The sequence below is a fragment of the Humulus lupulus genome, chromosome 4 (assembly GCF_963169125.1).
Source record: "Humulus lupulus chromosome 4, drHumLupu1.1, whole genome shotgun sequence".
NCBI classification, from domain to species: domain Eukaryota; kingdom Viridiplantae; phylum Streptophyta; class Magnoliopsida; order Rosales; family Cannabaceae; genus Humulus; species Humulus lupulus.
In genome coordinates, this window is record NC_084796.1 from 140232501 (window position 1) to 140304589 (window position 72089).

At 41.5% G+C, this 72089-nt stretch overlaps 2 protein-coding genes across 3 annotated transcripts; one reads left to right on the forward strand and one right to left on the reverse strand.

The window, feature by feature from the left end:
* Positions 1-25722: 25722 nt before the first annotated feature.
* On the forward strand, positions 25723-29953 carry LOC133830845 (putative AC transposase). Its single transcript, XM_062260921.1, has 5 exons — positions 25723-26159; positions 26297-26387; positions 26882-27106; positions 27410-28284; positions 28764-29953. The coding sequence occupies exons 1-5, from the start codon at positions 26148-26150 to the stop codon at positions 29685-29687; spliced, it is 2127 nt and encodes a 708-aa protein (XP_062116905.1). The 5' UTR covers positions 25723-26147; the 3' UTR covers positions 29688-29953.
* A 205-nt stretch (positions 29954-30158) lies between these two features.
* Positions 30159-36839, reverse strand: LOC133830846 (uncharacterized). Of its 2 annotated transcripts, none has more exons than XM_062260923.1 (7): positions 36073-36839; positions 35444-35578; positions 34485-34840; positions 32738-33482; positions 32533-32629; positions 32397-32451; positions 30159-30616 (listed from the first exon to the last, which is right to left on the reverse strand). In XM_062260923.1, exons 1-7 carry the CDS (start codon positions 36611-36613, stop codon positions 30554-30556), a joined length of 1992 nt encoding a protein of 663 aa, XP_062116907.1. In that variant the 5' UTR covers positions 36614-36839; the 3' UTR covers positions 30159-30553. The 2 variants fall into 2 exon arrangements, with proteins under 2 accessions (XP_062116907.1, XP_062116906.1); XM_062260922.1 differs by having other exon boundaries at positions 35444-35587.
* Between the last annotated feature and the right edge of the window lie 35250 nt (positions 36840-72089).

The window sequence follows — 72089 nt, forward strand, 5'->3', positions numbered from 1 at the left end:
CTGGTGAGGGACTCGCCCCAACAGGGTCAATCAAACTTCCAGTAACAGCAGGTACAGCGCCTACTACCAGAACATTACTCACTACTTTCATAGTAGTCAATTGTCCTTCGGCGTACAATGCTATAATCGGAAGGCCCATACTAGTTGACCTTCGGGCCGTCACCTCAATTTGGCACTTGGCCATAAAATTCCCAACAGACGCAGGGGTAGGACGCGTGTTGGGAAATCAGAGGGAAGCAAGGGAGTGCTATAATGCCTCAATGACTAAGGCCAAGAAGGGAACGTCGAGGAGCACTCCCCCAGAGAGGTTGCAGATGGCCATTGATGCAAAAGCCCAATCAGGTGATGAAGTCACCAAATAGGGTGTTGCCCAAAGTGAGGATAGAGATTTAGATCCTCGCTTTGGGGATTTTGAGGAAGATGTTGGACCTGTCGAGGACCTTGAGGAGGTCCAACTTAACGAAGAATTTTCTACCAGAGTTGTAAAGGTCAGCAAAAATTTGGAAGCAACAACGAAGCACGCACTGGTGGAATTTTTCAGGAAGAACCAGGAAGTTTTCGCCTGGTCACATAAAGACATGGATGGGATAGATCCTGCAGTCATCAGCCATGTCCTGAATGTCGACAAAAGCTTTCCACCCATACAACAGAAAAGAAGGCTGCTCGATAAAGACAGATCGAAAGCATTAAAAGAAGAAGTTGAAAAACTGAAGGAGAATGGGTTCATCAGGGTGGCGTTTTATCCATCGTGGGTCTCTAATCCAGTATTGGTTCCGAAGCCTAACAGAAAATGGTGAACCTGTGTGGATTTCACAGACCTTAATAAAGCCTGCCCAAAGGATTGCTTCCCACCCCCAAGGATCGACCAGCTGGTCGATGCAACTACAGGACATGAGATCCTCTCTTTCATGGAAGCATACTCAGGATACAATCAGATCAGTATGCATCCCCCTGACGAGGATCACACTAGCTTTCGGACCGATACAGGGTTATACTGTTATAAAGTAATGCCCTTCGGACTGAAAAACGCTGGTGCGACTTACCAGCGATTAGTTAACCACATGTTTAAGGAGTTGATCGAAGTAAACATGGAGGTGTACGTGGACGACATGCTGGTAAAGTCGAAAAAGGCAGAAGAACATGTGAAGGATTTGCAGGAGTGTTTCAATGTTTTGAATAAGTATCAGATGAAGCTAAATCCTCTCAAGTGTTCCTTCGAAGTAGGATCAGGGAAATTTTTGGGGTTCACTGTCAATTCGAGGGGAATCGAAGCCAACCTTGAAAAGATCAAAGCCCTAATCGATATGAAATCGCCGGTGAAAATCAAAGATGTGAAAAGTTTGACTGGAAGGATTGCCACACTCAGTAGATTCATTTCAAAGTCGATGGATAAATGTGTCCCATTCTTTAATCTACTTAGAGGCAACAAGAAGTTCGAATGGACTGGAGACTGCGAACAGGCTTTCCAAGCCTTAAAAGCCCACATGGCACAGCCTCCTATCTTATCAAAGCCTATAGATGGAGAAACTTTGTTCATTTACCTGGCGATCACCGAATATGCTGCTAGTGCAGTGCTAGTAAGAGAAGAAGAAGGCATACAAAAGGCAGTGTATTATGTAAGCAAGAGGTTAATCGGGGCCGAATTGAAGTATCCTCCCATCGAAAGATTAGCCTATTGCTTAATTTTGGCCTCAAGGAAGTTACGTCCTTACTTCCAAGCCCATCCCATCACAGTCTTAACTGACCAGCCCCTTCGGCAAGTTCTACAAAAACCAGAGGCTGCTGGACATCCGTTGAAATGGGCAGTCAAACTCGGGCAGTTCGATATAACATATTCACCGTGAGCAGCAGTAAAAGGACAAGTCTTGGCTGACTTCATCGCCGAATTTACTGAACTCCCAGAAAACGAGCAGTGCGAAAAACCTAGTGTGCCTGAGCCCCAAGTTGAAGCTCCTTCGTGGAAGTTATTCACGGACGGATCATCCAACGAATCTCACGCAGGAGCAGGAGTAATATTGATAACGCCAGAAGGGCATTGATTTCACTGCGCTATTAGGTTCGATTTCACCACTTCAAACAATGAAGCCGAGTATGAAGCCCTACTCGCTGGGTTAAGGTTGGCCAAAGACATGAGCATAAAGGTGCTAGATATTTACAGTGATTCACAGTTGGTGGTGAATCAGGTCTTGGGGGAGTATCAAGCACGAGGTCTGAAAATGATGGCCTATCTGAACAAAACCAAAGATCTATTGGCACAGTTTGAGAAATATATCCTCCAGCAAATACCTCGAGATCAGAATTAACGCAGATGCCTTAGCCAAACTCGCGAGTGCGAAAGATGCTAACACTTTAAATATAGTTCCAGTGGAGCGGCTACGCGAGCCGAGCATACGAGCAGATGAAGTCAGTATGGAGGTACGGTTAGAAGATACATGGATGGCACCGTACTTGGAGTATCTCACTAGTGGCGTACTACCATCAGATAGAAACAAATCCAGGACTCTTCAGAGATAGGCTACTAGATACATACTGGTCGATGGTGTTCTATACCGAAGAGGTACTCCATGGCACTACTCAGATGTATTACACCAGAAAAGGCTAAAGATCTGATGAAGGAGGTACATGAAGGCTTCTGTGGAGATCATGCTGGGGGGCAGAGCTTATCGAAGAAGATTCTGAGGCAGGGTTATTTCTGGCCGACTATGAACGAAGACTCAATGGAGTTTGTGCGAAAATGTGATAAGTGTCAGAGGTTTTCCAAGATCCCACGCGCAGCTCCTAATGAGTTAAAGCAGATGCAAAGTCCATGGCCCTTCGCAGTATGGGGTATCGATTTAATTGGGACCTTGCCAACAGGAAAAGGTGGAGTAAAATACGCAGTTGTAGCAGTCGACTACTTCACCAAATGGGCCAAAGCTGAGCCACTCTCTACCATAACGACAAAGAAAGTGCTTGACTTTGTCATCAAGAACATTGTTTGTCGATATGGATTGCCCCGAAAGATCGTCTCAAATAACAGCACCCAGTTCGACAGTGACCTATTCACAGACTTCTGCGAGAGGCATGGAATCATCAAGAGCTTTTTTTCAGTCGCGCATCCACAAGCAAATGGGCAAGTCGAAGCGGTAAATAAGACACTAAAGGATACCCTGAAGAAAAGGCTAGAGGAAGCTAAAGGAGCATGGCCAGAACAGCTGCCTGAAGTACTTTGGTCGTATAGAACTTCTCATCGAACAGCAACAGGTCATACCCCGTTTTCCTTAGCATACGGGTATGAAGCTATGTTGCCAGTCGATTTAGATCCGCCCTCACATCGAAGAATCACATATGACCAAGACCAAAATAGCCAACTGTTGATGGAGTCCCTAGACTTGATTGAGGAGAAATGAGAAAAAGCCCAACTCCGAGTAGTTGCATACCAGCAAAAAGTCGCCCAGTATTTTAACTCTAAAGTAAAAGAAAGAAAGTTCAGCATTGAAGACTTAGTGCTTCGAAGAGTTTTCTTAAACACCTGCGACCTGACTGCTAGAGTACTCGGACCAAACTGGGAAGGACCTTACCAGATTGAAGAAGTCCTTCACCCAGGCACATACAAACTTGCACGCTTAAATGGAGATCTCGTTCCACGCTATTGGAATGGAGAACACCTGTGCAAGTATTATCAGTAAATAGTCCTTCTTAAAGGACTGGCTTGTATTAATTTTTACTTTTTACAAGGTTTGAAAAAGGGTTAGTCATGTTGTATGACTAATCGCTTATAAGTGTAAGATCTTTTAAAGATCACTCGTAAAGACATGTTTAGTCCATTTTAATACGATAATTATAAGGGACTGTGCGCAGCCAGTCATTCTTGCCAAATTTTGTAAAAAAAATTTACAAGTATTTGTTCATTACGTATGTTGTTTTGCTGTATTATAAGTTTTACATTTTATACCGAGCAGTAATGTCCATACAGGTCGTGGTCAAGGCAAGTGACCAAGGACCTAAAGCTCCTCAGTCACTTGGGGGGCATATAAGGTACATCGATAGCAAAGCATACCAAGAGGTATGTAAACACATGAACAAAATAAGTGAAAGCATGCTACGGTACTTAGAGTATTTTTCAAAATTTATATTTTGTTAGATCAAGCCAAAGTACTATGCTAAGTTCGGTCATACGAACAGATGTTATAATAAGCAGAAATATTATAATATCAAAGGGAATTCTTTTACACCGCAAGCAGTACTGCTTGGATGTAATTGTTCAAAAGTAAAAGTAAAATAAGCTGCCCGTGCAGCAAAATCAAATAAAAAATAAATTGTCTTTACAATACGACCTATGGGTCGTGTAGTTGAGATAAAAGAAAAAAAATTAAGCTTGAGGAGTAGGAGGATCCTGAGGAGCATTATGATCGACCACGTCTCCTACAGCCTCACTTCCCTCCACTTCGGCGGCTAGCGGAATGTCTGGGGAAGCAGGGATCCTGGTTCTCTCTTCAGCAGCCAACCGAATAATGCAACGGGCTATCTCAGCCTTCCTAGCGTCCTCTGGAAAGTAGTTGAAATTGGCACTTTGGTTGTGTTTCCAAAAATCATAGAAACACCGAAGTGTCGCGTTCTTATTCCTTTCCAGGTCCTTGGCATTTGTAAGCTTGAGCTGTTCCACCTGGCTCTTAAGGATAGCAATGGTCGCGTCCTTAGCAAGATGCTCCTCCTTAAGTTTTTTGACTTCACGCCATTGGATTCGGCTAGCATCCTAGTAGTCATCCCTCTGCTTTCTGGTATTTTTCAGAGAAGCTTGCTTTTCTGCCAGCTCTGCGACTAAGGAATCCTTCTGCTGGGTGATCACCTCCAGCTCCCCAGCGTACCTAGCTTGAAGCTCCTCAATAAACTTCGACTGAGACTGCTCGATGCTAGCACCAGCACTGGCACGAGCAGCAGTCATTGTCAGCATGGCCTGCAATCAAAGAATTAGAGTTATGCCAAACTTCAAAGAAGAAAAAGTCAAGATTATAATCACAAAAAAGGAAAAGGAGTTCTTACATTGGCCACTTCATTAAGGGCCTTGTTGAGGATCTGGTCGACCCCCATGTTTTCAGCCTCAGCCATGGCCTCCCTGCAACGGTCATGCTTAAGGATGTGGGCGAGGCGATCCTTAGCTGATCGCAAGGGGCGGCTCGAGAGTTTGGCCCCAGGAAGTTCGGGTTGCTGGGCCTGTTCGTTTGGAGCCACGGGTGAAGGATTTGTGGCAGCAGGAGGGATCTCCTTCTCAGTAGGAGTAGAAGGTTGTGCAGACGGTTGGCCAGAGGGCCCATCCTTTGGAGGATCAGCTGCTCGACTCTTCGTGGCCGGAGGTACTTGGCTGGACTCACCATCGTGTTTCCTGGCCGATTTTCTCCTTCAGACCAGAGGAACCTCTTCCTCCTCCTGAGTGTTATACAAGTCAAAAACGTTTGCGGAGGCCATTTCTGCAGAAACAGATAAATATGCAGACAATAAGCAAAAAGTAGATGACAAGTTATGGCACATTAGAAAAAAGATAAAGAAAATCACAAAGACCAATACCCGAGCTATTACTACTTGTCGCTACACTATTGACTCTATTAGTCATACACTCACTCTCTGGCACGAAGAAGTCTGGCCCTAGATTTGGAGTATATGTAAAATTTTCGTCCCCATCAAATAAATGACAGGGAATTGACAAGTTATCTAAGAGTGAAATAACAATACCGTTTTCGTCTAAAGACTCGTCTAAGTCTACGACAGTCTCGACTGCCTTTTGTTTTCCCTTCCCTTGAGGGGCAGAAGGCCTTTCTGCAGAGGGAGTGCCAGTGGGTTCCCTGATCGTAACCCCAGTCGGTCTCCGTCGAGGAGGAGATACTGGAGGTTGCTGCTCGGGAGTCCCCTCGGCAGTGGCACTAACCGTCGCGGGTTCCCTCATATCCTAATGAGGGGTCAGGAGGCCAGATAGCCTCAAGTTCTCTTCGGTGACCAGAGACTTGACACTCTTCTCAGCATCAGTCATTCTGGACAGAGTGTTGGACCTCAACACCATGTCTGGTGTTGGGTCTGGACGTAACCATGGTCCTGAAAAGCACAAGATATTTTAGAGAAGTACAAGGAGAATCGCTAAGTAAAAAACAGCAACCAGTAGAAGAAGGGCATTTACCTCCTCGAGCGAAGGCCAAGTTATTTGCAGTCATGTCAGGCGTGAGGAAATACTCCTGACTGTATTTCCCCACGTTGGAGATATGGGTGGTGTCACTCAGGAATGTGCGGTTCGTCTCTTGGTGACAAAAGTGAAAAAACCCCATCCCGGACTGTTGGGGGTTGGACTTAAGGTCAAAAAGGTAGTTGACCTCATGAGGAGTAGGCTCTGGCCATTTTTTAAGTTTGTAAAGGATATAAAGTGCAGTAAGCATTCTATATCCGTTGGGAGTAATTTGGAAGGGGGCAACATCGAAGTAGTTCGCCACCCCCAAATAGAAGGGATGAAGAGGTAGGGTAGCCCCCGCCTCTATATGATACCTCGACCAGGCGATGTAAGTGCTTCCAGGCAAGTTAGCCCTCTAGTCCGCAGTGGGGATCTTGAGATTGACCCCAGTGAGAGGGTACTTCCTAAGATAATTGGCAAGCATCCTAGGGGTTACTTGGCTTAATGGAGAAAGGTACCACTTGACATCAGGGAGGGTTAAATGCCGAGGGCGAGCCCTAACCCGAATGCGAGGGTCTGGGACAGTGTTTTCTCGACTGCTGGTCGAGGGAACCCCAGCCTGCGAATCAAGCTAAGCTGGAGAATTTGAAGTATGGTCAGGATTTTGTTTCTTTTGGCCAGCGGACTTGGAATGGTCCATTTTGGATGGTAAGGGTTGAGGTCTGGAAGAAGAGAGTCTTGAGAATGGAATCTCGTGAACGCGTTGAGCAGGCTGTTCTTCGCCTTCGAGCAGTTGTGCAAGAAGATCGTCTTCGATAGGCCGCTCACCTCCCCACAACTCTGGCATTAAAATCTGCGAATAGAAAAATGGGGAGTTGAGGATGGAGAGTTTAGAAAATTGTTTAGAATAACGCTGGTCGTGTATAAAAGTCAAACTTTTATACAACAGCATTCTAACGAAAACAAAATTTTCCACACAAACATTTTGAAAAACGGATCAAAAAGTGAAAGAAAAAAGTTTTTTTTGAAAAAGCTTTTTCAACTCCGGTTAGGGCGGGAAAAACTCAGTTTTTAAACTAGCATAAAAATCGAATTTTGACTTCGATTTTACGTCCTAAATTTATGATCTCGACTATCAAACTGGTTTACAACTCCTAAATGGAAAAGATACACCATCCTATCTAGCAGCACTCGATAAGTCCCCTATTTTCATGCATCTCAACCCAAGAACACAAGCAATATCAGAGCCTAAAAGCTAACTCACAGTGACATGCACAATAAAAATAAAGACTAGAAAAGTTCTGAAACTTACCAGAACAAAGATTATGGAGGTTTGGAGAAATTCCGAGCGTGGGCAAGCGAAAGGCTGGCGGTTCTTGGAACGTCGAAATGTGATCTTCAGAGAAAATGAAGGTTCTGATTTAGGGTTTCTTGATAGAGAAATAGCTTGCGTAAAAAGAAAAAGGAAGTTCTGGGGAGGCTATATATATTTTGTCTGTGGCATGAAAAAAGAGGTAATCATCAGTTTCCTCTTTTCAAAGCATGGGGAAGAGTGATGGCCGCCAATGGATTTCTTGGGAACCGAAAAGTCGTGATTAGACAGGGGTAGGTTGCTTTTTCCAAGAAGGCATGAACTACTCTGACAGATTTGGTGGGGTAATCGAAGAGTCGTTTTCCTTAAAAGTTCATTTATTACTGGTCGTAATAAATAAACTTGGGGGGCAAATGTTATCCAAAAAAAAGGCACGGATGATGTGGCAGACATTTTTAGCACGTGGCTGACACCTGGCAGAAGGTCTGCTCGACCATCGACCAATAAGAATTCCCTGGGGATACATTTGAAGCTTATATACGACCAGCCTGGTCGTATACTCCATATATTTAGAGATAATTTTGTACAATTGTAATCATATCCAAGATTATCTCCCATGATCCATGATGATCTGATTATTTAGGAAAGAATATCTGTAACTGATTCATGTAATCCTCCTTGAGCCTATAAATAGATAGAAATAGCTCAAGGAAGGGACTCTTTTTTTTTGCTGATTTAAGTTTGCGCTTTACAAGAGAATTAAGGCAATTATCTTACGATTGTATTATTCATCTCTCTTAGGTCTGTGAAACTCAGAGAACCCTAGTTCTTTGATCACTCCTTTGAGAACTGATATCAATAATAGCTTAAGTGGACGTAGGTCATTACTAGTTCTTGGGGTCGAACCACTATAACTTTATGCGTCATTTATTGTTTTTGCCATTAGATCCATTTCAACACTTTACATAACATCAAGCATTTGACTCTGTGTCAGTTGACCAAATCGAGGGTCAACAATTTATATCATACCTGTTAAGTATTAGGCTTTGGACCCGGTTATATCCAGGATTTTGAATATTCCAAACTTAGTTCTTGTGAGGTTTTATTGTTATCCCGAGCTTCTAAGGAAGCCATCTGATTTTCAATTTTGCTAACTTCTAAGTCTTGGACCTGGCCATATCCAGTATTTTTAAATGGTTTAAAACTCATTTCATGCTAGGTTTATTGAAACCTCGTGTTTTTTGCCAAAAACATTGGTTAATCAATTTTACTAACTTCCGAGTTTTGGACCTGGTTGTATGCAGGATAGTTTTGTACCTGGTTATATCCAGGATTTTTAATGATTTAGAACTTAGTTTGTGCTAGATTTATTGACACCTCGTGTTTTCCCGAAAGAAAAACCTCGGTTAATCAATTGCGCTAGCTTCCAAGTTTTAATCCTTCTCGGGTTGTATGCCCCCCAAGTAATCAGAAAGTGAACTTTCTTAGTTGCTTCGGACAAACGCTATCACATGAACTAATACATAAATGAAACTATATGAAAGACAAAAAATACACAATGATTCCTTTATTTCTTAATCAAACAGCTTTTATAACTAAGCCTTACATAGACGGGTGGTATCACCATTGATAATACTTCTTTAGGTGCATAGCATTCCAGGTCTGTGGGACTATTTTTCCATTAAGTCGAGCTAATTTGAAAGTTCCCTCATGTACAACCTCCACTATTTGATAGGACCCTTCCCAGCTCGGACCCAAGGCACTGTCTTTGGGGTCCTTGCTTGCCAAAAAGACCCTTCGGAGTACCAGGTCGTCCAAACCAAAGATACACCTCCTGACCTTGGAATTAAAATAACGAGTGATTTTTTACTGGTAATGCGCGAGCTGTAGCTGCGAATCCTCTCATTTTTCATCAATTAGGTCGAGAGATGCACTTAGCAACTCATCATTCCTCTCCTGGCTGAAGGTCTGGAGTCTGTGCGTGGTTATCTTTGTTTTGACGGGAAGGACGGCCTCACTTCCAAAAGTCAGGGAGAAAGGGGTGTGCCCCGTAGAAGTTTGGTGGGAGGTCCGGTACGCCCATAAAACCTACAGGAGTTGCTCAGGCCAGACTCCCTTGGCCTCGTCTAACCTTTTCTTAAGGCTTGCTTTTAGGGTCTTATTCACGTCCTCGACCTGCCCATTGGCTTGTGGGTAGGCTACCGAAGAGAAACTTTTAATTATGATGTGCCTCTCACAGAACTCGGTGAAGAGATCACTATCGAATTGAGTTCCATTATCTTATACAATCTTCTTGGGCTATCTGAATTGGCACACAATACTCTTGACTACAAAGTCGAGGGCTCTTTTTGAGGTGATTGTTGCCAGGGGCTTGGCTTCTGCCCACTTCATGAAATAATCAATGGCTACCACCGCATAGCGAACTCCTCCTTTTCCCATGGGTAAAGCTCCTATTAAATCAATTCCCCATACTGCGAATGGCCATGGGGATGAGATCATTTTTAGCTCGACTAGTGGAGCTCGGGAAACTGTGGCGAATCGCTGGCATTTGTCGCACTTTCGGACATAGGAGATGGAATCCTTTGATAAAGTGGGCCAATAATATCCTTGCCTTAATATTTTTAAGGCCAAATTTTTCCCCCCAGCATGATCCCCACAGAAGCCTTCATGCACCTCCTGTAAAATAATTTTGGCCTCCTCTGGCAAAACACATCGTAGAAGAGGCAAGGAATGGCCACGTCGATACAATGCTCCATCCACGATTGTATACCTTGGAGCTTGATAGAGTATCCTCCTCACATCTTTTCATTCATCAGGCAACTTCCTTGTTGTAAGATACTCAACTATGGGGGTCATCCAGGTTGGCCTAACATCGATCATCTCAACCTCCATCGTGCTTCCTGCCACACTTAGGCTCTCCAAGAATTCCACCGGTATTATGCTCAGAGTCTCGGCTTCTTTGGAGGTAGCGAGTCTCGCCAAAGCATCAGCATTGGCGTTCTGCTCGCGAGGGATCTGCTCGATGAGGCCATATTCAAATTTTGATAGCTCTTTCTTCACTTTGGCTAGGTAAGCCGCCATCTTGGTGGCCCCCGGCTTGGTATTCCCCTGACACTTGGTTTACCACGAGCTGGAAATCGCTATAGCACTGTGATAAGTGAATTTTAGATTCACTTATTAGTGTCATTTTATATCTAATTTATATGTGTCTAGGTTGTTTTGTTTGGTTTTATGCTTGTGGTGTGTATGTGTAGGGTCCAAGGAGAAGTGGTGCGAAGTAAACGGGAGTGAAACGAAGAAAAAATGAAAAAAATTGTGAAATAGGGTCGTAGCCCCTTGTTCTAGCGCTGCAGCCCTGTCCTAAAGAATCAACGTTCCAGAATTCGCCCAGGCGCTGCAGCGCCATCATCAGGGGATGCAGCACAATTTCTTACTTGAATTAGGGCTGCAGTGCCATCATCAGGAGCTACAGCGCCTGACTGTTACAGAGAGCATGCATTTGTCCTTCCAGAAGCGCAACAGCGCCTGGATCCGTACGAAAAATTTATGTGATGAATTTTGAAGGGAAAAAGGGGTCTTTTTGAGGGGTTATAAAAGGAAAAGCATAATTAGGGTTCTAAAGATGTTTTGGAAGAGATTAGACCTGGGATTACATGCTTGGAAAGGAAAAAGGAGGCTAGAATTCATCAACATCACCATCATTACATCTAGTTTCTTTCTTCCTCTTATTTTAGTTTTTAATTATGAACAACTACATTGCGATTGTGGTTAAGTTTGTAATGGAGAACTAAACTCCTTTTGTGCTAGAGTATTAGATGGATCTATTTTGATTATTGAATTAAGGTTTTTATTATTATCTTTATGAAGTTCTTCTTGTTTGTTCATATCTTCTTGATTTAATTTTCTCATATTAATGTTTGGCCATCATTATTGTGAATTGAGATCTAGGGTTTATGCTTGAGAAAGATAAACTTAGATTGGACATAGGAATATTTGACATAGAGTGATTGTGAGATTGAGAGATTCCTTGAACTCTATGAATTTGGCTTAGAAGAATTTTTGCTTAATGACTTCTTGATTAATTAATAGCGAATAGAGATATCATATTGATTAATTGAGATTAATTGCATAGATGTTTGAGAAAGATAGATGCATTATATTGGAATTCTAGAAATTACAAATGAGGAGAACTAATTAGGATAATAAAGAAACCATGTTCATAATTAAATAGTGAAATCATTACTCTAGTGCATTTATCTTTTATCTAATCACTTTCCAAGATCATTAGCTTCCATTATTTTGCTATTGCATTTTCTTTATTTTATTGTTTAGTTATTTGTTGAATTTTCTAATTAAAATTATAGACTTAAAAGTTATAGTAATTGGTGAATTAAATATTTAATCCATGTGGGTTCGACATCCTTTAAATTAAAACTATATTGCAATACACCGTACACTTGCGGTAGAAAAACCTGTATCAAGTTTTTGGCACCGTTGCCGGGGATTAAAATTAATTTTACTAATATTGAAACTTTAAGTCTTGATTTTAAATTAGATTTTAATTTGTTTTGTTGCTAACGTTATAGATTGTGCTTGTATTCTCAGTATATGCGAAGGAATAGGAGTTCTACACCTGTTGAGCCTCTGAATCCTGAAATCGAGCACACACTTCGTCAGTTGAGAACTAAGAAAAGGACTGAAGAGCTTAATATGGACAACAACAGTGGCAATGGCATTAATAATAATCAACCAACAGCTGGTGGGGCTCCACTTAATCCAGCGCAACGGGCAGTGCGTGACTTTTGCATGCCTGTTTTTGAATGAAAATCTCACAGGAATCGCAAATCCAGCCATTGGTGCCAACAACTTTAAACTGAAACCTGCACTAATCAACATGGTGCAGCAAAATCAGTTTGGGGGTTTAGCTACTGAAGACCCTAACATTCACTTGGCCATATTTCTGGAGGTATGTGCCACATTGAAGATGAATAGCGTTACTGATGATGCCATCAGATTGCGTCTCTTCCCTTTCTTCTTGAGGGATAGAGCCAGGAGTTGGTTGCAATCTTTGCAGCCTGGAAAAATTACAACATGGGATGAGATGGAAAGAAAGTTCCTGATTAAGTTCTTCCCTCCTTCCAAGTCAACCCAATTACGCAGTGATATTGGGAAATTTTGACAATTTTTGCAAGAACCATTCTATGAGGCTTGGGAAAGGTTTAAGGAATTATTACGACATTGCCCACAGCACAGTTATCAAAATTGGATGCAAGTTCAGATTTTTTATCAAGGGTTAAATGCGCCAACATGAACAATAGTTGATGCTGCTACTGGGGGTGCTCTATTAGCCAAGACAGCTAATGAAGCCTTCACTTTGATGGAGGAAATGGCTACCAACAGTTATCAGTGGCCCAATGATAGGTCAAGCCCAAGGAAAGTTGCTGGGTTACATGAAGTTGATCAGATGACAGCCATGCATGCCCAAATTGCTGCTTTACAAACCCAAACGGCTGCTCTTTCAGCGCAAAATAATCCAACAATTATGGAGAGTGTAGCAGCGGCTGCTGCAATGCAGGGGCAATATATGAGTCTAGAACAAGCCCAGTTTATGGCAAACCGTTCTTTCACCAATAACTACAAAAGCAACAACATGCCTAATTATTATCATCCAAGATTGCGTAACCATGAAAATTTCTCTTATGCTAATAATAAAAATGTGCTGTAACCACCTCCGGGATTCAATTCTCAACAGCAACAAGAGAAAAGGCAATCATTGGAAGACATTTTTGGCACTTTATTATGGAGTCTAACAAGAGGTTTGGAAAAAATGAAGCAAGACTCGACAATATAGAAACCCATATGACTAACATGGGTGCTTCAATGAAGAAAATTCAGACTCAAGTGGGCCAATTAGCTATTGCTGTGAATTCTAATCAGAAGGGAAGTTTTCCTAGTGACACTGTGATAAATCCAAAGGAATCATGCCAAGCAGTTTCTTTGAGAAGTTGTAAGGTGCTTGATGAGGGTAATGTTCAAGAATGTTCAAAGGAGAAAGTTGAGCCAGTGGTACGAGAGGTATACAAGGAAGAGCAAGCCAAGAAGCAAAGTGGAAGTGACAAGACTGACACAAAGAAAAATAGCCTTCCAATGTATCAACCTCCCATTCCTTACCCTCAACGATTTCAGAAGAAGAAATTAGATGAACAGTTTGCAAAGTTTTTAGAAATATTCAAAAGAATTCACATAAACATTCCATTTGCAGATGCTCTTGAGAAAATTCCAAATTATGTGAAATTCATGAAAGAAGTCATGTCAAAGAAAATAAGATTAGAAGACTTTGAAACTGTGAAGCTAACAGAAGAATACAGCGCCATCTTATAGAAAAAGTTGCCTCAAAAGGTGAAAGACCCTAGCAACTTTACTATACCATGCACTATTGGAGGGTCATCCTTTGACAAGGCATTATGTGATCTTGGAGCGAGTATTAATTTGATGCCACTTTCATTTTTTAAGAAGTTGGGGGTAGGAGAGGTGAAGCCCACAACCATTACTTTTCAATTAGCAGATCGATCACTTACTTATCCTAGGGGAGTGATTGAAGATGTATTGGTTAAGGTGGACAAATTTATTTTTCCCGCTGATTTTGTGGTATTGGATATGGAGGAGGACCATGAAATCCCCATTATTCTTGGTCGTCCATTCTTGGCTACTGGAAGAGCTCTTATTGATGTATAAGGTGGTCATCTGACACTGAGGGTTAATAATGAAGAGGTTAAATTCAACATATATCAAGCACTAAAGCAGCATGACAACATAAGCACATGTCACCGTGTGGATTCTATTGAGGTAGTAGTAGAAGAGACAATGAGAAAAGAATTATGTGGTGATCCTCTACAACATTGTCTTAATTCTGGTATTACTCAATCTGATTTGGAGAAGGTGAGTGGTGAGTTTGTGGGTGACAAAGTGGCTGAATGTGTGATGGCTCTTAGTGCTATTCCTAGTGCTAGTGGTATTAAAGTTGAAGAAACTCTTTGTCAAGCTAAGGAAGGTGAAGTTGAGAAGGAAGTGGTGGAAAAGCAAGATTTGAAACAACTCCTAGATCATTTGCGTTATGAGTATCTAGGAGAGAATTTCACTTGCCCAGTGATCATTTCATCAAACTCTCAGAATGTGAAACTGAAAAATTGCTAAGAGTTTTGAGGAAATATAAATCTGCAATAGGATGGGCAATTTCAAATCTAAAGGGAATAAGCCCAACTATTTGTATGCATAATATTCTATTTGAAGAGAATTACAAGCCCTCTATTGAGCATCAAAGGAGATTGAACCCAACCATGAAACAAGTGGTGAGGGCAGAACTATTGAAGCTATTGAATGTTGGGATTATTTATGCTATTTCTTATAGTAGTTAGGTGAGTCCTATGCAAGTTGTACCCGAGAATTAAGAGGATGACAATGTTCCGGAGAATGAAGAGGGGCCAATGAATATGGATGTTCCTTTGGCTATTGTTGGTCCAATTAATCTTAATATGCAATACTCGCATGACATGATGCGATATATTGTCCAACAAAACACAATAACTCATAATTATTTGGCTGCTCGGGGAGAATATGAGCATAATCAGGTTGATTAGCTAAATTTGTTGGTGGCTCAGTGGACATTGAACAGAGGACAGAATAATTATTTCTCTTATCCTCCTCCATTTCATGGGATGCAAGAACCACCACCACCACCTCCTCCTTATTAGCGAGCATGGACTATCTGTAAGTTTCCTTCCTTTTCTTTGTAGTTAAACATTGAGGACAATGTTTGATTAAAGTTTGGGGGAGGGACTTTACGAAGGTTTGTTTATTTTTATTATTATTTTCTTTTTGTGAATATGTGTTTAGAGTCGGGTTGTTGTGAGTCATGTTTGAATCAAATCAATAATAAAAGTCAAGGATACGTAATGAATGCTATGTACATAAAGTTAAGAAATAAAACCACTTTGCATCCGTGTGCTTGATTTTTCTGTTGCCATGATTGACTAATATATGAGAAATGATTGAACTTTTTGCCATGAATGTTAAATTCGTGCTAATTGAGTGTGTTATGCATATTAAATGGGATTTGTGGAAAGATTTGGTTGATTGCTCTAGAATTTGTGTTACTTGTTATTTGAGACGAAATCCTAGATAATGTGTGCTTAAGAAGAAGATGTAGGCAATTTTTTTTTGCTCCATTTGAGCCTTTCTAGCCAACCCGAAAAAAAAAATTGTATCCTTTGTCACCCTAATTGAGCCTAGGCATATTTGTTGTTTGAAACCCCAAATTGTTGAAACTTAATGAAAATTTTATCAAATATCCTAACCATAAGAATATCATGACCATACAAAGATAATTTGGGATGAGGTTTTGCAATGGAAAGCATTTTGGGTTTTCAAGAGAGGAAAAGATTAATGAGAGAAAGTTTCTTCTTGAAAGAGAAAAATAGAGAAAAAAATTATCATGGAGATACACTCCCTTAAGGAAATATATTATATACACAAAGTTTGGGGGAGTGAGCTTTGCTAAAAAAAAAAAGAGAAAAAGAAATATATATAAAATAAATAAAGAAGAAATGAAGAAGAAAAAAAATGAAATATATATATCTCTCATTCATGTCAAGGTTATTCAATGTGGGTGTTGGGGATTTATGTGTACATGATTGTTTGAGAGGTTAGTATGCTTATGGTATTAGTGCCTAAATGACTTTCTTATCTACCTTACCTAAGCCATACATTGTAAGCCATTAAAGTCCTATTGATTCTTAAGCATGCGTTGTTTACATTAGTGGAGAATAATGAGTAATGCAAACTTATGGAATAATATTGATTATGGTATGACTGTGAGAATTTGATGTGCATAACTATGTCAATTGCTTGAGTTTTAATCATTATGGTGAATAGTTAAAGGATGTGAATGGTGATTAGTTGATTATGGCAGTGATTGAGATTGAAAATCAGGATTGTGTTGTTGGGAAATTTCTGAAGCTTTATGTAAGCATGGTATTCAGGAAATTGAAGCTTGAATGTTATTGTTGGTTTGATTCGCGTTGTGTGAGTGTGTTTAGTTATTATTTAGTGTATGTTTTGAGTCGTTACTCGAGGGCGAGTAATTGTCAAGTTTGGGGGAGTTTGATAAGTGAATTTTAGATTCACTTATTAGTGTCATTTTATATCTAATTTGTAGGGGTCTATGTTGTTTTGTTTGGTTTTATGCTTGTGTTGTGTATGTGTAGGGTCCAAGGAGAAGTGGTGCAAAGTCCGTACAAAACGGGAGTGAAACGGAGAAAAAATGAAAAAAATTGTGAAATAGGGTTGCAGCCCCTTGTTCTAGCACTGCAGCCCGTCCTGAAGAATCAGCATTCCAGAATTCGCCCAGGCGCTGCAGCGCCATCATCAGGGGATGCAGCACAATTTCTTACTTGAATTAAGGCTGCAACGCCATCATCAGGCACTGCAGCGCTTGACTATTATAGAGAACATGCATTTGGCCTTCCAGTAGCGCAACAGCGCCCGTTCGAGGGGCAACAACGCCTGGATCCGTACGACAAATTTAAGTGACGAATTTTGAAGGGCAAAAGAAGTCTTTTTGAGGGGTTATAAAAGGAAAAGCATAATTAGGGTTCTAAAGACGTTTTGGAAGAGATTAGACCTGGGATTATATGCTTGGAAAGGAAAAAGGAGGCTAGAATTCATCAACATCACCATCATTACATCTAGTTTCTTTCTTCCTCCTTTTATTTTAGTTTTTAATTATGAACAACTACATTGCGATTGTGGTTAAGTTTGTAATGGAGAACTAAACTCCTTTTGTGCTAGAATATTAGATGGATCCATTTTGATTATTGAATTAAGGTTTTATTATTATCTTTATGAAGTTCTTCTTGTTTGTTCATATCTTCTTGATTTAATTTTCTCATATTAATGTTTGGCCATCATTATTTTGAATTGAGATCTAGGGTTTATGCTTGAGAAAGATAAACTTAGATTGGACATAGGAATATTTGACATAGAGTGATTGTGAGATTGAGAGATTCCTTGAACTCTATGAATTTGGCCTAGAAGAATTTTTGCTTAATGACTTCTTAATTAATTAATAGCGAATAGAGATATCATATTGATTAATTGAGATTAATTGCATATATGCTTGAGAAAGATAGATGCATTATATTAGAATTCTAGAAATTACAAATGAGGAGAACTAATTAGGATAATAAAGAAACCATGTTCATAATTAAATAGTGAAATCATTACTCTAGTACATTTATCTTTTATCTAATCACTTTCCAAGATCATTATCTTCCATTATTTTGCTATTGCATTTTCTTTATTTTATTGTTTAGTTATTTGTTGAATTTTCTAATTAAAAGTATAGACTTAAAAGTAATTGGTGAATTAAATATTTAATCCATGTGGGTTCAACATCCTTTAAAGTAAAACTATATTGCAATACACCGTACACTTGCGGTAGAAAAATCTGTATCACACTGGACGGCCCTGGCCTTCAATTCCTTTGCCACTCTAAGCCCAGCCAACAAAGCTTCGTATTCGGCTTCGTTGTTGGATGCCTCGAACTCGAACCGTAGCGCGGAGTGGAATCGATGTCCTTCTAAAGAGATCAATATGATCCCAGCTCCGAACCTGTTCTCGTTGGATGAATCGTCCACAAATATTCTCCACAACGCCAGTACCGGTTCTCTCAATAGCTCTTCCTGAAATCTAGTGCATTCAGCCATGAAATCAGTTAGGGCTTAGCTTTTGATCGTAGTCCGTGGTATGTACAGTATTTCGAACTGGCTGAGTTCAATTGCCCATTTTAAGAGATGTCCTGATGCTTCAGGTTTCTGCAATACCTGCCTTAAAGGTTGGTCGGTCATGACGTGGATTGAATGGGATTTGAAGTACGGCCTAAGCTTCATGGAGGCTAGAATAAGGCAGAACGCCATCTTTTCCATTAAGGGATACCACGATTCAGCTCTGAGAAGTCTTTTGCGTATATAATAAACCGGTTTTTTAACCCGGTCTTCTTCCCGGACCAGCACGGTACTGGCTGCATTTTTCGTAATAGCCAAATAAAGGAAAAGAGGCTCCCCCGCCGCTGGTTTAGACAATACTGGTGGCTCGGCCAAATGTGTTTTTAGATTGAGAAATGCCTACTCGCACTCCTCAGCCCATTCAAACTTCTTATTTCCTCGGAGCAAGTTATAGAATGGCAGGCACTTGTCAGTAGATTTAGAAATGAATCGATTAAGGGCTGCCACTCTTCCAGTCAGACTCTGGACATCTTTACGCGACCTGGGCGAAGGTATTTCTAATAATTATTTGATTTTGTCTGGGTTCGTCTCTATCCCCCTTGTGTTGACTATGAATCCTAGAAATTTTCCTGATGCCACTCTGAAAGTACACTTTTGGGGATTCAACCTCATGTTATATCTCCTTAAGATCTCAAAACATTCCTTCAGATCGGGAACAAGGTTATCGGCAGTCTTAGATTTGACCAGTATATCATCACATACACTTCCATGTTTTTCCCAATCTGATCAGCGAACATTCTGTTGACCAGTCTCTGGTAGGTAGTCCCAGCATTCTTTAGCCCGAAGGGCATAACTTTATAACAGTAAACATTTGTTGGAGTCATAAAGCTAGTATGCTCCTGGTCCGCGGGGTTCATCGCGATCTGGTTATACCCAGAATACGCATCCATGAAGGACATGAGCTCGTGCCCTGCAGTGGCATCCACCAACTGATCAATCCTTGGCAATGGGAAGCAATCCTTGGGACAAGCTTTGTTTAAGTCAGAGAAATCGATGCAGGTGCGCCATTTTCCATTTGGCTTTAGGACCAAGACGGGATTTGCGACCCAGATCGGATATTTAGCTTCGCGAATAAACCTGCATTTTAATAGCCAGGCTACTTCTTCTTCCAGGGCCTCAGCTCGAGTTGTACCTAGACGCCTCTATTTCTGGGATTTCGCAGGCACGCACTTATCCAAGTTTAGGGTATGCATGATCACACTCGAGCTTATCCCTACCATGTCTTCATGAGACCAGGCGAATACATCTAGATTTCCTTGTAAAAAAATTATCAGCTTTGCCTTCCTTTCATCGTCAAGATTTTTCCCGAGTTTAACGATTCTTGAAGCATATCTGGGATCGATGTTTACCTCTTCGAGTTCTTCAATAGCTCGGAGTTCAGATCTATCTTCGCCTACCCGCGGATCAATATCATCACTTGGGGTAATACCCCCATCATTGGCTTGCTGAGGTTCTTTCGTTCCAGGAGCAGCCCTTACTTCCTAGGATTCCTCGCCTTCATCTTGTATGGCCATCGTTTGTTGCTCGGGTTGTGATTTTCCCTTCATGGAAATGTTGTATCATTCCCTGGTAGCAAGCTGATCGCCTCAGACAGTGCATATTCTCGCAGATGAGGGGAACTTGATCACAAGGTGGCGGACAGATGTTATGGATTCGAATGCCATCAACGTAGGTCGGCCTAGAATTGCATTGTATGCGGTCGGACACTCGACAACCACAAACTCGAGAAGCTTAGAGACAGTCTGTGGTCCCTCACCCTGGGTTATCACTAACTCGATTGTTCCGATAGCTGCCGATCCCTCACCAGAAAACCCATACAGCATCATGGAGGTTGTCTTCAGCTCTGTCACAGACAATCCCATTTTTTCTAGTGTGGACCTGAATAGTAGGTTCACGGAACTTCCATTATCCACTAGTGTCCTCCTAACTCTCCGGTTGGCGAGCTGGACGGTTATTACTAGAGGATTGTTATGCGGGAATCGGACATGGCTAGCATCTTCTTCAGTAAAGCTGATTGGTTGTTTTTCCAATCGTTGTTGCTTGGATAAACGCTGCTCCGAGACAAACTCAACTCCGTTGTGAGATCTCAGCTCATTGATATACCTCTTCTGGGCACCTCTGCTTGTGTCGGCCAGATGAGGGCCTCCGAAGGTGGTTGCTATCTCTCCCTCTGTTATCGAAGGAGGGGTATCCTGATTCACCTGAGCTCCGGTCTGATTTGCTGGGGCCTCCGGAGCTAATGGAATGTTTTGTCCCACGAGCTGACCGGGAGTTATCCGGTTCCGGGCATACTGAGCCAAAGGTTCAGCCCTGATGAGTGTCTCGATCTCATCCTTCAAGTGTCTGCAATCATCAGTGTTGTGACTGGTGTCATTGTGGAATCGAAATTTTTTTGAAGGATCTCTCTTCGCCCTTTGATTTTTTAAAGGCTCTGGCTTTTTCCACGGAAGGCGGGCAGAATTCGCCAAGAAAATGTGCTCTCTAGTATCCGTGAGGTCAGCATAAGTCGTATAGATCGGCTTAAACTTCTCCACGGGATTGTTCTTCTTTAGGCCGCTCTGGCTGCCCTCACCATTTTCCTTCCTCTTGTTATTTCCCCCTTGGTTATTCTGGATAACGGTTTGAACCGTAGCCGCAACATCCGTTACCGCTCCAACGGGCTGGACAGGGATTTGGCTAGTTCTTGCGACTGAAGCTCGTGCCTCTTCCAAGTTGATCCACCTTTGAACCTTGTTCAGGAACTCATCTACGGTGTTGACCCCTTTTCTTTGGAGTTCTTGCCATAGGTCGCCCCCAACAAGAATTCCTGTTCTCATCTCCATGAGCCTGGAACTTTCATCCTCGTCTCTAGCTTGCGCAGCAACATTGACAAACCTACTCAGATATGCCTTCAGAGGCTCTTCGGGCTACTGCTTTACATTTGCGAGGGAGTCCGCCTTGATGCGAGCCGCCTGAGAAGCCCAGAATGCTCTCTTGAAATCATCGGAGAAACTCTTCCACGAGCTAATAGAATGCTTTTTGTATTGCTTGAACCATTGTCTAGCCGCCCTGACCAGAGTCGATGGGAATACCTGGCACCTCAGCTCGGGTCCAATAATGTGGGCCATCATCAGGGTGTTGAACATTCCCAAGTGGTCGAACGGATCACCATCTCCATCGAATTTTGACAAATGGGGCATCCTGTAACCCGGCGGGTATGTTTTTGCTGCAATGTTGGGGGCGAAAAGTTTGAGCTCATCCCCTGAGTCATATTCATCTTTTTCCTTCTCTAATAGGAGCCTTTTCATCAGCTCCTCCATCTTGGCTAACCTTTCTAGGGTTTGGTCCTTGGTTCCCTAGTTATTATGGGGCTGTTCAACAGCTCCCATTCGGTCGTACGTGTTCGGCGGGTTATTGTCCCTCCAAGTTTGAGCTTGGTTTGGTGGGACATTCCCGTTATCACATACTTCGGAAGGACTTCTCTCGTGGTGAGTGCCACTGACTCCATCGCGAGCTGGATTTCTCCTTTGTGAATTTAGGTGATCTCGTAGATCAGTCTGTGGATCAACCCGAGGGCTCTGAACCGAACTCAGCTGATTTCTCAAATCTGCACCGGACCTACCACTTTGACGACCCTCAGTCCAATAACTTCCATTAGAGAAACTTAGAGCTCGCGGTTGAGGATGAGGATCTGGGATATTTTCGTGTGCCCGTGGGGCATAAGTAGGGGCAGCGGGAGGAGGATTTCTCCTGTTGTCCCCATAGGTAGGAACGTTTTGCGCAGAATGAGGTGGTGTAGGACGCCTTATGGGCGACGAGGGATGCCTAACTGGCGAGGCAATTCTTGTCCCGTCAGGACGGACCAAATTAGCATGTGGTCGCTCTACTTCGCCATTTCTGACTCTCTGCGTCTGGCGATCTGATCGTGACACAGGGGGGTCGGCTGGAACATGTCGTCTTTGCGAGTTTTCCCTAGACCCTCCGCGTGGGTTGCCATGGGCATTTCCAGGCGCATTCGACGGTGGTACTAAACTTGGTGTCGAGGTCCTAACCGACCGGCTGACTTGCCGATGATCCCTGGGAAAGCCATCAAACGAGATTTCTTGGTGATCTTGCGTCATGGGCACAGAACTCGGGGTCCAGGTTCTAACCGACCGACTTGGCCTGGGTCGACTATCCCGGCAGAACTTATGAGTCCCACCTTGCCTCTTTCCGACATTAACGTCAGTTGCAAGAGGGGGTAGTCGAGCCAAAACCTCCTCGATTTGCTTGTTTACTTTGGCCAAATGGCTCCTTAACTGCATGTTTTCGAACTCTATCATAGTCAAGTAATCCGGGTTCGGATTTGGCGGCAATGACATTGAACTCCCAATGTCGCCGTGGCCCATCGGTTGTTTTCCCGACCGTTGCTGGATCTCAGGGTTTTGTTCATCGAAAACAGCGGTATGGTGAGCCTCCTGCCCACCATGCTGATCCGTTTCATCACTGTGTCTCGAGCGAGTAACCACCATGATGAACTTTCATCTGAATCTTTCACAATAGCACTAATCTGCACCTCTCAATGAAAGCACCAAACTATTGACGCGGTTTTTCGCCAACAGTGAATTATGAAAAAATAGCTGGGATGGATTAGTGCTTAATGAAAAACCGCAATGAGAATGATACTTATAAACACTAGAAAATAAATATTAAGAACACTCGTCTTTTTACGTGGTTCGGAGGTTAAAATCCCCCTAGTCCACGAGTCTGTATTATTACTATTTGTCTCTCTAAATTTTGACAGAGTTTTTGCACTACAGAGAAAAACAACCACCCTCTCCCTATCCCAGGTCTTAGTATTTATAGAGAAAATCCATGGATAGGCATTGGGGTCATCACGTGAATCCAAATCCCTCGTGTGACCTGTCTCACACTTAGGATAAACATTACAATTTTATCCTAAGGTATGGTCTAATCATTAGGTAAAACTGATCATGGGTTATCAGGGATAATCGGACATGTGATGTTTGATCACGCACGATTATATTACGTGTCTGGGATTTCAGGGATTTGTGGACATGTAATGTCTGACCACGCACGTCTATATAACGTATCCAGCTTTATAAAGATCTAGGGAAGCGGCAGATCTCTAGCGCACCCCGAGCTGAGTATAGCATCAGCTCGTATCTCGGGTGCTATGCTTTATAAACGTTCCCAGTTCGTGCCTATCGCTTTGTATCCATCAGCTCGTGCTATTTACTTTGGGAATTGTGCTGCCTTTACAGAGGAAATATGGACTTGTGGATCATCTTTTACAGTTCTGGGCTAGCCAGCTGTATCCGAGGTGACTAAAAGACTCGTGCTGAATTTTAGGACGTATACCTATATAGCTCTTCTTGCTAGGTCTTGGCTCACGGGTACTATGTATACAGGTAAAGATAAAGGCAAGCAATGAGTTGGAGAGCTGTGGTGGCGTGAGTACATGCTAGGGACAATGTAACTATGGGTCAAACCACTGGATGTCTTATGTTATGTTTTTATCAAGTATTTTGTTGTAAAATAACTATGAGATTCTGGAGTCTCCATTTTCTTTTGAATAACACTGTTTGAATGATATTTTACTTTCTTTTAATTTAAATAAAGTGAACTTATGGTCTTTTGGATTAAAGTAAGTATTTTATGTCACGTAAGTAACCCTTGGTAAGTTGGGGCGTTACACGTAGTGAAGTTACTTTATAAAATTAGATTATACATGACTTGATCGATGTGAATTAATTTCTTTATAAACATATTGTTTGCCATAAATATTTAATTCGTGAGATTGTCTATCTCTCTACATATCTGTATACATTGCAGCATATTTGTGTAAGAGAGGAGTTACACAAAATCAATAATTGAAGTATAGTTTTAAAATGTGTAACATGTGTGTTTAATTAATACACTATTTTATTGTGTATTAAAACAATTGGGGTTACAAAATGTGAAATAAAAGAATATTGTATTTAAGCAAACATTGTGATTATAAAATCATTCTCGTGAGACTTAAGGCTAGCTCAAGTAGTTGAGTGTGTGAATATATACAAGGAGATGAGAGTTTCTAATTCCCATGTATAAAAAATTATCGTGGAGAGCGTCGTTAACATTATCTTCGATATATAATATACAAAGAACAAAGTTTTCCATATTTAGGTCTCCAACTTTTAGGTGTGGGAGGAAATAGAGTTTTCGAACAAAGTTTCTAAAATTTGTATTTATATAAAGTTGGGACTACTGTAGATAAGGTGGCATCACTTGTACTCTTTTCTATATTCTTTGTTATATATCTCTTTTATATAATAAGTGTGTAGATAATGGAAATTTTTGATTTTAACGGTTTTTTATTACAAATTGTTTTTTTTTTTTAAAACTAGCAAAAAATTTAAATTTTAAATCCACGTATAATATTTAATATTATATTAAACATATAATATATAATATCTTGTTGTCACTCTCAAATTTAAAAACTATAACAAACATAAACTTAAAAAAAGATAAATAAATTATTTAATTAAAATAAGATATTTACTTGAAATTTATATGACATTAATATAAATTTAATAAAAATAATTAATAAATTCTATAAATAAACCTAAGTAAACATGTATATTGCACGTTGTTTGAATCTAGTATATATATATATATAAATTTTCATTCTTATTTTATTTAAAATCATTTATGTATAAGTAAATAAATTAAAAAAATGTTTATTATTTGTATTTATTATATTAACAATTCTTATTTATTTATCAATAATTTTTATGTTTATTGTAAATATTTTTTTATCGCAAATATTTATTGTAAATATATATTTAAATTTTTAAAAGAAAAAAAAAATTCTAGACAAAGGAGCGCGCGGTTTTATTTTCTAGCTTCTACAACAAACAAAAAAATTGACAAGAATCAATTAAACAAACAAGAAAACAAAAGCCGAAAATAGGATCTTCGAATTTTAGGACCCAAATTGAAATTGATGTCGAAGTTTATGCACTCGTATTTTCATATATAAATATTTTAATTTATACCACTTTATTCATTTGTATTTACTAAAATATTACATTAGTTCTTTCTAATTTTAATTATTAAAAAAATTAAAAAAAATCTCACATGCACTCATTTATTTCAATTACACAATATATCAAGAAATATTATTTTATTTTAATATTTGAGAGAAATAATTTTTTTATTATTTATTTTGAAATTTTACTAATTTTTTTCTTTTAAAAATTAAAATAAATGATATTTTGGTCTATGAAAGGACCAAAGGATTTAAAAAAATCAATAAAATAATATTTTAGCAAAAATACGGAGTACTAAAATAGTAATATTAAACAAAAATGTAAAATAAGAAATTAAATGAAGCGAGTGGGGCCGAGCCACTGAGTCGAGTTGATTATGACTCTGTGTAGAGAGAGAGAGAGAGAGTAAATAAGGCTGGGGCTGGGCTAGGCAGCTGCGCCTACTTTAGTTTTGAGTTTTAGATCTGTGACTTTGAGGCGTCGCTCGCGGCTCTGCGAAAAGCCATAAACACTTCCCCAACCAAACAAAACTCAGCTGATCTATTCTCCTTCTCTTTCTTTCTCGGCTCTGATCCGGCTCACGCCTGCTCTTTCCCTCCAAATTATTTTCCCTCTCTTTCTTACTGCTTTTCTTTCTTCAATTATCTCGCTCTCTCCTCTTCCCGATTCGGGTAACCAAAACGGACTTCCTCGCTCAACCCTCACCTGTGTTTTTCTCGCCTGAGTTGGATTGAAATGGGTTTTTGTTTGTTTTCGAAATGAGAGTTTATGTACGGCATGAAGGGAATCGCGTAGTTGGTTGAGTTGGTGGGAAGTCGATCAAACTCGGTGGATTTTCGCTCTTTCTCATGAATTTTGGGGTAAGATGTATATGTAAAGCTTGTTTTGTTTGTGTTTATAATTTGAATGAAAGTATGGATTTCTTGTTAAAATATGGATTAATTTGGAAATGGTAAACAAAAATGAAGTGTGATTTTTACCGAAATGGATTTGTTAGGCAGCAGCAGCAGCAACTGTGACTGTGAGTGGGAAAACAGTTACTCAAATGGAGTGGGGTGTGAACAACAACACATTCAAGACTTTTAAAGGTATTCATAAGATTGGGCTCGATTCTTTTTACTCGGGCTTATCTTAATGTAATTTATATATGGATGCTTTCATGTTTTCTTTATGGGATTTATGAATTTATAGGTTTTTCAGGTGTTTTTTTTACTATTGATGGGGAAAAGTATTGATGATCTTTGATAGTTTATAGGAGGAATATTGCTTGTGGAAAGACTCTTTGAATGATTTTATCGACCATGTACAATATTACCCTGATGGCTCACGCACATATAATGTTACATTGAGAGTTGCTTCAGGTTTATTTTAACTTGTGGAATTTGAATCTTTGTTCTTTTTTGGTGGTCAATTTTTCTGTCAAGGGAAAATGGGTTGGTTTTAAGTATGAAAGTTCTGTTAAACTTGCTGCTTAGCATCAATTGATTCAATGTGTCTCAACGTTGAAAAGTCCATAAACATGCTGCTACTATTAATATTTTGGGTATTGAACCTTACAGAATCTGTTTTCTTCTTGGCATAGATATGGAACCAAAATCAGTTATGGACCTAGCAGTCATTCCAATTGATCCAGTAGATATCGGATTGGGGTCTTCAGAGAAGGGACATGGACATCCTATTTCGACAATAAAACCAAGGAAAAAGACAATGACATCGGTGTATCTCAAGTTCTTTGAGACAGCTCCAGATGGAAAAAGTCGCAGGTGCAAGTTTTGTGGCCAGAGCTATTCTATTGCCACTGCAACTGGTAACTTTTCTTCCCCTAGTCTCTTGTTTTGGTTGGTGTTACTGCTTGTTTTTGTATTTAATTCATGTGTGCTCCTATGTCTATGCTATCCAAGTATAATTCCACTAATTAATGTGACCTATAGAAACACAAGGGCTTTTTGTTGACAAATTGATCGGTTTCATTCATTGTGAACAAACAAAATTCGGGTTTCAACTAAATTATTTATCCCCTTACCATGAGAACTGTGACTGGAATGATGAGCCGTACTTTGCATTCATTATATGCAATAGAGTGCACTTACCAATCTCTTCTACTGTGAAGGTAACTTGGGAAGGCATCTTAGTAATCGACATCCTGGATATGATAAATCAGGCGACATTGTCACTAATTCCACACTTCCACCTGTAACTGTAGTGAAGAAACCACAATCTTCTCAAGGGAAAACATCTCAAGTGGATTATGATCATTTGAATTGGTTGCTCGTTAAGTGGCTCGTTTTAGCATCTCTGCCTCCTTCAACATTGGAAGAAAAATGGCTGGCGAACTCTTACAAGTTTTTGAATCCAGCAATTCAACTTTGGCCAGCTGACAAGTATAAAACAGTATTTCATGATGTCTTCAGAAGCATGCAGGAAGATATTAGAGCATCTTTGGTGCATGTTTCTTCTAAGGTCTCTATCACACTTGATTTCTGGACTTCGTACGAACAGATATCTTATATGAGTGTAACATGTCAGTGGATTGATGAGTATTGGACCTTCCAGAAGGTATTACTTGATATCTGTCATATACCTTATCCTTGTGGTGGTGCGGAGATCTATCACTCTCTAGTAAAGATCCTTGAGATGTACAACATTGAAAATAAAGTCCTTTCCTGTACTCATGATAACAGTCAAAATGCTATTCATGCTTGTCATAGTTTGAAAGAGAGCTTAGATGGTAAAAAAATGGGATCATTCTGTTATATCCCTTGTGCAGCTCGTACTTTGAACTTGATTATTGAGGATGGATTGAGAACAGTAAAACCAATAATCTCTAAGATTCGGGAGTTTGTACTGGGGTTAAATGCATCCGCAGAGATCTCTGAGGAGTTTAGTCGAATAGCAATAGCTTGTCAAGAAAGCAGTTGGAAACCTCCGCTCGATGCTTCAACACGATGGAGTGGACATTATCAGATGCTTGATATTGTCAGAAAGGTATTTGTTGTCATGCTCTAAGCACTATGCACTCTTGCTTGAAGACATGCTGATTCATACAAGATCATTTTTGCACCGTACATGCTTTCATATTTTTTACACATTCATTGACAATATTAATGGAATTGCTGGGTTGACACAGTGGTGATTTTTAGTTGTTCCACGGCTAATATTTGAAATTTTGGGGCTTGTTAATAGAAAAACTATAGTTTAAGAGGTAAATTGTGACATTCTCTTCTTTCTTTTTAATGACTTATCCCATTGCACAAAAAATCAGCAATACCTATCATGAACTCACCCCAATTTTAAGGTATTAGAAATACCCCGTTACAATCAACCATGTGATAGGAACTATTTTTTTTCCTTTCTCAAATGGGTGTTTCTATTCACATAACACATAAAATGAAGGCATATTTTTCTCTAATGCTATTGTAGGCTTTTAAATTTACTGACTAAAGATGACCTAGGATTTTATTTAGGCTGGCAAGTCCATGGATGCACTTATCAGGAAGTACGATGATACACTAGGCAGTAGGTTGCTACTGACCCCTGCTGAGAAAAATGCAGCCAGCATTGTCCACGATCATCTGGAACCCTTCTACAAAACCACCAACAACATGTGCATGAACAAGGTACTCACGATTGGGCTGATTCTTTTCTTCATGGATCACATTTCAGAGACGATCACTGCATGCAGAGAAGCTCGTCACTATCCAGACTGGCTAAAGAACTCTGCCGAAGAAATGGCCAAGAAGGCTAGGAATTATAATAACCAGGTCTGCAATATATTCACTTATATGAGTGCAATTCTTGACCCTCGAATCAAAGGAGAGCTGATTGCTGAGAGCCTCAACTCAGAGAATTTTCTCGAGGAAGCGAGAAACCATTTCATTAGAAATTATTCTACAAGCCATTTCCCATCCATGACTAGTGGATACGGTGCTCAAGAGATTGAAGATGGAGGCAGTGTCTCTTTTGCAGAGGAAATTGCACGAAAGAAACGGAGAGCAAGTATGAGCAATAATGTCACAGATGAGCTCACTCAGTATCTATCTGAGCCGCCAGCACCAATACCAACAGATGTCCTGGATTGGTGGAAAGGCAACAGTACGCGATACCCTCGACTTTCAGTGATGGCTAGAGACTTTTTGGCTATACAACCAACTTCATTGGCGGCAGAGGAAATCTTTTGTGGTAAAGGTGATGAGATTGACAAGCAGAGACTTTGTATGCCTCATGATAGCACACAAGCTCTTCTTTGCATCAGATCGTGGATTTTAGCTGGAATGAGATTAAAGGTTAAGTCCACCGAAATAGACTATGAGAGGTTGATGGAACTGGCAACGTCTGCTGCTACAACAGCTGATAACACTACTTCTGCCTCTGATAAGAAACAGAAGTAATTAACAAGTTTCATTACTTTTGAAGGCAAGCGGAAGAAGCTGCAAACCCTGTAACATAGTTATCAGAAGCTTGGGCCTAAAAAAGAAATAAACAGGAACAACCGATGATATAAGAGGCTAAGGTGACATCTTGACATTGTCACCTTCAGATGACTTCCAACAGGGAAGATGTGTGTTCAATTAGTTAAAACGTTTGATAAGGTTGTATTTAACAGGTGAAATATATTTATGTTTGAATGTACATATCAATTATGCGATGATGCTAATCAGAGGGGTAAAGTCGTAGGTTAATGCTATCTCCTGATTTGAACCTTCGCGTAGTGTAACACACTATTGTTTCATTTCATGAGTAGAACACAAGCTTTTTAACATCTCGTACACTCCCGCACGTGGCAGGTGAGGGACTAGTTAGGTTACCATAAAATGTATGTATGGGGCATAATTTTTTTTAACACAAATAAACCCTTGGAATTGGAAACAAGAGCATGCTATATTACTATAGGTCAATCGTCACTTAAACTTTGTATGTTACATAGTTGAATCAATACAAAGGATCCGAGAAGTGGCAAATAAAAGACATCTACTTTATTCATCCAAAACTGATTTACTTGTTTTCCAGAATGATCTCTTGCATTTTATCACCAGCAATTCTTGTTCAAAACTTGCAAATCAAGACGAAAAAAAAAAACCAGCTCTTTGACATTTGGATAACACCATCTTCTAGGGCAAAGAATCTTTAGAAGAGCTCTCAGGCATTGTAGTAAAAATTCTGAAATTATCTCTTGCATGACACTAAAACCTGTATGACGAATTCCGTCAGACTTGAACCTTAATCATGTAATAATCTGGTCTAATATGATTGTCCTCTACAACCATACTTCTGCTCTTCGATACTCACGTACAATGACAGGTACACTTGTGGGTGGGATCTACAGTACAACGAAAAGAAACTGTAAGTACCAGCAAGTAAAAGTTCTTATGCTGTGAACCTGATATGACCTCTTAGAAGTCTGCATACATTAGAAACAATGGAATTATTAACATCTAAAGTAAAATATCACTGATGGAAAATTGTAGTGTGCATCCATGACAAATCAAATGCTGCATTTAATAAATAGCATGCAAATGTTGACGTATCTGTCTACAATATCTGATTATTATGGTTCATAAAGCGTTTGAAACAAACAATCAGAAAGCATCACTGATTAGAAATGAATTGTTAAGATTCGTAACTGGAAAAGATAAATTCATTACATGCAAAACATATACTAAAGGTTCAAGGTCGATTTCCCAAACCGAACACATTTAAGAGAAATTCAACAATGGAATTATTATTGTCATTGGAATTTACATAGATCTTCAACACATTCTGAAACATTGACTTCATTCAACTGTGTGACATGAAATGCAAACCAAAAAGCTTAAAGTTTTACATAGATGAATCTAAATATGAAATCCATAACATGCTTAAGTATAGTTAAATGAATTATCTAAATGTACCGCAAATGCTTTGTTTTGAACATAAAATTAATATGCATGTTAAAGTATGTACAGACATATATGGTGTACAATAGTATAGGGATATGTTACTTCCACTTCAATGATTACTTCAGAACATCTATTTCGTAAGTAAATGGGCAATTCCAGCTGAACATACCGTCAAAACTATTATTTGCATAAAATGAAAACAACTTGTGAGTTATTAATGAAAACCCCTTTCCAGTTTGACTTATTATTGGATTAGAGATATTTCACCTAGATATGGCATTCAAACATCTCCTGTATTGATAAACTGATTATTCACAAGGTCCACATTATGACGAAATACTTCATGTTTTCACTAAAAATGAATAAAAAACAAGCAAAGAACTAATCATTAGTTTGAAATGTTCCCGAAATAATCATCCAAGAGCTACACCTAGATAATGGTTTCAATCATCTAAATATCATAAAAGCATTAGATAATTATTAGCCTTTAAAACATTTGGGGCTATTTGGAACCGTATAATCTTTGCATGGAAATGGTAATCTAATCTTCAATATTCTCGTGTTTGGTATAAGGTTTTTCTTTTTTTAAACTCTTGAAAATTATTAATATGGAATCGAAATTACTCCATGCGTTGTGAATAATCTTAAATACTTACCTTACAAAAAGGTGGGTTTTAAACATTACCATTAATCATAATACGGTAGGTTCCACATATAATTAATTTTTCAAAATAATGTATAAAATTCTTGTGTCTAACCAAACAATGTATTTCAATTATAAGAAGTCTAACTAAATATTCCAATGCACAACCAAACATAAGTTACAAGTTTCCAAACAATCATGTTCTCAATATTTTCGTCAATCAAATAATTTTGAAGCCCCTTAATGTTTATGACATAGGCCATGTTTGGCATCACTTCAGCTTTTGGCTTATAGAGAAGTGTTGTTTCAAGAAGCTGCCTTTAATTGTTTTCCTAGAAACAGCTTTTTGTACTAATAAGCTCTTCTGCATATTAAACCCAAACGCTCATAAAAAGAGCTTCTATTCCTAAATATTGAAGAAAGCTCTTCTAAAAAGTTGTGCCAACCATAGCCATAAACCTCTAATGGAATTAATAAGACAACGAACAAAGAAAAAGGTGTAAAATATAAATATATCTACCATGCTTCTACATTGAGACAAAAATCAAAATTTGAATGAAATTAACATAATAGCTTACCATGCCATAATCTGTTACAATCATTGTAATATAATCTGATGGAGTAGCATCATACCTGTTGCAAAAACAAATTAGATAATCTTAGACAATGTTATTTTATTATTAATATTTTGCGTGAACGAAAAGAAAAAATTACAATAAATTTAGAAGTTGTAGATTTTCTTTATTTGCCAAATGTTCCAGATAATTCACATCCTTTCTACAAGGAACCACTGCTATAGCATCAGAGTCACCTGTGAACAATTTTGCAGTTTTTCAGTCTCTTTCAAGGGAAAGGAGAGTAAAAAGTAATGGCAGAAGGAATGAAAACAAGTTTTCAGTCTTGTACAAATACAACATACCTAGTTCATTGGAGCAAATTGAATCAAGTTGTACCCTTTCATGAAATTTATATGCTTCACAACAGATCAAGACTGGAACTCGGAATGCATGAGCAACCATAGCTACAGATGCAGTCCCAACTCTAGAATATACAGTTCCATTTGACAATACAGAGGCAGCCCCTAAAATCACTTTTGTCACTTCATGCATAACATAAGAAACCGCATTTATATGAGTGTATGTACAACTCAATCCCTTAGCCACCAGCCTCCGAACTAATGCTTGACCTTCAAACTTTGGGCGTGAGTCTACTACCACAACTCGAAATTGTATTCCAAGCTCATGGGCATACAACAGAGTCATCTCAACCACACATGATGATCCATACGTGAGAAGAACATCCCCATCTCTAACCTTCGTAGCAGCATGCCTTACTATCACCTTGTCAGCAAGTAGTATCTTCTCATTTATAAAGATGTCAATATCTGCACAAATTGCAGCTTTTGCTTCTGATTCAGAAAGCAAATGTGGTAATTTGGCAATACGACTCTTTATATACCTAATTGCATTTCCCATACTGATAGAAAGTGGTCTGCATTCTGTAAAAAATGAAATATAACTACTGAGTTTAGCAGTTAAGTCCCTATAAAGACTTTTCTCTGGTGGAGTGGAATAGTCTCTAATTGCTTCCTGAAATGATTGAAGCATGGCAATACAACGAGCATTCCCCCCAGAAATATCTCCAGTCAAATACTGTAATCCAACCTGAAAAATATCAGTGCATTCATTATTACATGAGCAGATAATGTCTTTCAAATCCTGTTCGATTTACAAACAGTCAAAGGTATTCACAGCAATATTTACTTTCAGTTTAGAAATATCATAAATAATGCGGGCCTTTCTTTTGAGGGTTCACAGTCAAGTTTTCAAGTGAATCACATAAGGGACATGCAAAAATGAATATGCTCGGAGAATATCTGCCCAAACATGAGGTGACAATTCACAAGGTTACTAAAATACCTCAGCCTGAGAAAAAGTGCCATATATATACATAAAAGCATGCATAGGACAAAACAAACGGAAAACCAGAACATTACTTTTTACCTTGTATAATTATGGCTCCATATATGTTAAACATTTCCTGACTTTCCAAATCCATTGATATCACGAATCAAAAAACCCACTAACTACCCATTTCCTTACATTTCACACAAACAATATGCTTGCTTAAGCATCTAGTGGAAAGCTATACGTTGAAACACCAAAACAGACTAACATACATCTTGAATGACTTAAATGTCTGTGAGCCAGCAACTCAAGAAGTTATAAAGATAACCCTCTTGGTAGCTCAAATGATCAGGCATGCGGTTTGCTCCCACAAAATCTGAGTTTGAGTCCTCCTGGGTACCTACATAGCAGTTGTTGTAGTTTTCTGGTCTCCAAACATTGTAGGTTTAGGCGAAGCAAACATTAATATAGACTTAATGTTTTTTCGCATGTGTTAGGCATGCAACTAAATGGCACCATAATACTATTTTCAATCACAAAAACATTCCATCGAAATGGTGCATGCTTGTTGTTTTGTCAGGTATTTCTAGACTTAAGCTGATGCTCACATTACTGCAATAAGATATGGTTACTCTTGTTGTGCTTGTTCAAGTGGCAAAGAATAAATCAAGAACAGGGTTATCAAGGCTGAATTAAAAATATTGTAAGCCTCGTCAACAAGTGTCAATGATGAAGGGCTATCATTACTTTCATAGATACCTTATAAATTACAGGATGTATTGGCTCAAGTTGGAAAAACTTTGATTCAAGATCAGGAAGTTGGGTCCCATGTTCATACTGGGGCAAATGCAGAAACAATTCAACTCTATTTTTAGCTTCAGTTTGATAGAACAATGCACGCTTTTTTGCCTTCTCCACTCGATTCTTATCATCAAATTGCATGCGTGGTGGAGGAACATCTTTCTTTCTTTCTTTGTCTGGCAGATAATCAACTCCTTTCTTGTCAGAAGCAGCCACTGAAGGTGCAATAGAAGAAGACTCTTTCCTTAGTGTAGGCTGCTTCACAGATTTATTAGAAGCAACTCTACCAGGTACTGCAGCAGAATTACTTCCATCTACAATTACCATGACGAAGAGGAAAAATAAAAGTAGATTATTTAGGAGAGTCCATTGCGAACAAATCAGCTAGCTCACAAAAATCTGTATGTAATCGCATTTAAGAAAAAGCTACATGCAAACATTACAGTCCTAAAATAATCTACACATATGCCTTACTCAAGGAATGTATTGGTACAAAAGACATGCTACTCATATGCCAGATGCAGATGAACATCATGCTACGAAAATACCAAGCATTATGGTAATTAAGGTAGTGGAAAAGTGCAGCTAGAATAATGACCAGACGATCAATTCAAGGGCAGAGAGAATTAGAGCTCAAAATTCTTCTCTGTGTGCTTTCATTCAAGAATTAATTAATTAATTGATCTAGGAAAGCAAAACAGTTTGAACAGCATATTGTGTCACATCTCTTGTCTCTCTATCTCTAGCAAAGGGTCTCAAAATTTAATTTAGAAGAAGAAATTATCATACCTTGGAAACAAAATCTCAAGTACCAAAAAGCAATAGGCAGCTACGAAAGAAAGAGAAAGAGAGACAATAACGAAGAAAAAAACAGAAAGAGAAAGAGAAAGGGGCAATAACGAAGATAGTATTTGAACCTTTTGCAGCAGATTTTGCAGCACGTTGAGCCTCCTGTAATGCACGTCTTTCAGCTTTCGTTGTTTTGGATTTCAAGGGTTTTGAAGTGGGTTGGGGCTCATTTTGCATTTCAGTAACAATCTCCCCACTCTTTTCTGCAAGAACTAAATGATTTAATCAAGTCATGCAAAGAATACAAGAAACATATAAAACATAGCAGCGCAAATAAAACTCTTTACACGGTTTACAACACATGCACTAATATAAAGCTGCAGCAAGAAACTTAAAATGCACTAAATCATCACATGTCATTCATAACCCAGCCACTATTGAATTAACATTGCATCAAACACGAAATCCATAATGTATATATATCTCAGAAGCAAGTTTTTCTCAGTTCCTTTTAACTTTATTTATCAATACTCTATATGCATCCCACAACGTGGTTCTATGGAAAATGGGCAACAAATTTACAAATGAGTACTTTAAACATGCATTGTATCACAAGTAACAGGCAAGCAAGTAGAACATCATATCAAAATGTAACAGGCATGCATTATATTCAAGTTTTCGAGTTTTCCAATCATAAATTAAATCATTCCAGTGTAGTAGACAGCAAAAGATATGTGGTAATTAAGCAAATTATTACCAGGCACGTCAAGAGATTTCTTCACTTCTGAACCAACAGCCAAATTCCTCGCCTTCGCGGCTAAATTATTCGGTACATTCACCTTCGTCGATTCAAAGCCGCCGCCCGGGAAACTCGAAGCCAGCTTGCCGGAAGAGTTCCGGCGGTACAAACCGGGTGAAGACTCCTCCGAGAACTCCAACTCTCCGTCCGCGGACAAACTCTTAGGCGAGGCCGCAGGAGAGGTCCCTAGCAGCGAGTCTGACGCCGGGTTGTAGCTTCCGATCGGTACATGGTCCCCGGCGACCGGACGACGGAACGCTGAATCCGGAACCGGTACAGCAGCTGTACGGGACGTTAGGTCAGAGAGTTGACGTGGCGGAGGAATCATGACCGGAGATAAGGAATTGCCGGCCGGAGACTCTGAGGAGGGGGATGCAGCGGCGGGTGGACCGGACTGAGTTCGGCCGGATAGGGGTTGGACCTGAGCGTCGGGAGTGAAGAATCCTACGCGGCGCACCTTGGGGTCGCTGACGGCTCGAGAGGCACGACGCGCGTCCATGAAGCGTTGATGTTAGCAGATAAGAATTGGAGGCGATGGCGGTGACAGTGACGACGGTTTGGAATTGGATTCCATGGATTTATGGCTTTGACTTTTGACTATTGAAAAAAGGAAACGTAGAAGAACTGACAATATATATATACATATATTAGGGTTTCATGTGGAGTGGGGTTCCATTACTGGAAGTTGCAGATGGTGATAGGATAGCTAATACTGGGCTGGGGATACGATTTAGACGAAATCGGAAGCTTATATACATACGCATGATTAAATAACCAAACGACACGGTATTACATGTCGTCCAGCTCCCTAATTATGTGTTCATCAAAATAACCCTAAATATTAATTGAGTAATGATATATGCCTTCATAATATATGCACGTAAACATTGAACATAGTGATATACGAGTTTGCACTAGTCAATCACATTTATTAAATTATTTAAAAAAAATTAATAACATGTCACTATGTATAGTACACATATCATTACTCATTTTACTATATATTTATGAAGTATTTTGTTCAGAATAAAAATGATTTTCCCGCTCAATTATGACCCTTGTAGAATTTTACCCCCTGAATTTTTTTTTTTTGAAAAAAAATCCCCCGAACTATAAAAACCATTGCAAATGTCTCCCTTTAGTTGCATTTCGTTCATTTTTTAAAACAGCTTGTTGATTTAACAATGATATAACGTTAATCAGACACAATTCAAAAGTCCGGATAGGAAATACATACATAGATAGTAGTCTAATGACAAATTCCGGAAATATATATTGATATTCTTAGAGTTAATATTTGTATGTTTAATGTCAATAAACTCGGTTTCGACTAACTTAAGTTAGTTAAATAGACATTCATACTGCAACTATACATGTAGTCAGTGATCAAATTGGCAAACCGTTTAAAAACTGAACATAATATAACTAAAGGAGTACATTTGTTATGATTATTATAGTTCCGGGGGAATTTTGTCCAAAAAAAAAAGTTCAGGGGGCAAAACTCTATATGGGTCATAATTCGGGGGGCAAAATTCTTATTTATTCTTTTATTTATGGCATGAAGTATTTTATTAATTCTCTTTGCCTTTAAGTAAACATGTCATTAGTAGATTGTATAGTTACTTTTAAAAGCTACATTTTCATTGCTTTTAAAATCATTTAAGATACAAATTGGTTACCTTTTGATATCTGACTAAATTTTTGTGTATGACACAAATTTAAAGCAACCAACAAACTTAGTGAGTTACTGTTATCCCTGTTTTCCCCCAGGACACGTGGCACGACACACTGGGTCCATGGGCTATTTTAAAAAGATCCAAGGCCCAGCCTGAGCCGAATGGATGGGGGCAGAGTAAGTCCGGATGGCCCAATTATCAGCAAGCCCAGCATTGTCCACTAGGCGCCCCCACACAAGGGAACCGGGACCATGACGTGGGCCCGATTTGTCCTCCTGGATCCAACCTAATGCGACATCTGGGATGCGATTAAAGGTGATGGACTCAAGTCTAAGAATGGACCGGGACGATAGTGGATGAACCCGAGCTCTGGTAAACGAACCAAGGTCTTGGTAAATGGATCGGGATATTGGTAAATGAACCCAGACCAGGCGTCCGGGTTGGGCGTGATAGACTGTCCAACACTAATATCACCTCGAGAAACACGGAGTTTTGTTTCCTCAACTAACCTGCAAAAGAGGTTACATATAGAATGTATGCCATTATTCAGAACAGTACTGCCACTACTTTGATGGATCCTGTCCCCAAGATCTCCTTAGAAGCCCACGCAAACCAGACTGAAGCTGTGTACTGTTGTCAGTTGTATACCATGGTAATGCTCAAGCCGGCCCAATGGGCCAGCTTTAGTGTATTTTGTTTGATAGAATCCTTTGTATTAGCCTCCGTTAGTGAGCAAATCATAATTATATCTGCATTGGGCTCGGATTAGTCCAGCCCAAGTCCAGTGCATCCAACTGGCTATAAATAGGACTAGTTGTACACTGTAGAGAGGATCTGATTTTCTTTTGTAAGCACATACTCTGCTCAAACTTACAGAAAACTCCATTGCTAAAGCTCTCTAAGCTCTAATATAATAGACTCATGAACTAAGGCTCTTTAACACCCCAACCACGTAAAAACCCTTGTGTGATTCTCTTTAAATCCTTTCTTTTTGCTCTCTTATCTTTGATAATTCTAGTTTCTGAAAAACTCGGTAAACATTTTGGTGCTTTCATTGAGAGCCCGAAGAAAGCTTGAAAGAAATCTTGAATATCTGCAGCAATGGTGAACACCAGACACACTGTGTTCGATCCTACTCACCAACAACAACAAGTCAATGGGGAGCCATTGCCCAATCAACCATTCCCTCAGGACCAACCCGAGGACACACCCTATCAAATGCCTCAGCCTGACAATTCCCAGAATTTTTTAGGATGGAGCAGACTATGAGGAGGGTTACTATGAGGAAGATGAAGAAACTGAAGGGGGATACCAGGATCACGATGCTGAAGATCCTATAATCCTTGAAGAAGAGATGAATCCCAAACAGGAGGACCCAGAGGTGGTCAGACTGAAACAACAAGTCCTGGATCAAGAGGCCAGGATAGCTGAACAGAAGGAGGCCACCCGCCAGATGCAAGAATCCCTCCTGGCCCTTTAGGCCCTCATTGCTGCCCAAGGATTGGTAGCCAATCCTCCAACCGTTCCACCTCTAGGAACACTGTTGCGATATTTTTGCTATGCAAGTGCACACAGTCGCAATTCGTAATAAAATGGTAAAACCAAGTATCGTCCTCAAGGACTGATTTATCAATTACCAGTCAATTAATTTCTTGTTCTATTTGATGAATTGAAATTCTTGATTTTTTTTGTAAAAACAGCAAGAGAAACTATAAAGTGCAGAAACAATAATTGAAAATTGAATGGAATAACAACTAATAGAAAAACTTTTAATTTAATCACTGAGAAACAATTAGGATATTTAATCTCATCAACTATCCTCCCTATTATTCCCTAATGCAAAGTGTGAATTCTTCTTCTTTTTACCTAATTCAATTAACAAGTTGATACAACAGCCTATAATCATACTATGAATTATAAACTCAACCTAGGTGACAATTTCCTATATTTCTATGGTAAATTGAACCACAAAGGTAGCATTAATCTCGACAACTTAATAACAGTTACACAATTAATTCAGATACTTTCGTTCTAAATTAGAATTATGTCCAATATAACCACAGCAGAATTAAATCTCACTTCTCAGATTTTGACTTAAAAACATATGTATATGACTAAAGATGGCCAATCAATAATCAATCTATAAAAACAGGTTATATGGAATTGAAGAAGATTGAAGAAGAAGAAAATTGAAATTGCATTAGTTCATAACAGGGATTCAAGTGATTCAATTAAACATCCTAAATAGAAAATTAGTTCATAGTCATAATGCTAATCACAACAAAAATTAAAGATAACATCAGGAAGAAGAAGAAAAACATGTAGAAATACTCTAAGTCTTCAGCCTTCAAAACCAGCTCTCATCCCTAATTCGTACGTCTCTTTCTCTTCTCTTTTTTTCGCCATATTAAACCTAGGACTCAATTTTTAAAGAGGCGGGCCGCGGCTCTACATACACTATGCCGCGGCCCATGTCCAATTTCCTGGGCAAAAAGTCCTTTTCATGCCGCGACATTAGTCAGCCATGCCGCGGCCCGTGTCGACGAAATCTGGGTTGATGCTCTTCGATGTCGCGACCCTCTCTAGCCATGCCGCGGCCCTAGGATTTCCTTCAAAACATTGGTTCTGTTTCCCACCTAGCCGCGGCTCTACTTTGCTCATGCCGTGGCTCTTAAGGGATTTCTCAAATTTTCGAGTTTTTATCCCAAAAACTCACCAACACTTCCAAATTATGTTGAGAACCATTCTTCCTCGAAATATGATGAAAAACTTGGTTATTTCTTCCATTTCTTTGACATTTTCTTCCAAGAGCTCAATTCTTCCTGATATTCACAAAGACAGACAAACAAAGCATAAACCCGCACTAAATGATAGAAAAACAAAATAAAAGACTACTAAAACATCACCAAAACATGATAAAAACTAGACTCAACAAACACAACCATTGGCCCCACCAGTTAGGACCGACGCGCCTGAAAATACAAGTCCGGTCCCTTCTCCAGGACCCCATCTCGGAGATGGTCCATCAAACCCGGCTCGAGAAAAAGGGAAAGATAAGATGGATGACCCCGTGGGAAAAGCAAACCCCCAAAGGAAAACTCATCCCATCCCAAAAACTGGGGCCAACCCAAGGCAGCTCCCTAGGAAAGAGTGGATGCGTCCCGTCCCAGGACGGGATCATTCAATCGATCCGCAAGGGAAGCACCCGTAGGGTGCCAGGCCCCGAATTGTCCCTAGACAGACCGGACGGGAACAACGTCTCCATCCCAGTGCCTCTGTGAACAAAGATCACCGAGGGCGCCAGTGCACGGAAGAGCCGGAGGCCATCTGTTCGGGGGACGACACGTCCCGGATAGACTTGCGTGATGGTTTGGTGCCAAAGCCAAACGGGACGTGGAGAACTTGCATCAACTTCACTGACCTTAGCAAGGCATGCCCCAAAGATTGTTTCCCTTTGCCCCGGATCGATCAGATGGTAGACGCAATGTCCGGGTATGAGATGTTGAGTTTCATGGACGCCTACTCTGGCTATAACCAAATCTCAATGCACATAACGGACCAGGAACACACCAATTTCCAGACAGACAAGGGTGTGTACTACTACATTATCATGCCCTTTGGGCTCAAGAACGCCCGGAGCCACTTATCAGAGGCTAGTCAATAGAATGGTCCGAGCCCAACTGGGAAGGAACATGGAGGTCTACATAGATGACATGCTGGTCAAGTTTAAGACCTCCGAGGGACACACTGATGATCTGGCAGAGGCATTTGCCATCATTCAGAAGTATGGGATGAAGTTGAACCCCAAGAAGTGCACTTTTGGCGTGGCATCTGGGAAGTTCCTAGGCTTCATAGTAAGCTCACGAATAATAGAAGCCAACCCAGACAAGATCAGAGCACTGATCAAAATGCCCTCACCACGGAAGCACAAAGACGTGCAGAGCCTAACAGGAAGAATAGCGGCCCTGAGCCGCATCGTCTCAAAGTCTACGGACAAGTGCATCCCATCTTCAACATCCTTTGCAAAAGCCAAAGGTTTGAATGGTTGGTTGAGTGTGAAGAGGCCTTCCAGAAGCTGAAAGAACATTTGGCCAAAGCACTAATTTTGGCAAAGCCAGTAGATGGGGAGTCATTATACCTTTATTTGGTCGTGTCCAAACACGCCATCAACGCCGCGCTGGTACGGGAAGAGGGAAAAGTCCAGCTCCTGGTTTATTACGTAAGCAAAAGGTTATTGGGCGTGGAGTCCATATACCCGCTAATTGAGAAATTAACATTTTGCTTACTGATTGTGTCCTAGAAGCTGAGGCCTTATTTTCAAGCCCACGCCATAAAGGTACTGATGAACCATCCCCGGCGGCAAGTTTTACAGAAACTCGAGTCATTGGGAAGACTCCTAAAGTGGGCCATAGAACTCAGTCAATTCGACATTGCATATGTCCCCAGGATTTCAATCAAGGGGCAGGCCCTAGCCAACTTCATCATGGAGTGTATCGGGATCACTGAAGATGAAGATCTTGTTGCGCCTCTATGGAAGGTCTTCGTGGATGGAGCCTCAAATGAAAATGGGGTTGGGACCGGGATCATCCTAATATCCCCTCAAGAGCATCAGTTGCAGAGCGCCCTACGCTTCCAGTTCGAAGCATTGAATAATGAGGCCGAGCATGAGGCTATGTTAGCTGAATTACGTTTGGCCTGGGAGGTAGAAGCAACAAGTCTAGAAGTCTAAAGTGACTCCTAATTGGTGGTCAGACAAATCTTGGGGGAATACCAAATGAAGGGGAAAGGATGGCTGCTTATGTGACGCGAGCCCGGGAGCTACTCCAATCCTTCAAGAAATATTCCATCCGCCAAATTCCCGGGGAACAGAATGTGTTTGTAGACACATTAGCCAAGATGGCCACAAATGTTGAAGCTGAGCTCTCTGGGCATGTCCCGATCAACCACTTTCCCGCACTGAGTATTCAAGCCCCCGCAATCAATGCCATAGACTATTCCACGTCCTGGATGGGTCCTCTCATCCACTACCTAACCACAGGGGGGTTGCCCGCGAACAGGGCGATCGCCAGGAAGCTTCAGTACCAGGCTCCCAGATACGTCATGATGGATGGAAAAATCTATCGCAGAGGGATGTCCATGCCATACCTTCGGTGCGTGTCCGGGACAGAAATGAGTGCAATCATGCATAAAGTGCACGAAGGTTTCTGTGGAGATCACACAGCCGGACTCAGTCTGTCCAAGAAAATCCTTAAGGCAGGGCTATTTCTGGCCAATAATGAAGAAGGACTGTGTTGATTACGTCTACAAGTGCGAACAGTGCCAAAGGTACACAAAGATCTCGCGAGCCCCTTCGATGGAGATAACCTTGATGACCAGTCACTGGCCTTTTGCAGTGTGGGGAATCGACTTGGTAGGATCGCTCCCGACTGGGAAAGGTGGGGTAAAATATGCCATCGTGGCTGTCGACTATTACACCAAGTGGGTCGAGGCAGAGCCAATGAAAACCATCACCTATAAAAAGGCCCTGGAATTTGTCATCAACAACATTGTGTGCCGATATGGCCTCCCTCACAAAATTGTGTCCGACAACGGGAAGCAATTTGACAGCGTCCACTTCACTGATTTCTGTGAAAGACATGGCATCATTAAAAGCTTCTCCGTAGTTGCCAGGCCTCAAACAAATGGGAAACAGAGGCCATGAACAAGATTTTGATGGGGACATTAAAGAAAAAGCTTCAAGCCTGCAAGAGCAAGTGGGCGGAAGAACTGCCCCGCATCTTATGGGCATACCGGACCACAGAAAGAACGTCTACCGAACACACTCCCTACTCAATGGTGTACGGATGCGAATCGATCATGTAACGCCCTGGATAGCCAAGACCGCTACACTGTGTATTTGTAAAGGTGCAGGACTTGCTAATCAAGCCAGCCAGTTAAAAACATGATTTCTAACACCATTAATGTGCTAGGGTTAAAAGGTTTTGGTCTCAAAAGATACTTTCCATATAATTAAACATTTACACATGGGATCCCAAAAGAAATAGCGTTTAAACGTCTGTTTACAAAATTTACAATGTACAGACAACCCCCAGCCTTTCTAAAGGAAAAACAGATGTTTATGGTTTTCCTGTCCCTGTCTCCCCTCAACCGTTGTGGCTGAGCAGCTGTTCATGTACATTATGCTCTCAGAGCTCTCCGAGTCAGGGCTGATCAACCTTGCCCTTGCCTTTACCTGCACCATGAAGCACCCGTGAGCCAAGGCCCAGCAAGAAAACATAACATCGTATAACGAGCAATAATAACATTTGAATAACCCTTAAAGCATGATCATATACTTAACACATCACATTAATCACATAACACGTAGATACAATCAAAGATTCAGCCAATCAACACTCAACTAACAACACGACTAACTCACCAACCAATAACAACATTCAAATCACATATTAGTCAAGGTCGACACCTTAGGTCGCACTCTCGATTTACCCAACTGACTCCGGCCCGCTTAAACTGAGCTCAGTGCATAATAAGCTGTCCTCAGCTACCAGTGGCTGAGCCGCGCCCTGTGCAAATAGTAAACAAACGGCCTAAGAGTGCCGAGGATGGTATTATGCCATTGTGACTTTCCCGCTAACTAGCTCCCTAGGATCGCCTCGAGTCGCATGCTGCAGATTTACCCACATAATAATGTGGTTCTCACAAATATAACATATAATCACATTTACATTCACATAACCATACAAGCATGCTTATCATATAATCACACGTTAACTTAATAAATTCACACATAAACCAATTATGCCCTCCTGACACACTAGTCAAGGCCCTTAAGCCATATTAGTGATTTTGGGTCGTTACAACTATCCCCTTCTACTGAGAATTTCGTCCTCGAAATTTACCTGAATAGCTCGGGATACTGATCCCGCATCACCGTCTCTAGCTCCTAGGTCGCTTCCTCAACCTTGCTATTTCTCCACAACACTTTAATTAGCAGAATCGTTTTATTTTGTAGAACTTTATCCTTCCGGTCCAAAATCTGAATCGGTCGCTCCTCATAGGACAAATCTGTCTGTAACTCTAAATCCTCATACTTCAATACATGTGTCGGATCTGAGACATACTTTCGCAACATAGAGACATGGAATACATCATGAACTCCCGACAATGACAATGGCAAGGCCAACCTGTAAGCCACCTATCCAATCCTTTCTAAAATCTCGAAAGGTCCAACAAACCGAGGGCTCAACTTGCCCTTTACTCCAAACTTCTTCACCCCTCGTAGTGGTGAAACTCGTAGAAACATGTGGTCCCCAACTTGAAATTCCACGTCTCTACACCTAGGATCAGTGTAGCTTTTCTGCCTACTCTGTGAAGCAAGCATCCTGGCTCGAATCTTCTCAATAGCTGCACTTGTCTTCTGAACCATGTCTGGCCCCAAATACTTTCTCTCACCCATCTCGTCCCAATGAATGGGCGACCTACACTTCCTTCCATATAGCAACTCATAAGGAGCCATTCCAATCGTGGACTGATAACTGTTGTCATATAAGAATTCAATCAACGGGGGATACTTACTCCAAGATCCCTCGAAATCAATCACACATGCCCTAAGCATATCCTCCAACACCTGAATCGTCCTCTCAGACTGTCCATCAGTCTGAGGATGAAAAATGGTGCTAAAATTCACCTGTGTCCCCATAGCTCTCTGCAGAGCTCCCCAGAACTTGGAGGTAAAGATAGGGTCTCGATCAGATACGATGGACTTAGGAACCCCATGGAGACGAACTATCTCCTTCACATACAACTCTGGATACTGTTCCACTATGTAAGTTGACTTCACTGGTAGAAAATGAGTTGACTTGGTGTATCTGTCCACTATTATCCACACCAAGTCACAAAGTCCCACCGTCCTGGGTAGACTTCCCACAAAATCCATCGTAATGTCTTCCCACTTCCACTCAGGGATACCCAAAGGCTGAAGCAATCCTACTGGCCGCTGATGCTCAGCCTTCACCTACTGACATGTCAAACATCCTTCTTCTTCCCAGGGCACCAATATAATGTATGTAGATCCTGATACATCTTTGTGGTACCTGGATGAAGCGAGTATGGCGTAGTGTGAGACTCATCTAGTATCTCTCGTCTGATCCCCTCATTTGCCGGAACACAAATCCGCCCCTGATATTGAAGCATACCAGCCTCAGAAAGAGAATAATCCTTAGCTATCCCTGCTAAGACATTCTACCTAACTTCCTGAAGCTGCGCATCTACCAATTGCCCCTCCTTGATCCGCTCTAGCAGGGTTGACTGCAAGGTAATATTGGCCAACCGGCCCACCACCAGCTCTATCTTTGCCCTGGCCATCTCATCAGCTAATTCTCTCGAGATCTGAACAGAACTGAATAGATGCCCCGAGCCCCTCTGGCTCAATGCATCTGCCACAACATTGGCTTTCCCTGGGTGGTAAATAATATCACAATCATAGTCCTTAACCAACTCTAACCAACGCCTTTGCCTCTTGTTCAGATCCTTCTGGGTGAAGAAGTACTTCAAACTCTTATGGTCAGTGTATATCTCGCACTTCTCCCCATACAGATAATGTCGCCAAACCTTCAGTGCGAATACCACTGCCGCCAGCTCCAGATCATGGGTAGGATACCGCTGTTCATACTCCTTCAACTGTCGTGATGCATAAGATATAATCTTCTCATTCTACATCAACACACAACCCAAACCCATCCTTGATGCATCACAGTATACTATGAACTTTCCTTCTTCTGAAGGAAGACTCAAAACAAGTGCAGTAATAAGCCTTCGCTTCAACTCTTGGAAACTGTCCTCACACTTCTCTGACCAAACGAACTTCTGGTTCTTTCTTGTCAACTCTGTCATTGGTGAAGAAATCTTTGAAAATCCCTCTACAAACCGCCTGTAATAGCCTGCCAACCCAAGAAAACTCCGCACCTCGGAGGCGTTCCTTGGCCTTGGCCAATCTCTCACTGCTTCCACCTTGGATGGATCAACCTTAATCCCTTCTGTGCCAACTAAATGCCCAAGAAAAGTCACCTCAGGCAACCAAAACTCACATTTCTTAAATTTGGCATACAACCGATGCTCCCTTAATCTCTGTAAGACCTGTCGAAGATGTCGCTCATGCTCTGCCTCTGAACTGGAGTACACTAAGATGTCGTCGATGAAGACAATGACGAACTGATCCAAGAAATCCTTGAACACCCTATTCATTAGATCCATGAAAGTTGTTGGGGCGTTGGTCAAACCAAAAGACATGACCAAGAACTCGTAGTGCCCATACCGCGTTCGGAAGGCCGTCTTTGGTATGTCCCCGTCCTTGATCCTCAGCTGGTGATAACCAGACCAAAGATCAATCTTTGAGAACACCGTCTTTCCCTGAAGTTGATCGAACAAGTCATCAATCCTTGGTAGAGGATACTTATTCTTAAGGTCAACTTGTTCAATTCCTTGTAATCTATACACATCCTCAAAGTCCCATCATTCTTCTTAACAAACAAAACTGGAGCGCCCCATGGAGAGTAACTAGGTCTGATGAATCCCAAATCCAGAAGTTCGTGCAGCTGTATCTTCAGCTCCTTCAACTCTTCTGGTGCCATCCTATATGGTGCTCTTGATACTGGTTCTGTCCCCGGTGCTAACTCAATAACCAACTGAATCTCCCTATGTGGTGGCAACCCCGGTAGCTCCCAAGACTACAGGCTTCGCTCACTTGGGGGGGTATGACCATCTATACGAACAAGTCTAAGAATAAAAACAAAACAAAATAGGATGCAAAATGCAGAGTTTAGTCCTGGTCCAGACCGTATAGACTGGGGGTGAAAAACCCAACTCCCAACAAAATAGGACGCAAGGCTCAGGCCCAGTCCTAACCCAGACGCACATGGTCCGGGGGTTACGAAACCCAATAGGACGCAAGGCTCAGACCCAGTCCTAACCCAGATGCACACGGTCCGGGGGTACATAAACCCAATAAGACATAAGGCCCAGGCTTAGTCCCAACCCGGACGTACACAGTCCGGAGGGTAAAAAACCCACCAGGAGGCAAGGCCCATGCCTAATCCTAACCAGGACGAACATGGTCCCGAGGTATAATACCCAGTAGGAAATATGGCTTAGGCTCAATCCTAACTCGGACATGCATGGTCCAAGAATACGAAATACCTAAAAATTGGTTGACCTAATGTGGTCTCAAATAACCAATTACCTGTCCACGTTTCCTCTGTAATGGCTCGGAACCATTGGAACGTGAGTCTTGGGTTTAAGTTGTTTAAAAATTAGTCTTATAAATGACCCAGGCCGTTGGAACCTAACCCCTAGGTTCAAAATAAGCTAGTCAATAAATCTCTGATGGCCTAGGCCAGTGGAACCTGAACACCAGAATTAGGACAAATAAATGTGATGATAATTAGTAGCTCTCTAACGGTTCACAGCGTTGGAACCTGGATGTCAGGATTAAAGCGAGTCAATTAGTTAAGCCACACCTAAAAGAAATCTCTAACGATCCAGGCCGTTGGAGCCCGAACCACAAAATTGGGGTGAAAAAGACTAAGTTATATTGATAAGTCCAAAATGGTCTAGGCCGTTGAGACCCGAACACGGGTCCCTGAACGGGCTAAATGCATTCTACAACTTTTCTCTAGTGGTCCTGGTCGTTGGGACTGGGACCAAACATTCGACTCATGTTCATGCAAAGTGGTAAAACACTTAGTGAAGTTTTGAGAAGAAAATAAATGAATGAAAAAGGGAAAACTTTGTGCAAGAAATAAATTCAATATATAAAAAAGAAAATAAAGAAAAGTGTCCCGGACGCACCCGCATCCATAAAAGTGATAAACACAAATACAAAAAAAAAAGGGAAGCCACAAGTGCAACTTGAAGGCCCATGCCTAGGCTTCAACGTGCTCCGACGCCTCTGGAACGGTTTCATCCTGACCGCCCCGGCCAAGATCTTTGCATCGGCTCTTTCCTTGGCCTTGAATTCAACTCTCTTCACAGTAGGATCAGGGTAAACAAGGAGGTTCATGTTTTTGTCCTCGAGCCAGGCCATATAGATGGCCTCGTCAAAAGTGGCCTCCAGCAAAGTATCCGCCTGCTCCTTTTCTTTGAGAATCCTTTCATTTCGCTTCACCGTCCAGGGCTTGGATCTGGGAGTCAAGAGTTGCAACCTTCTCCCGATCCTGGCGAGATTGGGCCTCGGCCACTTCCAGGAAGGCCTTGGTCGATGCTTCCGAGATCCGAACATGAAGAAGCTCTGCCTCTAGACTATCTACCAACTTTTTGTGGTCGACTTCCTTCATGGATAGAGTTTCCTCAAGTTGGAACTTAACTCGGGCAGCCTCCTTGCGGTTAGCCTGAACCCGAGCAACCTCCTTGGCCAAGGCCTCCCTTTTCGGCTTCCCGCTGATTCACGGTCCCCTCCAGGTCCATTTAGGTCGTCTCCAGCCTCATCGCCATCTCCACCACCAAGTCAGCATTCCTGTGGGCCAGCAGCGCGTCTTGGAACAAACCAAAGTTAGAAAACATACGAGTAAAAAATATGGTAAAGTAAAAGATCATGCGAACATGTAACTTACAGCAGTGGCTTGGTGACGAATGGACTGGGAGGTGAATAAGGCGTCTTGATTGGCCAGAGTGGTGTATTGCTTCAATTGCACGTTGGACATGGTCGTTCCAATCTGGGCCAACAGATTCGCAGCCAGCAGAGCTGTATCCTGTCCCAACTTGGGACGAAACCCGGTCTCAGCAACGAGCCGGTCCATGATTGGTTGCGAAGTGCTGAAGGCAGCCAGGCGCTCGACGAACTCCACCTTTCACCGGGCAGTTGAGGCCCGGTAGACCTCCTCCCATTTGTCCCGGCCATCTTCCCAGGCCCGAGACACTAACCTCGTCCTCTCCTCCTGGAGGACCATGTCCCCCTCCTCGGAGAGGGCCAGATTGACGTGGAACACGGGAGCCTCCGGGATATCCCGAGGGATGATAAGGCTCTCCTAAGAAGAATGCTCCTTGGCCGGGGTGAGATCTTTGGTCCTAGCCCTCTAGGCCCGACTCACAGACTCGCTAGCGGCTGAGTCCGCGGCTCTTTTCTCTGGTACCCGATCTGCCAAGGGCTCCTGCTCCAAATCGATGACCGAGAGATGAGCAGGCGGAGACAGAACGACTTCAATGCGCACCGTCGAGAGAACAGTCGTGGCTAGAGTCTTCTCAACTACCTCTAGTCCGGCCTCGAATCCCCAAGGACCAACTCCAGCACCTTACTCTTGCGCAAGCCCTTGGCGACCTTCTTCACTGAGGCTCTGGCCGTGGCCGCCCAGGCCGCCATCATTTCTTTCATCTTGGTCACGAGGTTAGACATGTATGAATCGTCTGAAATGGGCAAACAGAAAGAAGTCAGTAAGATATATGAATGGGGATAAAAACTAAATAAAAGCAAGTTAGTCTAAGGTCCTCCGGGACGAACCCTTATCTAAACCACGGGCACGACTCAACTTCCCTAAGGTGAAGGAATGAATGCGGTCCCCCATGTCGTCCAGGTCTAGAAAGTTACCATATTGTAGGAACCCGGACGAATGCATGAGGGCTGAGGTATCCAGGACAATGGGGCAGGGAAGCCCCACTTATCGGATGGCCCCGATCGGATAGTCTCGGTATATTTGCCTATCCCTAACTAAGTCCTTGAGGCAAGGAGCATAAGTTAAAGGCAAAGGCGAATTACCTTGCCTCGAGATGTTGGCTCTGAAAGCCCCAGTGTTTGGCTAAGCCTCCCTGATTGACCCAAAACGGGTATGTTTTAAATATTTATATCGCAAGCGCACGAATCGTTCATATAGAATAGTGATCGTGTAAGCAAGGATGTCGAACCCAAAGGAGTTGTCTAAATCGAAAAGAAAACTATTTTAAACCAAATTTAATAAATTCTAACCTAGCTCCAAAGATTGATGAGATTTTTGTATAATAAAAATAAAATAAAAGATAATAATAAAGATATTAAAGACAATTTATATATACATAAATTAATAATAGAAATCAAGATGGTAAAAGAAAGATTATTAAGATAATAGAATCCACAAAATATAAGTTCAATAATATTTAAAAGTACATTGATTCCTAAGTTCTAGCAATAGTAGAAATTAATCAAACCATCACTTATTCAAATTAGATATTCTATTTAAGCACAAGTTTTTATCAAAATATAGGATTTATCTTCACTTTTAAAATTATAATTTCAAAGCATTTAGTGTAAATCAATCTAATGAAATAACAAATAAATCAATGAACATTATTTATAAGGCAAAACATAATATTTTTGTTCTAAGCATGGATGTGTACAATTTAATGACACATCTTACACAAAGAATATTATGTTTTTGCAAAATGAAGAACAAAGTGCAATATTATCTAACAATCCAAAATATGAGATATTGAAGATGAAAGACATATGTGAAGAAGAAAAATCCATAAACTTTGTTGCACAAAATGAGAAATCAACATACAAAATAAACACTATCTAGTTACATATTGTTTCATCATCACCTTAATAATCTTAAAAAGATTAGAAACTCATAACTAGAATAGAAAATACAAACAAAAAAATTACAAACATAACTTAGGAGAATTTGGAGGAAAACCCCCAAATTGTTCCTCTAGAAATACATAAAAAATTAACCAAAAAGAAGAAGAAGATGAAGAGAATAGAGAGGTTTTGAAATGTAGAAACTTTGTGTAGTGTAACCTCTTCCAAAATATGCACCCAAATCCTTTATTTGTAGCCAAAAAATGAGTATTAAAATAATCAATTTAAATTAATTAAATTGATTAAATTAGTTAAATTAATAATAATATGACAAATAGGGGTAAATTTTAGGTTGTAATGATGATGTTTTGGGGTAAAATGTGTAGAAAAGTTTGGGTAAAAAGTGGTATTTTAAGGACAAAGGGACAAGGGGACAATTTGATTTGTTGGGCTCAAAAATGGGAAAAGGAGGTTGCTTTGTGGCAGGGAAGCAGGCTGGGTGCTGCTAAGCTTGGTTGGGCTTGGCTGGGCCAAAGGGCTTCAGGACTGGCAGGTGGCCCAAAGGCAGAAGGCTGCTTGGAGGCACGGGTTGGGGAGCAGCTGCTGAAGCAAGGGGTTGGTTGGGCTTCTGGCGGGCCCACGGAGGCTGGGAGAATGGAGCTGAGGCTGGAGGAGTGCTTCGGTTGTCCTGGTTTGTTGGAGGCGTGGAGGTGAGCTGAAGGAAATGGCTGGGCCTAGGCAGGTGCGGCCTAATCCGTGGCTGGGCAGGGACATGAATTTCAAAAATGCCACATTTTTCCTTCTTTTTCTTGCTTTTCAAGAGCCCAAAAATACAAAATATCTCCTATAAAAAAACATAATTTAAATTAAAACTAAATATTTTCACTAATAAAATATACCATATAACTTCCATGAAAATATGAATTAAAATTTAATTTACATAACTTTTAATTTCAATAAAATCATATTTTTAGCATTCAAACTAACAACACTAATTTTAAATAATTAAATTACAACATAAAACAATAAAATATCTATAAAAACATATAAAAATCTAAAAAAAATTAAAATAAACCGAATAAATTCAAAATTACTTAAAAACTTAATAAATCAATTAAAAACTCAAGAATTAAGCAACAATTAGCACATAAAAAATGGTAAAATAACTCTATTTTGTAGAGTTATAACTCCCCAAAGAGGGCGTCCATCTCTTCAGATGCGACCCTCTCCACTTGGCGGGCCTGCTATTTTTTCTTCTTGGCCGCATCCGCGCGGGCCGCGACCTCAACGACCTCGATATGCACGAGGGCCAATTCCTCCCTCAAGGCGGGATCTCTCTTGCACTGTAGCCCCCAGAAACTAGGGGCTGCGACACGAGCATTCCAACCAGTCATAAATTCTCCGTGTTCACGTAGTCCCCCACGTCCATCTCCTCCATGCTAGCGTAATACTTCTTCCGATCCAAGATTGACTTGGTGAGGAGAGTTTGGGCATACGAATCTGTGTTCAAGGAGCGTGAATGAAGAACAAAAAACAAAAGGAAAATGAAGATGATTTGAGGAGAAAACAACTTACCCACGCGCTGAAAGTCCAGCACCAATGTGGGATTCTTCTCCAAGAGAAACTCGGAAGTCATGAACCAGTAGTGTCTAACATCCGAGGGGTGCTTCCAGGAACTGTAAGGAGCCATATGGTTGCCGCGGGGCTTCAACCTGTGGAAGTCGTCCCGGGTCTTGTCTTTAATGTTAAGTTGCGACTCTAGCTTATAGAAATATAGTACCTCCGTGGGAGTAGGCCCCGTGATCCTTTGATGCATAGAAAATGCGCCACCCCGCGAGCAACTTGTAGGCCTGGGGCAGGAGTTGGAACGACGCGATTCCCACGAACTTGAGGAATCACTCGAAGTAGCCGTGAAGCGGGAGCGTAGCTCCCACACTGATATGGCCTACGCTCTAGGCCTTGAATTCACCCACGCTAGTGTGGGCCTTCTCCTCCCTCCTGGCCAGTCGGTTGTAGAAGAGTCCGGGAGATTCTACTCCCAAGTGCTTCTCCAAAGCGTCCAGCATCTGGTAGTTCCAGAATTCGTTTTTCTCCCCGTCCATCTCCCATGTGTTACCACTAGGAGGTTTGCGCCCTTCCATGACGATGGGGCCCGACTGAACATAGTCCTCCGGAAGAAGGGTGATGCCGCCGATCATGATTGATGATCTGGGAACAATTAAGGAAACAAGAAAACCAAGCAGTTAGCACCAGAACCCAAAAATATTGGTTAAAATACGGGGGTTTCTCCTATAACTGGTTGGAGAAGTCCCCTCCGGACCCAGATCCGGGATTAAAGGAGATCTCGAGAGTCTTGATAGGGAACTACGAGAGAAAGGTTTTTTCTCAATTTTCCCGAATCAGTCCGGGATGCCCAAAGAGATATGGGACGACTCTACCGGAGATACTACCTAGACTGTATATCCTACAAGTCTCTATTTTTCTCAGAACCACCCAATGCGGTGGTCCCGACCCTAACAATCCTATTGTCTCAAAGGAAATAATAAAAAAAAAAGAGCAAAGGACCAGGAAACTTACTATGGGGGACTGGATCTGGAAGTCGTGGGGTCTCCGACAATAGTGTTGGCAAGATATCGACTTTGAATCGGTGGAGGTGATATAGGAGCTCGTCCACTGGTTGAACCAGGATCGGATTGTCTGACGGTGGTGCAGAAAAGATGTGGTCTGGGAAGAAACGGTGACGGAGGTGAAGTAGTTGTCGGAGAATCTCATCGACAAACTCGAACATGAAACACTCTCTCTCTCTCAGCTCTGATTGTTCAGAATGTGTAAAGTGACAAATGAAAATCTGGGGTTATTTATAGGGCAAAAAGCATACTGCTTGATCCGACGGTTTAGAATAACTTCCCTCATCTAACGGTCCCAGATTGCGTAGAGTCTTTAATTAGCCCAATCGAGTATCAGATCATGGATTTCACAATTGGCGATCCGCGTCCACCCGATCCAACGATCCACAATAGGAAATTTTAGAAATTTCCTCATCCGACGATCCCAGTTGGTGCATATTTATTAAATGACCCACTCAATTACCCTATCAGCATCACTCGAATAAATGGGACGCCTTAGAAATCACGCTGATGTTTGGCTGTCAACACGATAATCAAGAGATTCTCCCCAAATTTTTCAGGCGCAAGTAATATGGGCGCACCAGTTATAGGGAAACATACGTATAACATGATGAATTTGAAAGGACAGGGGTCACCCAAACGTCCCTTAAGTAAATGAACCTGCCTTCTAGGAAACAAATCAGGCTGTTGGGATTTGATCAGGGACATTGGCGCAAACTCTTTTCATGCGAGGTTAACCAAGTGGCCCCCCAAGGAAATGGACCTGTCTCCTGGGGAACGAACCGGGATATTGGAATTTGATCTGGGAAAATGAAGCAAGCCTCCACTGTGCGAGCACAGACGAAGGCTTGGGGGGTAAATGTTATCCTTGTTTTCCCCTAGGACACGTGGCACGACACACTAGGTCCATGGGCTATTTTAAAAAGATCCAAGGCGTTGAGTCGAATGGATGGGGACAGAGTTAGTCTGGATGGCCCAATTATCAGCAAGCCCAGCATTGTCCACTGGGCACCCTCACACGAGGGAATCAGGACCATGACATGGGCCCGATTTGTCCTCCCAAACCTAGCCTAATGCGTCATCCGAATGCGGTTAAAGGTGATGGAATCAAGTCTAAGAATGGACCAGGACGATAGCGGATGAACTCAAGCTTTGGTAAATGAACCAGAGTCCTGGTAAATGGACCGGGATATTGGTAAATGAACCCGGACCAGGCGTCCGGGTTGGGCGTGATAGACTGTCCCCGACATTGACATCACCTCGAGAAACACGGAGTTTTGTCTCCTCAACTAACCTGCAGAAGAGGTTACATACAGAATGTACGCTGTTATTCAGAACAGTACTGCCACTACTCTGATAGATCCTATCCCCAAGATCTCCTTAGAAGCCCACGCAGACCAGATTGAAGCTGTGTACTGTTGTCAGTTGTATAGCATGGTAATGCTCAAGTCGGCCCTTTAGTGTATTTTTTTTGATAGAATCCTTTGTATTAAGCCTTCGTTAGTGAGCAAATCATAATTATATCTACATTGGGCCCGGATTAGTCCGGCCCAGGTCCAGTGCATCCAACTGCCTATAAATAGGACTAGTTGTGCACTGTAGAGAGGATCCGAATTTTCTTTTGTAAGCACATACTCTGCTCAAACTTATAGAAAACTCCATTGCTAAAGCTCTCTAAGCTCTAATACAATAGACTCATGGACTAAGGCTCTTTAATACCCCAACCACGTAAAAAACCTTGTGTGATTCTCTTTAAATCTTTTCTTTTTTCTATCTTATCTTTGATAATTCTAGTTTTCGAAAAACTCGATAAACAGTTACCAAAATGAATCTTATTATGTGTTGACCTGTGAAATTGGCCAACGGTCGTATGTACAGTATACAACACCCTTTGAACGAAATGAATATATTATATGACAAAGTACAAATATCTTAAACAAACACACATAAATTTTATAGTGGTTCAGCCCTGTTCTGATGAACAGTAATAACCTAATCTACTTAGTCTTTAGTGTTAAATCAATCGATAGACAATTACATGGATGATCAAAACTATTCACTTGTTACTAATTTGCCCAGAGTTTCTCCCAAAATATTCGTCCGATCCCCTTCAATGAAGCCCTGTGTAACGACCCAAAATCACTAATATGGCTTAAGTGCCTTGATTAGTGCGCTGGGAAGGCATAATTGGCTTAGGTGTGAATTTATTGAATTAATGCATGATTATATGATAAGCATGCTTGTATGATTATATGAATGTAAATGTGGTTAAATGTTATATCTGTGAGAACCACATTCTTATGTGGGTAGATTTGTAGTGTGCGACTTGAGGCGATCCTAGGGAGCTAGATAGCGGGAAAAGTCACAACGGGGCTTAATATTTGACTTTGGATAAGTCAGGGGTATTTTAGGTATCGGGTAGTTATTTAGACTATCGGGTTATGGAAATAAATATATGGAGATATATTTGAGGATAGGAAGCTCAGGCAAAAATATTGGGGAAATTTACCATTTTGCCCTTGGGGACGTTTCCGGTACCCTGAGCCTCGGGATTGACTTAACTGGCTAAGGTTAGACTAAGTTAATGGAAAGCAGAAGAATAAAACACAAACCGACCTTATCAGCTCTTCTCTTCCTTCTCTTTCTTCTCTTTTCTCTTTCAAGAAACCATTGGAATTCAAGGGGAATCAATTGGAAAATTATGTGTTTGAGCTGAATTCATGAAGGTTTAGCTTATAGGGTCACTCAACCAAGATTAAGGTAAGAGTTGAGTTGTGTTTTTGGGTGTTAAAACTCTAAGTTTTTGGCTGAATATTAAGGTGTTTATGATTTTGATGTTTAAGGGCTGAATTGAAGTTGAGTGCTTGGGTTTTAGCTCAGAGGTTGTCAAGGAAGTGGTTCAGCAAAGGAGGTAAGCTTCAATTCGTAATTTAGAGGTTAAAATTTGAGTTTTGCATGACTGGTTTTGGTGTTTTGAGTTGCTGGGTTTTAGAAATCAAAATGGAATTTTAGTAGGTTTTTAAGCTGGATTTCTGTTGGATTATGCTGTTAGAATCTTGTTAAAAGTTTTGTGATTAATGGGTTTTGAATTAGGGTGCTCTGGGATGGTTTTGAATGAGGTTAGGATGCTAGAAATGGTGAATTTTCTGGGCATGAAGGGTAGGGCCGCGGCTCTGTTCTAGAGCGCTGTAGCCCTACGAAGCAAGAGAGTCAGGGAGGCTCGGCCGAAGGAGAGCGTCGCGGTGCCATAGGGCAGGGCCGCGGCGGTGCCATAGGGCAGGGCCGCGGCGCGTGTCTGCTTACTGGGGGCTTGCGCTCTGTTTTAGAGGCGGGCCATGGCTAGGTTTCAAGGGCCGCAGCCCTTAGGTGCATTTCTAATATTTTGGGGATTTTAAGCGCGGGAACTTAACCTAGGGTGCTCGGGATCGATTTCACCACCGTGCTTGGTGGAATTTGATGTCCCGGAAGCTAGTATTGTACCCGAAAACCTTTATTTGAATATTAATGGAATCCATTACCTTGGTTGTGACTAGGTGTTAAAGCTAGGGCTCGGGAAACAGATCGTGCTCGAGGGACGTCGCTCGTAATCAATGAACGTAGAAATTAAAGGTAAGAAAACTGTACCCGGTTGTGTATTTGTAATGGGACTAAGGGCTCCCTAATATGTATGCTTGAAAGGATGGTATTATGCCATGTAAACAGTAAACCAACGGCCTAAGAGTGCCAAGAGTTACACTAGCGCACAGGGCACGGATTGGCCACTGGTAGCCGAGGACAGCTTATTATGCTGAGCTCGGTTTAAGCGGGCCAGAGTCAGTGGGGTAAACAAAGGGTGCGGCCTAAGTTGCCGACCTTGATTATTATGTAACTTGATTGTCATTAATGCTTGGTTACATCTTTGATTCTGAATATGTGCTATGTGGTTAATAAGAGTATTGAGTGTTTGATCATGTTTAAAGGATTACTCATCTGTTATTGATGTTTGTGATGCATATTATGTTTTCTTGCTGGGCCTTGGCTCACGGGTGCTACATGGTGCAAGTAAAGGAAAGGGCAAACTCGATCAGCCCTGACTAGGAGAGCTCTATGAGTTGAATGTACATGACCAGCTGCTCAGCCGCCACGGTTGAGGGAAAAGCAGGAACAGGGGAACCAAAAATGTCTGTTTTGCCTTAGAATGGCTGATGGTTGTCTGTATTTTGGAAATTCTGTAAACCAACTTTTAAACACTGTTTCTTTTTGGGATCCCATGTATAAAACTGTTTAAATTATATAAATTGTATCTTTTGAGACCAAAACCCTTTTTAACCCTAGCACATTCATGGTTAGTGACACGTTTTTAATTAAATGACTTGATTAGCGAGTCCTGCACTTTAATAAGTACATAGTGTAGCGGTCTTGGCTATCCAGGGCGTTACACCCTAGGTCTTTTATTTATAATACACAGGGGTTGTTACATGATCATCAGTAAGAGTGGTATCGTGGTTTGGTACACGATCATTGGGAGTGGAGATACGTGTCCACCTTCCCATGATTATGAGATCGTGGGTCTTCCCATTGTCTTCTCTGGACCATGGTCGATAATGCACAATTGAGACTTTCGAGAAAACACTAAGTTTAGATTGGTCTATGAGACTTATGTGCTAGGATTGACGACCCTTTAGAGCTTGGGTGCTAGGCCCGTTGGTCCTCTGGGTGCTTGCCCTGTGATCATTTGGGTGCTAGGCCTGTTGATCTCAATCTGAACGAGTGTGAGTTGTACCCATCTTTGGGAGTGTAGGTCGACCACCCTATGGAGGATAGGGTGGGCCGACCACCCCTAGGGGTTGGGGTCAGGCTGACCACCCCTAGGGGTTGGGGTCAGGCCGACCACCCCTAGGGGTTAGGGCCAGGCCGACCACCCCTAGGGGGTTTTGGCCTGGTCAACCTCTCTATAGGTCCTGGACCTATCTTTTGTGCTCATTGGTATTTTTTTCAATACTTCTTCGTTTTTCCCTAATTTGTGATGCCATGTGCCGCTTTCTCATTTGCCACATCATCCCTGGATTTTTGAGGGATAACATTATGTTTTATTTAAAAATTACCAAACAATATCCTAAAGAATCTATTCTAAAAAAAATTCTTAAAATGTTGCTAAAATAGCTTTAAAGTTTTTTAGAATACAATATGGTATCTTTTAAATGTAAAATAAGAATACACTTTTTAGTATATTAAATTTTGTTTAACTTTAAAATTTAGTTACTTTTTTTAATGCAAAAAAATTAGTTACTTTTTTGTTAACAAAATATAAAAAGAAACTAAAATGTTCTTTTTTTATTCTGGTCATCTTCTCTGGCGATGGTGAAAAAACATATATTTCCTATGTATCAAAATGACCACTTTGAAGAGTAGGTTGCGATGATAACACTCTTGAGTCCAACCGACCAACGATGTAGCCTTAATTTTTTTATTTTTTTTTGAAGTTAAGGAAAAGAGAGAGATGGAGAATTGAGAAACGTGAATAAAAGAAAGAAGAAAATAAGCAAAAACGTGATAAGCGGTAAACAAAACAACGTTAAACTTAAATGGGCCACAATATTTTTGTAAATAAGATGCAAAATATGGTGCTACATGTAGATTTTCATATTAAATTATGAATTGGTGTCAAAGTACCCAATGTTTTGAAAAGCTCATGAATTAGTATCAATATTTTTTTGGGTTTTTAATAAATACATTTTTTTTTTTTTTACATTTTTACAACTCCAATTTTTGTTTCTTCTATTTTACTAACTCAAGTTTTCAAAAATACGATTTCAAAATCGAGAAATTATAGTAAATGACCCAAAACAATGACATGAAGAAGCTAATGTCCTCATTTTTAAAATTGTAGAGAAATAACCATTTTATCCTATTGATTACCTAAATTGTCATTTTCTATAATTTATTTAGGAGCGTATAAATTCAATATAGTGGTATATGTATATTAGTTTTTATTTTAAAGTTATATTTATTTTTTTAAGTTTTTTATGGGTTGTTGGTATATTATTTTTCAACTACTGAATATGTTTTTTGTGCTATGTTATATCATTTTTTTATGATATTTAGTTTCTATCTTATTATACATAATGGTAGTATATAATTTTGTATCATAGTATATACATTTTAATGGTAATATATAATTTGTCAGCATAGTATATAGATTTTTGAGTAATAATTTTGTAAGTTTTGTTGATATATTAGTTTTCAACTCGGTATATGTATTTTGTGGTATGATATATTATTCAACAACCTATAAAAAATGAAAAAAATCAAAATAACTTTAAAATAAAAAACTAATTAAACAAAACTAATAACATATACCATAATATTAAAATATTTAGAATAAAATAGTAATTTGCTAAATGACATATTTGGTAATATGTAATATTAAAAATGTGGTTAGACTATTATACTACAAAATTAAAAACATGAACATTTACTTATTTTCACATACCATTAATGGTCATGTTGACCCTCGATTTGGCCAACGACACAGAGTCAAGAATACGACAAGAAATGAGATGATAATCAAAAATAGAATCTAATGGTAAAGAATAGACACAAACGATTTATAGTGGTTCGGCCCCAATGAATGGTAATGACCTACGTCCACTTAGTACTATTATTAATATTAAATCCCAATGCCATGATCAAAGAACTAGGGTTCTTGAGTTTCACAAACCTTAGGAGAATTACAACAAGACGATGGATAATCGCACTATATGTTCTCTCTCTCAATATTCAGGAAAAAGATTAAAAGGTCAAAAGTCCATTTCTTGAGCTATTTCATGCATATTTATAGGCTCAAGGGGGGTTACATGGGCCAATGGGCCTTAACTATCCTTAATATCCATGTATCAAGGCAATAAAGAGGAAATAATCAACGTAGTTATTACAAGATTACAAATTTTTAAGCAAATAAGCCGAATCATACGACCAGCCTGGTCGTTTCTAACCGTGAGGTTTGATGAAGTAATGTGTAGCTGGTCGATAATTGAACAACACCTCGTTATCTTGACTCTACCATGTGTCAACCACGTGTGAGAAATCCTTGCCACGTCATCAGCAACCATTTTTGGGTAAACATTTGCCCCCCAAGTTTATTTTACTGCGACTAGCATAAAGTAAACTTAAGAAACAGACTCTTCGCGTACCCCACCAAATCTGTCAGAGCCGCCCATGCCTTCTCAAAAAAGTTAACTAATCATGTCCAATCAAGTCTTTTCGGTTTCCCAAAAATTTGTCTGATGGCTATTGCACTTCCCCATACTTTGAAAAAAGTAATTCCATGATTACCTCTTTTATGGCGCCACTATCACTATAAATAATACCCCAAAATCACATTTTTACATTTTACTTTTCACTTTTCATCTATCTTCTCTTCTCTTCTTCAAGAACTTTGAAGAGCCGAGCCAAACAACCCAGAAGATTTCGTTGCTGATCTAAGGAACTTTCGCTCAGACGCTCAAAACATTTGTGTTCATACTCCACCTTTCATCCAAGTAAGTTTTCCGAACCTTTCAGTCGTTTGAGTTGCCATGCAAAATCATTTTTTATTTGTTTCGTATCTGAGCTCTTGAATGTTCTTGACCGAAACTGTCTTGGGGTCAATGGGCATATTGATCGATATTTGATAGGGTAGTGAAATAACGTTTCATAGGAGTCAGGAGTCAGTTTGGTAGTCAAGATTGTAGAGTTAGGGCGTAAAATCAAAGTTAGTTTTTCTCGCCCTCTCTGAGTCGAAAAAGTTTTCTCTGAAAAACTTTTTACTTCCGCTTTTTAATCCGTTTCTCAAACTGCTCGTATAAAACTTAGTGTTTTTGCTAGAATGTTGCTGGCCATATAAAAACTTAACTTCTAAACGCGAGCAACGTTATTCCAACTCTCAACACAAGTTTTTAGGCTTTAAGTTCTCATCTTCCCTTTTCTCTGTTCGCAGCTTTTCATGCAAGATCTGTGGGGAGGTGAGAGGCCTATTGATGATGACTTGCTGGCCCAATTGCTTGAGGGCGAGGAGCAACCATCGCTGTTGATACCAGAAATCCCTTTTTCTCGAGCCACCCAAACATTTCATCATCCCCACTTCAAAATATGGGTCGAGTAAAGTCCAAAGCCTAGAAAAAGAAACCATCTGCTTCCCCTTCAAATCAACCTGTTCCTTGGGCTGAAATTCCTTCAACCAGTGGTCGGGAAGAAAACACCCCCAACCCTGAAATCCAAACTCAAGCCCAACTCTGAAATGCCATTGCAACCAGATGTTAAATGGTACTTTTCCTCTCCTAGTCGAGTAACAGTTAGGATGATTGCAAATTACATTAAGAAGTATGGGCTCCCTGGGGTCACCCTAGTCCAACCTACCAGAGACCAACGGGCAAATCTGCCTGGAGGCGCCTTCAGTGCCTGGTCGAGGTATCACATCGAGGCAGGAGCGATCCTGCCTCTCCATCTTTTCTTCCAAGGAGTGACCAACTATTTTGGGGTAGCTCCTTTCCAAATAACCCCAAACAGGTATAGGATGCTCTCTGCACTCTATATCCTTTATAGCCATAAAAAATGGCCTGTCCCCACACCACACGAGGTCAACTATTTGTTCGACCTAAAATCCAACCCCAATCAAGAAAACACGGGGCTCTTCCATTTCTGTCACCAGGAAACGTCTCGCACTTTCGTGAGTGAAACCACCTTTATATCCAATGTGGGGAAGTACCATCCAGAGTACTTTCTGACCACCGACACGGTTGCCAACAACCTGGCCTTCACTCAAGGAGGTAATATCTTCACTCTCCTGGTCGTTTATTTTCCTTTAATTCTCCCTGCATTCCCCTTAGAGATTTAGTGTGTTTCAGGTCCATGGCTGCGACCCACTCCCACTCCAGACATGGAAATCCGAGCAGCACTCTTGGCCAGCATGACTGACGTAGAGAAGAGCGTCAAACAGCTGGTCACAGAAGCTAACCTGAGGCTGGTCGGGCTTTTGGCACCTCACCAGGATGTGAGAGAGTCAACAGCGGGGAGTGCCACCAGCGAGGAAATTCCCGAGCAGCACCCAGATGTGTCACAACCTCAAAGGAGGAGGATGACTGGAGTGACAATCAGGGAACCCTCCAGCACCCTGCGAGCTGCTGCTCCCCCCGTCCCACTGGGAAAGGGAAAAAAGAAAGCCACCGAACCCCTCAAGCCTCTCGATGAATCTTCGGATGAGAACGGTACTGATCTCTCGCTCTTAAATAGTTTGTCAATTCCCTGTCACTTGTTTGACGGGGACGACAACTTTAAGTACACTCCCAATTTAGATTCAGACTTCTTCATGCCAGAGAGTGAGTGTAACACTAGTAGAGTATATAATGTAGCGACCAGTAATGATAGCTCGGGTATTTTACTTACAATTTTCTTTGTTTCTTTTTCTGACATAACACACTTAGTTATTTGTACTATCTCACTGTTCGTGTACTTGCTTTCTTGTAGAAATGGCATCCAAAAATGTGTTTGATATGTACAGTGCACCTGAAGCTCCTACGAGTAGGCGGCATCACGGGGAAAGCAGCAAAGTGCCTCAGGCCAAGAAAACCAGTACTGCAGACCCTTTGACAGACAGACCTTCAACAAATGTAACACCACCTCCTTCTCCCCTCGAGCAACAAACTCCGCCTACTCCAGTCGGGTCAACCCCTTCCCCACTGGCTCCAGCTGACCAGACTCAGCAAGCTACCCCTGCTTCCACAGGGGGAGACATATCGAGTCACGCCCTAAGATCGACCAAGGACAGGATGGCAAATATCCTAAGGCACGAGCGTTGCCGAGAAGCGATGGCTGGGACAGAGTCGATGGACGATGATCAGATCTTAACCTAAACGAGCTCACAAGTGTAAGTTGTCTCTTCCTACAGAGACTCAATCCTTTTATATATTACAGTCAATTTTAATTTTCGTGCTGATCGTAGGCAATGCTGACCGTTACTACTGCCTGGCTCCGCTCAGGAGTTATCACCGAGCAGTCCAACGCATCCGAGCAATGGCATGCTGAGGAGCTCAAAGCTGCCGAAGAAAAACATGCTGAGCAACTTGAAATGGCTCAAAAGACAAACACAACATTGCTCGAGGAGAAAAATAAGCTGGCTGGGGAGTTAAGGGAGAAACAGCCTGCTCTGGACAAGGCCATCGAGTCAAGGGACCAGTATAAGGAGTCTAACCACATCAACTACCGTGAAACTAAAAAGCTTGAAGAGGACCTGATTGCGAGCAGACAAGAGGCTGCAATGCTGGAGGGCCGGATTGAGGAACTTGAAAAATCCAACGCCAGTAATTTGGATAGACACAAGAATGCCATAATTAAGTGTTTCTATGACTTCTGGAAACACAACCAGGAGGCCAACTTCAGTTATCTTCCCGAGCGCATGAGGCATGCTAAGATAGCCCAATGCGTTGCTCGCTTGGCAGAAGAAGAGAGAGCAAAGATACCTGCCTCGCCCGAAATCTCCTTGGCCACTAGCATTGAAGGGGCGAACAATGAAACTGCAGCTATCGTCGACCGGGACACCCCTTAAGATCCTCCTGCCTCGTAGTCTGTTATTTTTATTTTATTCTTTTATCCTTTAAATACATGACCTATGGGCCATGATGTAAAGACAATATAATTTTTACTGCTGCGCGGACAGCTACTTTTTCCTTTTAACAAACAATTACATCCGAGCAGTTACTGCTCGCGGTGTAAAGGGATTCCTTTTGATATTATAATATTTGCATTTTATTATAACATCTGTTTGCATGACCGAACTTAGCATAGTACTTTGGTTTGATTTAACGATACAATTTTTTTTTAAAATACTCTAAGTATCGTAGCATGCTTTCACTTATTTTGCTCATGTGTTTACATACCTTTCGATATGCTTTGCTTACTAGATGCCTTATATGCCCCCCAAGTGATTGAGGAGCTTTAGGTCCTTGGTCACTTGCCTTGACCAAAACCTGTTCGAACATTACTGCTCGGAGCAAAGAATTTTTAAAACGATAATATAGCAAAACAACACACGTAATGAGAAAATACTTGCAATAAATACAATAATTGGCAAGAATGACTGGCTGCGCACAGTCCCTTATATTTCTCGTAATAAATGGACAAAACATGTCTGTACGAGTGATCAACAAGATCTTACACTTATAAGCGATCAGTCACGTAAAATGACCAACCCTTTTTCATAACTTGTAAAAAGTAAAATTAATACAAGCCAATTTTTTTAAGAAGAATTGTTTATTGATAGTACTTGCGCAAGTGTTCTCCATTCCAATAGCAAGGAATGAGATCTCCATTTAAGCGAGCAAGTTTATAGGTGCCTGGATGGAGGACTTCTTCAATTTGGTATGGTCCTTCCCAATTAGGCTCGAGTACTCCAGCAACCTGGTCGCGGGTGTTAAGGAAAACTCTTTGAAGTACTAGATCTCTGACATTGAATTTCCTTTCACGCACTTTAGAATTGAAATACCGGGCGAATTTTTGCTAGTACGCTGCTACTCGAAGTTAGGCTTGCTCACGCTTTTCATCGACCAAATCTAGGGACTCCATCAATAGCTGGCTATTAGAACCTTGATCGTACGTTATTCTTCGATGTGACAATGGATCTAACTCAATAGGAAACATAGCCTCATATCCATAAGCCAAGGAAAATGGAGTATGGCTAGTTGCTGTTCGATGAGAAGTTCTGTATGACCAAAGTACCTCAGGCAATTGCTCCGGCCATGCCCCCTTTGCTTCTTCAAGTCTTTTCTTTAGAGTATCCTTTAGCATTTTATTGACTGCTTCGACTTGTCCATTTGCTTGAGGATGAGCGACTGAAGAAAAGCTCTTGATAATTCCATGTCGTTCGCAAAAATCTGTGAACATATCACTATCAAACTGCGTGCCGTTGTCTGAGACAATCTTCCTTGGCAATCCATAGCGACATACAATGTTTTTTACCGCAAAATCCAGCACTTTCTTAGTCGTTATGGTTGCGAGTGGCTCAGCTTCGGCCCATTTAGTGAAGTAATCAATAGCAACCACATCGTACTTGACGCCGCCCTTTCCTATAGGGAGAGATCCGATTAAATCTATACCCCAGACTGCGAACGACCACGAACTTTGCATCTGTTTCAGCTCATTAGGGGCTGCTCGTGGAATTTTGGAGAACCTCTAGCACTTGTCACACCTCCGCACAAATTCCATCGAGTCTTCATTCATTGTTGGCCAGAAGTATCCTTGCCTTAGGATCTTTTTTGATAAGCTTTGCCCCCCAGCATGGTCCTCACAAAAGCCTTCGTGTACCTCTTTCATCAATTCTTTGGCCTTCTCTTTCGAAATACATATGAAGAGTGGCATTGAGTATCCCCTTCGGTACAAGATTCCATCGACCAGGATATACCTAGCAGCCTGCCGCTGAAGGGTCCTGGCTTTGTTTCTGTCCGTCGGTAACACGCCTTGCGTCAGATACTCTATGTATGGTGCCATCCATGTATCCGCCACCTGGATTACCAAAGTAGTCTCCTCTGCTTGGATGCTTGGCACAGGCAGCCGTTCAACTGGCACTATGTTCAGAGTGTCAACATCCTTCGCACTTGCTAATTTGGCCAAAGCATCAGTGTTTGAATTCTGATCGTGAGGTACTTGCTGAAGGGTGTATTTGTCAAACTGTGCTAATAAATCCTTCGTTTTGTTTAAGTAAGCAACCATCTTTAAACCTCAGGCCTGGTATTCTCCCATGATCTGATTTACTACCAGCTGAGAGTCACTGAAGATGTCAAGTGCCTTTATGTTCATGTCCCTGGCCAATCGTAACCCAGCGAGCAGTGCTTCATATTCGGCCTCATTGTTAGAAGCAGTGAAGTCAAACCTGATTGCGCAGTGAAATCGATGCCCCTCAGGCGTTATCAGAATTACACCTGCTCCTGCGTGATGTTCATTAGAGGAGCCGTCCGTGAACAACTTCCGTGAGGGAGTTTGGTTTTGAGGCTCAGGCTCTTCTGGTTGTTCGCTATCTGGAAGCCTAGTGAATTCTGCAATGAAGTCAGCCAGGGCTTACCCTTTTATTGTTGCTCGTGGTAAGTAAGAGATATCGAACTGCCCAAGTTCGACCGCCCATTTCAATAATCTGCTTGCGGCTTCTGGCTTTCGCAGAACTTGTCGTAGAGGCTGGTCGGTCAAAACCATGATTGGGTGAGCTTGGAAGTATGGCTGCAGCTTTCTGGAGGCTCAAATTAAGCAATAGGCTAATTTTTCAATAGGTGGATATCGCAGCTCCGCTCCAATTAGCCTTTTGCTCACATAATAAATAGCCTTCTGCACGCCTTCTTCTTCTCTTACTAAGACAACATTGGTAGCATATTCTGTGATCGCCAGGTAGATGAACAAAGTTTCTTTATCAACCAGTTTTGATAGGATCGGTGGTTGCGACATGTGAGCCTTCAATGCCTGAAAAGCCTGCTCGCACTCCTCTGTCCATTCAAATTTCTTGTTGCCTTTGAGTATATTAAAAAATGGGACACATTTGTCTGTCGATTTGGAAATAAATCTACTGAGAGCAGCAATTCTACTGGTCAAGCTTTGAACATCCTTGATCTTTGCTGGCGATTTCATATCGACCAGGGCTTTGATCTTCTCGGGATTGGCCTCAATTCCTCTTGAGTTTACTATAAATCCCAAGAACTTCCCTGATCCTACTCCGAAGGAGCACTTGAGGGGGTTCAGCTTCATTTGATACTTGTTCAAGACGTTGAAGCATTCTTACAAGTCCCCTATGTGCCCTTCTTCCTTCTTTGACTTAACCAGCATGTCGTCAACATACACCTCCATGTTTGTGCCGATCAGCTCCCTAAACATGTGGTTGACCAGTCGCTGGTAAGTAGCACCAGCGTTTTTCAAACTGAAGGGCATTACTTTGTAACAGTAAAGCCTTATGTCAGTTTGAAAGCTAGTGTGATCCTCATCAGGAGGATGCATACTAATATGATTATACTCAGAGTATGCATCCATGAATGAGAGAATCTCATTCCCTGTAGTGGCATCGACCAGCTGGTCGATCCTAGGGAGTGGGAAACAATCTTTTGGGCAGGCTTTATTAAGGTATGTGAAATCCACGCATGTTCGCCATTTGCCATTCAGCTTGGGAACTAGTACGGATTAGAGACCCATGATGGATAAAACGCTACCCTGATGAACCCATTCTCCTTCAGCTTCTCGACTTCCTCCTTTAGGGCCTTTGATCTATCTTTGTCGAGCAGCCTCATATTCTGTTGTACTGGTGGAAAACTTTTGTCTATGTTCAGGACATGGCTGATGACTGCAGGGTCTATTCCGACCATGTCTTTGTGCGACCAGGAAAAGATCTCCTGGTTTTCCTTCAAAAATTCCACCAGTGCTTGTTTTTTTGTTGTCTCTTAGTTTTTACCGACTTTCACAACCCTGGTCGGATTTTCTTCACCGAGTTGGACCTCTTCAAGGTCCTCAATGGGTCCTATCTCTTCATCAAAATCCCCAAAGCAAAGATCTAAATCTCTGTCCTCACTTTAAGCAATGCCCTATTTGGTGACATCATCACCTGATTAGGCTTGTACATCAGTCGCCATTTGCAACTCTTTTCCGGCAACTTCCCTCGATATACCTTTCTTTGCCTTAGTTATCGAGGCATTGTAGCATTCCCTCGCTTCCCGCTGGTTCCCCAACACGCATCCTATCCCTGTGTCGGTTGGGAATTTCATGGCCAGGTGCCATATCGAGGTTACGACTCATAGGTCGACCAAAATTGGCCTTCCAATCATAGCATTATATGCTGAAGGACAATCAACTAATATGAAAGTAGTGAATAATGTCCTATTAGCAGGTGCAGTACCTGCTGTAACTGGAAGCCTAATTAACCCAGTTGGGGCGAGCCCTTCACCAGAAAAACCATAGATGGTTTGGTTGCATGGCTCCAAGTCTTTGACAAACAACTTCATTCTTTCCAACGAGGACTTGTATAGGATGTTGACCGAGCTTCCCGTGTCAACCAACACCCTATTTACCATCATGTTGGCAATTTGCACGTCAACGACCAGTGGATCGAAGTGTGGGAATCCTACGTGCTGGGCATCGTCCTCAGAGAGGGTTATCAATTCCTCCTCTGTTCGAGCCTTCTTTGGTGCTCGATCCTCCACACTCATCATCTCGATGTCCTGGTCGTGGCGTAGGGTTCGAGTGTATCATTCCCTTGCCTTCCCACTGTCCCTTGCGAGGTGTGGGCCGCTGCAAATGGTGAGTAAAGTGCCTGCCATAGGAGCTGGCTGTAAAGGTGGCGAGCGTTGGCGTGCAGGAGCCTGCTCATTTCCACCTTGAGCCTCTCGCTGAGACCCTCATGCGGCTCGCACATATCTCCTTAGATTTCCCTGCCTTATTAGGAACTCAATTTCGTCCTTCAACTGGTTGCATTCATTAGTGTCATGCCCGTAGTCGTTGTGAAAACGGCAGAATTTGTGGTATCTCTCTTGGAGATATCCTTCCTTATAGGTGCGGGTCGCTTATAAGGAGTACTGGAGCTGGTTGCCTGATAGACCTCTGCTCGACTTTCGACAAGGGCTGTGTAGTTGGTAAATCTCGGCTCATATCGATTGCCTTTGGGGCGTTTATTCTCAGATGCTAAGGGTTCATTGCTCGCCCACTTTCCACCATTCATGCCATTTCCGTTCCCGTTTCCTTTGCCGTTGCCATTGGGTTTCTCCAACCCGTTGGTGGCCTTGGCGGGTTCTTCCTTTGGCCCTTTGTCCTTCGTTGGCGATTTCCCCTCATTAGCAATCTTTTCCTCGAGCTTGATATATCGACTAGCTTGATCCAAAAACTCCTGGGTACTTCTTACCCCATTCTTTCTTAGGCTACTCCAGAGGGGGGAATGGTGCCTAACCCCAGCAGTTAGGCCATCATCTTGCCTTTGTCACCCACTATCTTGGCTCTAGCCGCTGCTCACATAAAGTGCTGGACATACTCCTTCAAGGGCTTTCCCTCCTTCTGGCGTATCTCGACCAGCTGGTTGGCCTCTATAGGGTGTACGCGACCCGCATAGAATTGTCCGTAAAACTCATTTACAAACATTTCCCAGGATACTATACTTGCAGGAGGGAACTTGAAGAACCACTCCTCGGCAGTGTCAGAAAGTGTAGCGGGGAAGATCCTGCAGCGAGCATCGTCTGACACTTTCTGTATGTCCATTTGTGTCTCAAATTTTTTTACATGAGATACTGGGTCTCCGTACCCATCAAAGTTTGGCAGTATAGGCATTTTGAATTTGCTGGGAGTTTCTGCCATAACAATTCTCTGCACAAATGGAGTGCCTCTCCTCCGATCGTACTCTATGTGGGACGTTCGGCCCCCGACCAGCTGTTGTACTGCCTGGTTCAGAGTATCAATTTGAGCCTCTGGGATTGCTGGGGCTGCTGGTGCCGGAGGAGCGTACTCATCGTGCCTTTCACGCCGGTCGTTGAGTACGTCTCTAAAATCATCATCTCTGCGTCTCTGCTCGCTTACTCCTAGCCGATCAAAGAAGTTATTTTGTCGGGGTTGCCCCCCAGCATTATGGCTCGTCGGCCTATTTTCTCTAGGTGGGGGGCTTCTGTCTCCACCTCTTTCCTCTTTCTTCGACCAGCATTTCCTCTACCAAAATCGGCTTTATTATAGTCATGGCCATCTCTAAACTTTGGCCAACTACGGCGTGACCGGCTGTTCACGCTATTTCCTCCTCGGGCTGGTATTTCTCGAGCGTCCGGGGGAGGCCTGCGCTGGTCGTTGGGTCCCCGTGCATTATTATGCCGTGGGGGGGCCCTGGCCACGAAGCCTAACTCGTTGTTCCTTCTGTTAGCAGAAGGACGCTGCCCCCTGCTCGGCGGATTTGGCTCTTCGTCCCGTGGGCGTCTAGGGCTGCGGGGCGGTTGCCCGACCCTATTCTGCCTCTGGCGCTGGGGATTGCCTCGACTAGCTTGAGATGGGGGTGCTGCTCAGGATCCCGAATTGGGACATCATCCTGAGCCACAGGTGGCTGCTCCGGCCTTTGAGGGCTTGCTAGATGGAGCGGAGGACTGGGATTGGGAGCCCGCTGTGGTGGCGCGCTCGGTGGCTGATCCGGTTGAGAGGCCAGCGTAGCCTGTCCTCGAGCCAATTGAATGGCTGCTTCGAGAGCGACCATGGCATCCCTTTGCCGACGGTCCATGTCTGCCTGCCGCTCACTCAGCTCCTGGCGCTGACGTACAATTTCTCTCTGCTGCAGCGCCATTGTCTCCGCCGCGTTCTCCTGATTGGCCCTCAGATTGGGCAACTCATCCTGCAACACCCCCAGTGTTTCCCTCAATGTTTCCGTATCCAACTCCTCCTCTTCAAACTCTAGATGTGGTTCATTCTCTGCCACATTTGGAGGAGGAGGTTGAGATGATGCAGCGCAAGCGGCCAGTCCAGCTTTCTTAGATGTCTTTGCAATTAGATTTTCTTACAGCTTCTTGATCAATCTCTCAATGAAAGCACCAGAATGTTGACCCTCAATTTGGCCAACGACACAGAGTCAAGAATACGACAAGAAATGAGATGATAATCAAAAATAGAATCTAATGGTAAAGAACATACACAAATGATTTATAGTGGTTCGGCCCCAATGAATGGTAATGACCCACGTCCACTTAGTGCTATTATTAATATTGAATCCCAATGTCGTGATCAAAGAACTAGGGTTCTTGAGTTTCACAAACCTTGGGAGAATTACAACAAGACGATCGATAATCGCACTATATGTTCTCTCTCTCAATATTCAGGAAAAAGATTAAAAGGTCAAAAGTCCATTTCTTGAGCTATTTCATGCATATTTATAGGCTAAAGGGGGTTACATGGGCCAATGGGCCTTAACTATCCTTAATATCCGTGTATCAAGGCAATAAAGAGGAAATAATCAACATAGTTATTACAAGATTACAATCTTTTAAGGAAATAAATCGAATCATACGACCAGCCTGGTCGTATCTAACTGTGAGGTTTGATGAAGCAATGTGTAGCTGGTTGATAATCAAACAACACCTCGTTATCTTGACTCTGCCATGTGTCAACCACGTGTGAGAAATCCTTGCCACGTCA

Coding starts and splice junctions, on each gene's coding strand:
- LOC133830845 (XM_062260921.1), top strand. Junction 27,107..27,409: donor TTCTATTGCCACTGCAACTG/GTAACTTTTCTT, acceptor TCTACTGTGAAG/GTAACTTGGGAAGGCATCTT. Junction 28,285..28,763: donor TGCTTGATATTGTCAGAAAG/GTATTTGTTGTC, acceptor GATTTTATTTAG/GCTGGCAAGTCCATGGATGC.
- LOC133830846 (XM_062260922.1), bottom strand. CDS start 36,613: ATGGACGCGCGTCGTGCCTCTCGAGCCGTCAGCGACCCCAAGGTGCGC. Junction 35,588..36,072: donor GAAATCTCTTGACGTGCCTG/GTAATAATTTGC, acceptor TAAATCATTTAG/TTCTTGCAGAAAAGAGTGGG. Junction 30,617..32,396: donor TTGTAACAGATTATGGCATG/GTAAGCTATTAT, acceptor GTTGTACTGTAG/ATCCCACCCACAAGTGTACC.